This window comes from Microcebus murinus, chromosome 8, assembly GCF_040939455.1.
Source record: "Microcebus murinus isolate Inina chromosome 8, M.murinus_Inina_mat1.0, whole genome shotgun sequence".
Classification (NCBI taxonomy): domain Eukaryota; kingdom Metazoa; phylum Chordata; class Mammalia; order Primates; family Cheirogaleidae; genus Microcebus; species Microcebus murinus.
The window spans coordinates 40602403-40674491 of NC_134111.1; the positions used below are offsets into that span (position 1 = coordinate 40602403).

The 72089-nt window shown below is 40.2% G+C and overlaps 1 long non-coding RNA gene across 1 annotated transcript; it reads left to right on the top strand.

Annotated features, from left to right (window-relative positions):
* Positions 1-2189: 2189 nt before the first annotated feature.
* On the top strand, positions 2190-48219 carry LOC105855034 (uncharacterized). Its single transcript, XR_012920497.1, has 3 exons — positions 2190-2348; positions 24219-24294; positions 47653-48219. It is a non-coding gene; the product is annotated as an uncharacterized LOC105855034 (long non-coding RNA).
* The last annotated feature ends 23870 nt before the right edge of the window (positions 48220-72089 follow it).

Below are 72089 nucleotides of genomic sequence, written 5' to 3' on the forward strand. Positions count from 1 at the left end.
CTTCCAGTGTTATGTTGAATAGAAGTGGTGATAGTGAGTACCCTAGTCTTGCTCCAGTTCTTAGGGGGAATGCTTTCAACTTTTCCCCATTCAGTATGATGTTGGCTGTGGGTTTGTCGTATATGACTTTTATAATTTTGAGATATGTTCCCTCCATGCCTAGTTTATTGAGGGTTTTTATCAAGAAAGGGTGCTGGATTTTATTGAATACTTTTTCTGCATCTATTGAGATCATCATATGGTCTTTGTTTTTGCTTCTGTTTATGTGGTGAATCATGTTTATTGATTTGCATATGTTAAACCATCCTTTCATGCCTGGAATGAAATCCACTCAATTATAGTGAATTATCTTTTTGATGTGCTGTTGAATTTGGTTTGCTATTATTTTGTTGAGGATTTTTGCATTTGTATTCATAAGGGATATTGATCTGTAGTTTTCTTTTTTTGTTGTATCTGTCCTTGGCTTTGGTATAAAGGTGATACTGGCTTCACAGAATGAGTTAGGGAGGATTCCCTCCTTCTTGATCTTATGGAATAATTTTCTATAGGATAGGTACCAGTTCTTCCTTGTAGATCTGAGAGAATTTGGGTGTGAATCCATCTGGTCTAGAGCATGTTTTTGTTGGTAGATTTTTAAAAAATTACTGCTTCAATCTTGCTGCTCATTATTGGTATGTTCAGAATTTCTGTTTCTTCCTAGTTCAGGCTTAAGAGGTTGTGTGTTTCCAAGAATTTATCCATTTCCTCTACATTTTCTAGTTTGTGTGCATTTAATAGATTTTCATAGTACTACTCATGGATGATATTTTATATTTCTGTGGTATCAGTTGTAATGTCTCCTTTTTCTTTTCTAATTGAGCTTATTTGGATCCTTTCTCTTCTATTTCTGATTAATCTAGCTAGCAGTCTGTTGACTTTGTTTATCTTTTCAAAGAACCAACTTTTTTTTTGTTGTTGATCCCTTGCATTTTTTTTTTTTTTCCTTTCATTTAGTTCTGCTCTGAGCTTTGTTATTTCTTCTCTTCTGCTACCTTTGGGTTTGGTTTGTTATTCTTTTTCTAGTTTTTTGAGGTGTGACATTAAGTTGTTAATTTGTGATCTTTCTGTCTTTTGATGTAAGCATTTATGGCTATGAATTTCCCTCTAAACAGTGCTTTTGCTATATCCCATAGATTTTGGGTGCTTGCATCATGATTGTCATTCAGTTTGAAAAATCTTTTGATTTCCACCTTCATTTTGTCATTCATTGACATAAGGATTGTTTGGCAGCTGGTTGGTTGTTTAATTTCCATGATTACGTAGATCTGACAGTTCCTCTTGGAGTTGATTTCTAGTTTTATTCTACTATGATCTTAGAAAATACTATAGATGGATTGACTTCGAGTTTTCTGAATTTTCTGGGACTTGTTTTGTAGGATAATGTATGATCTATCTTAGAAAATGTCCCATGTGATGATGAGAAGAATGTACATTCTCCAGTTTTGGGGTAGAATGTTCTGTATATGTCTGCTAGGTCCATTAGTTCCATAGTCCTGTTTAAGTTTGAAGTTTCTTTGTTGATCTTCTGCCTCAATGATCTGTCTATTTCTGTCAGGGAGTGTTGACAGGTCTGTGGACTGGGCAAGGTCTTGCAGGGTGCAGTGCAGGGGATAACAGGCGCTCAGGGTGTAGCAGTTCCATAGGCCCATGGGGCACAGGGCAGTGTGGCCCCCATTTGGGGGCAGGCCAGCAGATCACAGCTCACATGCAGGATGGAGTGGGACCCCCAGACAGAGCAGACCCGTGGGGCAGGGGGCCTACTTGGGTTAGAGTAGGTCACCAGGGCATGGTGCTCATGTGTGCGGGGAGGGTGGCTGCAGAGTGGGGGAGGTGGGCAGGGCAAAGGCACGCAAGGTGGGGCATCCCACGCACCTGTGCAGGACGGTGAGGGTCTGTGGCATGCAGACTGCCTAGATCCAAAGGCTCCAGCTGTGCTGGCTTTCATCTCACGTGGGACCTTTGAAGCAGTGGCAGCAGCAGCAGCAGCAGCAGCAGTGGTGAGGTTGAAGTGTTGCAACAGCACCAGCTGTCCCTCCTCTCTGGAGAAACGCAGCTGCACAGCCTCCAGTCGGGTCTCTGTATCAGTCCAGAGGCCTGCTGCAGTGGAGGGGCCCTCCCTCTGCTTGCAGTATCCTCAGGGGAGGCGTGGAGCCTGGGATTTTCTCCTGTTTCCCTTTCCCACGTGTGGGCGCCTTCCCTAATTACCTCCAGCCCTGCAGAGCAGCTCGGCTCACTTCTGTCTTCTTTGCTTCACTCCTGCAGCCTCTCCGTGGGTTCCCAGTGCTCTCGCTCAGACGATCGATCCAAAGGTGGGTATGTATTCAGCATTTTTCATCCTCGCCATGAGAGCAGCGTTGGGCAGGCTGCTTCTAGCGCGCCATCTTGGCCTCCAATATTCATCTCCCTTCTGCTGGAATTTCTAGTAAAACCAAACTAAACAAAACCCAAATGTTCTTAATACGATAGTAGAGAGAACGTCTCAAAGTTCTTTAGAAAGGTGCCTGGACTTAAAAGCAAGAATGCTTTCTAATCAAGAAGCTGGGACACCTGGTCCAACACCCGGTGAACTAAAGAATTTTGGATCTAGAAGTAAAAATTGTGAGCACTCGAAAACAGAGAACCTGAGATCTTAGGAGAAAATATCATATTTTAAACCACTACAAGACAAATTTTTGCTGGTTGTCATTTCATTTATTACTCGTTTCTGTAAACTGCGTTAAATTAGTCTGCATTCTAAAATTTGGAAAGACTAGTCTGATTAAATTTCAAGAATACAAAATTCCCCAAGGATATATTAAAATATATATGTGATTTAAAATATAATCTTTAACATATATATTTGATCCCTCCCCCCCCAGTAAAACATGAAAACCTAACACAGTGTAAAAATACAATGTATCAACTTAGATTTTATGCTTCCATCTTCATCTTTGACTGGAGGCCAGAGATTCTGAACATACATTTTGGTATTTAGTAAAACCCACAAACCTAGGTGCAGTTGGATGGTACCAGTTTGAAAAACTTACACTGTTTGGTGTAAACCACCTAACTCTGTTGAGAGGGTTGGAAAATGTTCCCTTGGCCAAAGCAGCAGAGCCGGTTGTTGAGAAGGCAGTGAGACACTGCTCCATGTAATTTGTGAATGCTTCTTCTTAGGCTTAAAAGAATGCTTACCAATTGAAAACTGAGGCCATGTGGAGTATCGGCTTGTTCACATAAAAGTACCAGAACTAACACCTTAATAGCTGTGTATATTAAGGAAAGCAGTTGTGGTCAGTGATTTAGGCATCTTCAGCATTAAAATTTCTGAATTTCCTTAGAGGACCTACTAGACAAAACCTTGGCTCTTTATCCAGATGTCATTGCCTTTTAGCCCAACATATTTACACCTCAAATGAGCAGAGCATTTTAGAGATTTCTTCAAGGTTTTGAGAACAGGAAAGACAGAGTGCCTTTCAGCATTAAGAGATATCTTTAAGTTTCTCATTTCCTGTCTCTGGTGCATTCACCTTCAATATTTCTTTCCTATCAACAAATTTCTAAACAGCTCTCCAATAGCATTCCATTTGAAATGGAATTGATTTTTGTCTTGAGGTAGCTAGCATTAAGGAGCTAAGTGCATGTTTCCTGTTTAATCATTTCGACTTCATTTCCTAAAAAATGAACACATTTAGTATTTAACCTATTTGGTGGTGGGGGGAAAAAAAAGTACAGTCCCTTTGGCCCAAAGCCTAAAAAAACCCAATAAGAGCTTAAGAGGCAGCAGTGAGGGAAGCATTTAAGTATGTAATTAGAAACAAATCTAGAATCCTCAGAATTTCATTGGATAAAATATCAGAATTTCTAGGGACCAACCTTAAAAGACACTTAATTCAATCACACATCTGGGATTTGAATCCCATCATACTCTTGCCACGTGGTCACTGTAATATATAATGCCATATCGTTGTAGGGACAGGAAACTTAGTATACCCCAAAGCAGCTCTTCCTAACCCTGATCACAAGGAAGGGGACTCGGAATCTGTGTCATGGTAATTTTTACACATTGGCTCTGGAGAAATCAGTTGGGACTCACAAAACAAATTCAAAATTCTATTCCACAGCTCATTAAATTTTTAGACAGCCTGACACCTCCAATTCTGCCAACAGTTCCTGCATTTCAGCTCTGTGTTGGGCAGACTCTGATTTGTTTATGATAGTTTGCAACTATGGCACCCAGTCTCAACCCCTTGCCACAGTTGCAGTCTGTGCAGAGCAGAGTAAACCATGACTTTCATCTGCTTCCTTCCAAAGAGTGAGATTCTATTAAAGTCTTATCAACAAGGGCAACAAAATAATTGATTCAGAAGTAGGCTAAGGACTTGAACAGACATATCTCCGAAGATACACAAATGGCCAATGAAAAGATGCTCAACATCACTAATCATTAGGGAAATGCAAATCAAAACCACAATGAATTACCACCTCACACCCATTAGGATGGCTACTAACAAAAACACCCAGAAAATAACAAATGTTGGAGAAAATGTGAGTTGAAATCCTTTTGGGCCGTTGGTGGGAATATAAAATGGTATAGTTAATGTGGGAAACAATATGGTGTTTCCTCAAAAAAAAAAAATAGAATTACCACATGATCTAGCAATTCCATGTTTGGGTATATACCCAGAAGCATTAAAAGCAGGATTTCAAAAAGATATTGGTACACCAATATTGATAGCAACATTATTCACAATGGCTAAAATGTGGAAGCAATCTAAGTGGTCACTGATACAAGAATGGATAAGAAAATGTGGTATGTACATACCATGAAATATTATCCAGCTTTAAAAAGGAAGATGGTCTTGACATTTGCTTCAATATGGATGAACCTTGAGGATATTATGCTGAGTGAAATAAGCCAGTTACAAAAAAAAGAAGTACTATATGATTCCACTTACATGAAGTACTTAGAGTAAGCAGACATCGTAGAGTCAGAAAGTGGAACGGTGGTTGTCAGAGGGTGGGGGAGGGGGATCAGTAGTTATTATTTGATAGGTATAAGTTTCAGTTTTGCAAGATGAAAAGAATTCTAGAGGCAGTTGGTGGTGATGTAGCACAACGATGTGAATGTACTTGATGCTACTGAAGTATACACTTAAAAATGCTTTAGAGGGTAAATCTTGTTACGTGTATTTTACCACAATATGAAAATTGAACAAAATAAAGCCTTGAATGTCAGAGACTCCTTTACTAACTCTGCCCCACGACTGAAACAAATTGAATGTAGTATCAATCACTTAATCTTTTTCATACTATTTACTAGACAATATAGCCCACCATCACTCCTCTACACACACATCGCTAGTAACAAGTAGCATTTCTTCTGTTACCTGTGCCAGGGACTGGTCAACTGCTTTACATATATTAACTCACCCAGGCTACTATGAAGTAGATATTATTGTTATTCCTATCCCGCTGATGTGAAAACTGAGGCACTTCCTGAGAGATAAAGTAACTTGCTGACGTTTATACAGGTCATTAGTGGAAGAGCAGAGAACAAACTGAAGCCTTCTAGTTTTATGTATAAAACATCTCATGCTTATTTGGTTTCTCTGGACCCAAGTGAAAAGCTGGTCACATAATTCTATTAGATATCAATTTTTGTTGGTTCATTACTCTGATTGATCCAAATCTTTGCGTATCCCGAGCTGACATTCATTCTCACCCTAGATTTCCTGCTGTCAGCAATTATGATCAGCTTTGTTTTTAAATCTCATTCAAGTTATTGATAAAAATGTAAAACTGGACAGGATCAAACCAAAAAAAAAAAGATACCCTCTGATGGATCCTGAAGAGCTGCCCTCCCATACTCCAGGTTGGCATCTTGGCATTAACCAGCAGCTTTGGGTAGAAGTAGTCAATCATGTTTGTGGCTTTATAATGATACTATTTTTCTAACTGAAAGTTTCTCAACTCTAATGTCACAACACACTGGTGTGTTGCAATGGACTGTCAGGCGTTTCATAACTAAATTGTTTCTTTAAAAAATAGAGCAGATTAAAGATTACCACAAATTTAAAGCCACTCTTATTCACCTCCATTTTATCAAACTTTCTTGAGTGTTATAAATAGGGTAGGTGTTGGAGCCAGCATAGGAATAAAAGTGGAAATATTACGGGGAGAGTGACAAATATAAAAGTCAACTATCCAATGTGTAGTGGTAGGAAAAAAAAATGATAAATACTGCTCTGGCCCACATATTTTCATCTTGGTGATAAGGATTTAATGAGAAACTTTGTCAAATTCAGTTTGAGTATTTCCTCTTTCCATTTTCATGGCCATGACCTTGTGTCAGGTTCCTATCATCTCTTTCATAGAGTATCAGAATGGATTTTCCACCAACTGTTTGTTGTGAAAAATTTCAAATATATATAAAAATTGGAAGAATACTGTAACAAATATCCATATACCCACCTAGAGTCTATGTTTGACCAAATTTGCTTTATTTGCCATTATATGTATAAATTTTGCTTTCTGAACAATTTGAAAAATAGGTTGTGTCGTGACAGTTCTCCCCTGGGCCAGTCATTCTCCAGCTCTTCCCCCTGCACTGTTGGTGTATCTTAGGGAGCTGGAGCCTCCAAACTACATTTCCCAGACTCCCTTGCAACTCTTCAGGTTTTGGCCAATGGAAAGTACTAGCTGGAGATTGGATGATAAGAGGAGAAGACAGGACATGTCTACCACCCTCTGTGTGTTTAGGGAAATGTCTTCTTTCACTTCTGTCAGCCCCTTCTTTACAATCCAGGCTTCCACTGGACAGCCCTGGCTCCTGGACTCTGGCAAACCACCTCCGTCCATTGTCCCTCCAAACCAAGGGATGGTGGTGGCTTTCTGCTTTTGCTAATCTCTGGGTTGCCTCTCTGTCTCCTTTTTGCCCTTTCAACTCTTCCAGCATCATTTCAGTCAGTTCTATGTATTGAATCCCCTCTTTTGAACTCCTTTTTTTTGTGTGTGAGTTTTGTTTTCTTCATACTGAATAACACAGCCTTTAAATTCTTCAACAAGTTTCTCCTAAAAATAAGGATGTTCTTCCATCAACCTTGATACCATTGTCACTTAAGAAGATTAAGAATACCTCCCTAATATAATCTCCAGTCCCTATTAACATTTCACTGGCTCCCAGTGCTTTTTATAGTGATTGCTTTAAACTAAATCCAATCAACTTTCACTCGTTGCTTTTGATTGTTATATCTTTTTAGTCTTTCTTAATCCAGAACAATTCTACTATTTTTTCCCCTATGATATTAACTTTTTGGAAAGACCAGATCAGTGGTCTTCTGGAATATCCCTGGACTTTTCTGATTTTTTTCCTCTTGGTGCTGCTGGACTTGTTCCTAAATTCTCTATTTTTTATGACTTAGAAACTAGGTATAAAGGCTTGATTAAATTCAAGTTAAACACTTTTGGCAAGAATGCTTAATAGATGCTGCTATTAAATTCATATTGCCTCACACTAGGAAATACGACATGTCAGGGTGTCCCAACTCCAGTGACAATCTGCTTGATTATTTAATAAGGTCATGACTACTAGATCTTCTTGATTTTAAGGGTATTTCTCACCTTTGCATTTTGTTTTTGGTGTTGTGATAGCCCCGTGTGGTTGCTAATTGAATGTTAGTATTATATTTCTGTTACATTTCAAGTTTATGTGTTTTATATATAGCTTAGTGATCTTTGTAATTTCTATAGAATGCACCTTGGGGATTGTACGTGTTCTGTGAATATTTGTGAAATGAACGACCTGCCATGAATTTTATAGCAGTATGATTGCTTGCTCATGTATCCTGGTTTCTCTTTCATCTCTTTCTTTTTTGCTAATCTCCTTTACTCTTAGCTTTTACATCCAGTAAGGAAACAATAAAATAGAAATGGGTTGGAACTAAAGTCAACTTACTTTCTACCCATTGAAATTGGCTGACTCAACATGTTTGAAAATGAACTCATCTTCTTTCCCACCAAACCCGCTCTTCTCCCTGGTTGCTTAACTCGTGATCTACATCGCTCAATAGCACCAACTGGGGATTTGCCTTTGATCCCTGACTGTCAATCCCACCCCTCATCCCATTATTTCCCAAGGTGTGTCCATTCTGTCTCCCTGGCTGTGCCTTCCTCAAATAACTCAAATCTTATTACCATTATTCAAGTTCAATTTAGATTACTTCAAAAACTGGCTTCCCTGCTTGCAGGCTCACTCCCTCAAATCTCTCTTCCATGGTTCATTCTGGTATGCAGATTTCCTCGTTTCAATCTCCTACTTAAAACCTTTCAATTGCTCTGCACTGCCTGCAGGGTACAAGGCCTCTGTATCAAGGTACTGCTTGCCTCTCCAGTGTCACATCCTGACACTCTGCCTCTTGCACCCTCTGCCCGAGCCCCCACATGTTACAGTCACCACAGACTATGGTCTCCTATCACACTTGTGCCCACACTGCTTCTCCTCCCTGGAGTGTCCCTCCATGGTGTATTCACCTGGTTATCCTCTCAGCATGCCTCAAGTCTCAGCTAAAGCAGTTATCTCTGTGTGAATCCTTCCCCGATTCTCTCTGACAATGTATTTTTGAATTCTAGCACCTAGCATGGTGCTGACACAAGTAGGTGATAAATACATGTCCCCCTACCCCACTGCAGGGGGTACCCAGCCACAATTCTTCCTGCAACCCTCAAAAGGCTTTCCCTGATCCTTCTTTTTATCTGAATTAACCTCCATCCCTATTAGTCTCTCCCTTAGCAAAATTATCTTCTGTTGCTTAGACTTGTCATGGCTAGATATAAATCTAAAGATATCAAAAGTATAAAAATAGATTTTAAAAAAAGAGAAAACTCAAGGCTTGAGTGACAGTTCCCCAGACCAGCAGCAGGGCTACTGTGTAGGTCTGTAGAGAAAACCTGGAAACCAGAAGTCTAGGGAGGTCACAGCTAGCAGCAGGCTGGAATGTGTCATTGCCAGGAGTCAAGGACCAAGCTCCAAATCAGGACGTGGGAACCACAGCGGGGCTAAATCCTGGAAACAGCAGCCAAAAGAATTCCACCGCGCCCCTTCCTTCCCTCTCATCACTGGGGCTGTGCAGGCTAGGGATGAATCTGGAAGTTTATGGTTGGTGCCAGTCCTGGAAATAAAAAAACCAGGGCTGATTATAGCTGTATCAGAAGGAAGACTGGGGATTGGTCCTAAACTGCAGTATACTAAATAACCATTTCTTTTTCTTGAATGAATCACCCTATGTTTTTCTACCTCTTTTAGAGAATAGCACATGATAAACAGGGACCTAAGAGGGAATAAAAATAAACCGATGATGAATTTTAACAAGGCCAATTCAGAAGAATGCAAATACTACTGCATGAATCTGAATAGGAGAAGGAAAAACGTTCAAAGAAAGATGATTATACAAAGAACGATAAAAATAGTTGGGTAATGTATGGAAAAAATGTAACACAGGAAAAATAAGAAACCACTATTTTCTAACTTCCTTATTTGCTTAGATTCTGGTAACCACGTCAGTCTTCTTCCTAGAATCCTCCAGTGCTTTCCTAATATATCTGAGTCCCAAGCCCTGAGCATGGCCCACAGAGCCTGGGCTCTGGCTCCACCCACGTCTCCAGCTGCATCTCACGCCTCTCTTCTCCTTCACCAGATCCATCCACATGACCTTCCTTCTGTTTTTTGAACACACTGAGCTCCTTTCTGCACCAGGTCTGTGTAGATGTTTCCCTCTTCTCCTGGAACAGCCACGTCCACTGCCGGCTGGCCCTTGTGCCGGCGTCCCCCAGCCATGCTCCTCTCTCAGCCCTCAAAGCCTCTCCCTGCTCTCTCCTTCCATCTGAATTAGCTCCCACCCCCGTTAGTCTCCCTCTAGGCAAAATGTTCCTTCATTGCAGAATTTGTAATCAGAATTTGTAATCACATATTCATCTGGGTGGTTATTTGCTAAAGGTTTGAGCTCTTCATAAATGCAGGAACTGTGCCTTGGTCTTGTTTACTTCTAGACAGTAGGAACTCAATGGGTAAGTTTTGATTGAATAAAGATGGAAAGGGAGGATGAAACAATGTACTGGTCGTTCATCTTTGCAGTCAAGACTGCTATTTCTACCTTGATCTCCCTCAATGTCATCTCTTCTGTTCCAGTACTCTAATAGAGGCTCAATTTTGACCTGAACATATGCCGGCCCAGAAAAGATGACCTTTTCCCAGACTCCCTTGCAGCAGGGTATAGCTATGTGACTAAGTTCTGGTTGATGGCATGTAAGTGGAAGTATTGTTTGCAACTAATGAGAAAGGCCTTTAAAGAGAGGGAGTTGTATGCTGGTCTTTGATCTTCTATCCTTCCTATAGGCTGGAATGAAGGTATAATGGTTGGAATTTAAGCAGCCAAATTGAATGACATGAGATGGCATTCAAAGAAGTGAAGAAGGAACCTCTGTAGCCACTGTTTGTCCCAAATTTCCTGTGCACCAAGGAATATCACACAAATGTCATCAGATTGGAATCTTCAGGCTATTGCTGTGCCCAAGAGAGAGGACCCCTGATGGAGGGAATCTTAACAGTAAGAAGGATGAAATGCTAGTGGTGAGAGCTGAGGCAGGTAAGCTGGCAGTGGATCCTCACAGCAGGACAGTAAGGAAGCGCTGATGGTAGGTGGATAGTTAGGATCTTCGGCTCTTCTAGGGACAAGGGTTCCCTGCTTTGGTGCTGTCTTGAGCAATTGCTCTACCTGGGAAGAAGGATAAGGGCGGGCACTCTGTTTTGGCATTGCCCCACCCTTAATTCTATCCCTAGCAACTGCTGCACCTGGGGAAGGAGGACATGCTTTATCAATCTGGGAATTCCCCAGCCCAGGCACGATAGGATTTAGAAGGTGACCTAGAGTAACCTAAGCGTAATCATTATGCTTTGAGCTTGTATCTGCATTGTGGTTCCCCGGTACCCACCGTGGGCTTTTGGAGAGGGAGCTCGTACTAGTAGATAGAATTTTGAGCACATCTGTTGATCATTTGATAACATCTCACACCTCTCAAAGGCCCTCCTCCAGACTGGGCTAGTACAAAGAAACATCCCAAGAATTTAGATTGAGTGAGTGAGTGAGTGAGTCTGTGTCTCCACTTGTGAGAGAGACTCATTTTATTTTACAATAAAGAGCTACTTGTGTGAAACTGCTCCCTGCCTGAGGTTATTCCATTGCATTGGCCTTGCTGGTGATTCTTCCAAGCAAGGAGTAGAGGACCAGGATAATAGTCTAGATGTGACACTTTGGTGTGTCTGGTCATTCTTCGGCCAAGAGCACACCAAGAACCGAGGACAGACTCCCACCTTGACACAAAGAGCCTTCTGGAGAGTTCACAGGGTGCCCTACAGAGAAGCCAGAGGATTTGGGGTCGGTTTAGCATTAGCCAGAAAAGCCAGCAGGGAGTGGACCACAAGACCCCATCCCACCTCAGACCCTTCCTTTTGCCCCCACGCAAGAGAGAGCTGGGGGGATGCTTCTCAGTCCTCACTGCACAGTAGCACCCCCTGCTGCTCTAAAAGTACTGCTCCCCGGAACCTCACTCCCAGACACTGGGGTGTAACTGATCATGTTCAGTACCCCAAATTCTGTTCATGCCAACTGCCCCAAATGCTACCTCCCTCTGGATGATGCACCTCTTCTGAGATCAAGACTGACAGATCGGCCTCCTACCCAGCATGTTCATGTGAGTGTCTCAAAGGTACCTCAACTCAACATGCCACGATCTCCCTAAACATGTTTCTTTCCCAAGTCCCCTCTCTCAGATAATGGCCCCTTAAGCTATTCAACTGTGCAAGCCTGTATGTACCCTTGAAGTTATTCTTAAAGTTTTTTTCCTCCCTTATTCTTTGTCAATGTCTCTCAATTTTACTTATTTCTTTCCATCATCAAAACCAATAGCCTGTCTAAGCTACAATTATCTCTTGCCTGTTCTAGGGCAATAGCCTGCTAAAAGACCTTCCGTATCCATTTTAATTATTTCCAGTTCATTTTTCACATTGCACCTAAAAGAACTAACCTTTGAAATGCAAATTTGATTCCATCACCCCCACCTTTCCACTAGCCCCAGTTGAAAATATTGAAAGCTTTTCCCCTGCACTTAGGAGCAAGAGCCAAATCACAGACAAGCCATACAGGTCTGCCTACCCTGGCACTTGTAACCTCATATGTTTCCACCACTCTACTCTCTGTACCAGCTACTCTGTTCTTCCTTCTGGTATTCTCAATAAGTGAAGCTTCCTCTTACCACAGGCCCTTTGCACATGCCATTCTCTTTGCATGGAATTCTTTTCCTGTTGAGTCTACCTCCTCCACCTCCACCCTTTACTTTCAGATATTAGATTGGTCCTTACTTTTCTCTAATGCCCCCCAAGTTAGAGAGCACCTTATACTAGTCATGGTTTTGTTTTTTTGTTTTTAACTTAATCCCCAATGTAATAGTAATCATAGATTTAATTTTACCTTAATACTATGTGCTGAGGACTCTTCTAAGGGCACTTGCATCATTTCATTTAATTCACACAACCACCCCATGATGTTAGTACTACTACCAATTACATTTTACAAATGAGGAAATTGAGGCAAAGGATGATAAGGTAACTTGTCTTTGGTTCCAAAATTGGTAGATGACCTCAGGTCTGTCTGTTTCTGAAACCCTTGTTACATGCACTGTACTGGGCCACCCCCCAAAGACACAGTGCAAGGCCTGTCCCTTACAGCGCCCCACTCCCATCTGGTGTGCCAGTCACCCATTAAAAGTAGACGAGAATTCAAGGCCTGCCCTCTGGAGTAAGCCACCATCCAGTAGCTCCTGTGGCTTCTCTGTACTGGGTGCAAACATATGGCAGCACAGACAGAGGCAAGCTGCTGAGATTACAAAGTAATTCAAGAGAGTGTAAGGAAAACATGACAAATGAAAGTCACCAGTGGGGGGGATGGGAGGATCACCAAGAGGCCTGCAGGGATTATTTTGCATGTGCACAACAAATGAGTTACTAGTGATAGCAACGGTAGGGCTTTTTCAGAGATGGAAGAGGCCTTTTACTAAAGGAGAAAGTAAACATTACTTTGGACAAATCTCACATCATACCTTAATGTTTACAAAGGAGACCAAGGGAGAGAGGCGAGGAAAGAACAGATTTCCCAGGGGAGGAAACTGCAATGAGAATAAGTAATCTGGATCAAGCCAGAGCATGTTTGAACAAAAAGAATACCTGAGGACAGAGGAAACTCTAAGGATAATATAGGATTTTATATAGCAGGAACCCACACTAGCTTTATTTTAGACTGTTTTAAAGTGGTGAATGTAGTCAAATGCCAGGGCAAGAAGCTCTATGAACTAATACACTTTCCTACAGGTTTTGATACTTCGAAGTTTTTACCACGTTCAGAATACATGTTTTAAAATTGAGAACAGCTTCAACTTTTAACAATAGGGAAATGTTTAAGTAAAACATAGCACATACCATGAGATGGAGTAGTATATAGCCTTCAAAAACAATGCAGATGACTGAATGCAATGACCCAGGATAATACTGATTGATTGGGTTAAGAAAAAGCAAGATACAAATTACACGTGCTTACAACTAGGTCAGAAACACATTTTCTTTTTATCTTTGTTTGCTGTTCATTTTTAATCTTTCTTCAATGAGTATGTATTATTTGAATAATTGGAATAAAAAAGTTGTCTATAATGTTGTAGCTGTCTTTCATGTTTATAACCCTTTTTGTTTCTCTCATGTGTGTTAAGAAGGTGTTTTCAACACCTCTGCTAGGTCTGTGGCCGATCATCTCTTCCCTAGGCTAGAAATTCTGCTGTTAGTTGCTCAAGCTTCCTCCTCCCAGGGCTGACTTAACCAAGTGTTTCCTTTTCTGAACAGTGGTTTTGTTCTGTGAAGACATCCATATCAACTTCAGGGAAATCTCCCAGGGTACCCTTACTACTAGCTGGGCATTCTCCACTATTTAGCACTCACTCTCTTCTACAGAGACTGTATTCATTTTCTATAACAAATTATCATAAACTTGGTGGCTTCAAATGACATCTGTTTATTATCTCACAATTTCTGTGGGTCAGGAGTCCAGATATGGGTTAACTGGGTCCTCTGCTCAGGGTCCCACAAGTCTGAAACCCAGGTGTTGGCTGGGGCTCTGATCCCATCTGGGGCTCAGGGTTCTTTTCCAAGTTCACTGGTTTTTGCCAGAATTCAGTTCTTTGTGGTTGTAGGACTGAGGTCTTCGTTTTCTTGTTTATTGGGTGGGGGTGCATCCAGCTTCTAGGGCTAGAAGCTGAGGGCTGCCCTCAGTCCTAGCCAGCCACATGGCCCACTCACAACGTCACCAAAGATTAGGGGCCTCTTGAGGTCTAATTTGATTGTGCGAGTACCTGGGAAGAGAGTGGCTGAGGTGATTGGACTGGTAGACTGTTGGCCAGACACAATATGCACTTTGTGACACCCCGAAAAGGCTTAGAGCTGTGGTCCCCAACCCTTGGGCTGTGGACAGTACTGTTCCGTGACCTGTTAGGAACTGGGCCACACAGCAAAAGTTGAGCGGTGGGCAAGCGAGCCAAGCTTCATCTGTATGTACAGCTGCTCCCCATTGCTCACATCACCACCTGAGCTCTGCCTCCTGTCAGATCAGTGCAGCCTTAGAAACTCATAGTGACAGGGAAAAAACCCCACCCTGGGCCCCCATGGCTGAACTCACTGCTGATTGGATATTAAAGCTTGTTGCTGACTGGATACTAAAGCTTGTTGCTGATTGGATGTTAAAGCTTGTTGCTGATTGGATGCTTTTTGAGTCCCACCAAGGGTATAAAATTGGAGGAGAACAAGGAAGTGGTGATCAGAATTTGGTGGCATGCCCATCTGCGCCTGCCGTGGGAATAAAGGCTGATTCTCCGACCCTCTGTGTGCTGCTCTGTTCTTTCCCTGGTCAGTCGCTGTTAACACTTGCTGTTACACTTGCTGTACACTTGCCGGAACAATAGGAGCGCAACTACTGTAAACTGCACATGCGAGGAATCTAGGTTGCACACTTCTTATGAGAATTTTTTTTCATACAAGTTTGCTTTTATTTTCACATTCAACCTATTGAGAGAGCCTTCCATCCTTATGAGAATCGAATGCCTGATGATCCGAGGTGGAGCTGAGGCGGTGATGCTAGTGCTGGGGAGCAGCTGCAAATACAGATGATCATTAGCAGAGAGGTTGGACTGCACAGAGACCATAATAAATCAATTGCTTGCAGACTCATATCAAAACCCTATCAGTGGGTGGCAAGTGACAATTCGGTTGCATCTGGTGGCAGGCTGTATAGTGGCAAGGGAGTTGATGTACTTCAATTGATGTACAATTGTACAGCTGCTTCTGGTGGCAGGCTTTAAGTCAGAATCTGACTCTTATTTTAGTCCACACATGGCCCACCCGTTATTTTATTTACTGCTTCCGTCCATGCCTCTTTCCTGTACTGTGCACTTGTCTCAGTCGCAGTTTTGGTAAGCCCACAAGCTAACCATAGCAAAAATAAGTAAAAAAGCAAACATCGCTGGAGAGCTTCTTTGAAAAGGGGGAAAGACTCAGTGATGAGACAGCAGGAGGCTCTAAGACTACCAACAAAATGGAAGCTGCATTTAAAAGAAAATACCCATAGTCCTACTTCAATTATGGGTTCGTTGCAACTGGTGACTCACGTTCTCCAAGCCTGCTTTGTGTAACATGTGGCGACTGGCTATCCAACGGAGCCATGAAAGCTTCAAAACTGCTTTGCCACATAGAGACCAAGTACCCTGCATTAGAAGACAAGCCTTTGGAGTTTTTCAAAAGAAGAAAATGTGAACACAAAGAATAGCAGCAATTATTGAAGGCTACCACTTCATCAACTGCGTCTGCACTGAGAGCATCATTCTTAGTGGCCAACTGCATTGCTAAAGCTAAGAAGCCTTTTACTATTGGTGAAGAGTTGATCCTGCCTGCTGCTAAGGATGTTTGCCATGAACTTTTAGGAGAAGCTGCAGTTCAAAAGGTGGCACATGTTCCTCTTCTGGCTAGCACCATAACTAGAAAATTTGATGGAATAGTAGAGGATATTGAGGCACAATTGTTAGAGAGGACTAATGAGTCACTGTGCTGCACAATCCAGGTTGATGAGTCTGCTGATTTTTTTTTTTTTTTTTTTTTTTTTTTTTTTTTTTTTAGGCAGAGTCTCACTATTTTCCCCAGGCTAGAGTGCTGTGACGTCAGCCTAGCTCACAGCAACCTCAAACTCCTGGGCTCAAGCAATCCTCCTGCCTCAGCCTCCCGAGTAACTGGGACTACAGGCACATGCCACCATGCCCGGCTAATTTTTTCTATTTTTAGTTCTTTGGCTAATTTCTTTCTATTTATAGTAGAGACGGGGTCTTGCTCTTGCTCGGGCTGGTCTCGAACACCTGAGCTCAAGCAATCCTCCCAGCTCAGCCTCCCAGAGTGCTAGGATTACAGGTGTGAGCCACCATGCCCGGTGGAGTCTGCTGATGTTGTCAACAAGGCAACAATGTTTGTTTTTGTGTGATATTTTTTCAGGAGGATGTGCATGAGGATATGTTATGGGCACTGTTTGTTGCCAGCCAACACCACAGCTTCAGGACTATGCAAGTCTTTGAATAATTACATATCAAGAAAATTGAATTGGTCATTCAGTTTTCAGAATGGCTGCCATGACTTGACGCCTTTCTGGTTTGACTACTCAGGTCAGGGAGATCACTTCTGAATGTGAGTCTATGGACTGTGTCATCCATAGAGAAATGCTGGCTAGCCAAAGAATGTCACGTGAACTAAACAACGTTTTCAGGATGTGATTATAATAATCAACCACATTAAAGTACATGCCCTTAACTTAATGTCCGTTCATGCAGCTCTGTGAGGAGATGGACGCAGAGCACACACGTCTTCTCTTCTACACAGAAGTGAGATGGCTTTCTAAAGGTAGATCACTGGCCAGAGTTTTTGAGTTATGAGAGCCACTCCAGAGATTTCTTTTAGAAAAACAGTCACTACTGGTAGCACATTTCAGTGACACAGAATGGGTCCCAAAACTTGATTACTTTTGTGACATATTCAATCTGCTCAACGAACTCAATCTGTCACTTTAGGGGAGAATGACAACTATGTTCAAGTCAGCAGATAGAGTGACTGCCTTCAAAGCCAAACTGGAATTAGGGGGCTGATGAATGAACATTGGGATTTTTGACGTGTTTCAAACATTAGTAGAGATTTTGAAAGAGACTGAGGCTTCTTCCTCCCAGCTGGTACATAATCACCTATCTCAGCTTTCAAAGGAGTTTCAGCATTACTTCCCAATGACAAAAGACCCCCGAACCGGGAAGGAATGGATCTGTGACCCATTTGTGAATAAGCCAGGTGAATTGACTTTGTCCGTGCTAGACCAGGATGAACTGCTTGAGATCGCAAATGACGGTGGCCTTAAAAGTATGTTTGAGACAACTTCCCATCTCCGTATGTTCTGGATTCAAGTCAAGGCGGAATAACCTAAGATTGCCACAAAAGGACTGAAAAGCCGGCTTTCATTTCCACATCCCATCTTTGTGAAACAGGGTTTTCTGCAGTGACAGCAACCAGAACGAGATTATGGAGTAGGCTGGACATAAGCAACACACTTTGGGTGTGACTGTCTCCCATCATTCCCAAATGAAACCGTCTAGTTGCAGGAAAAGAAGTTCAGGGCTCTCACTGATTCTGCATTATGGTGAACTGTACAATTATTTCATTAAATATTATTATTATTATTATTTTTGAGACAGAGTCTCGCTCTGTTACCCGGGCTAGAGTGCCGTGGCATCAGCCTAGCTCACAGCAACCTCAAACTCCTGGCCTCAAGCAATCCTTCTGCCTCAGCCTCCCGAGTAGCTGGGATTACAGGCATGCACCACCATGCCTGGCTAATTTTTTCTATATATTTTTAGTTGGCCAATTAATTTCTTTGTATTTTTAGTAGAGACGGCGTCTCCCTCTTGCTCAGGCTGGTTTCGAACTCCTGACCTTGAGCGATCCTCCCACCTTGGCCTCCCAGAGTGCTAGGATTACAGGCGTGAACCACCATGCCTGGCCTTCATTAAATATTATAATGTAATAATAATAGAACTAAAGTGCACCACAAATGTTATGTGCTTGAATCATCCAGAAACCAGCCCCCCACACCCCTGGTCCCTGGAAAAACTGTCTTCCGTGAAACCAATCCCTGGTGCCAAAACATCTGGGGACCGCTGGCCTGGAGGACAGGAAGTTCTGGAGCTGTGCCGTGGCTGGCCTGGCTCTGGCCTGTGGTTGTATTGGTTTGGAATTTAAGCATGCCCCTTGTCTTCCCTTTGAAACCTACATTTTGAAAGCATATTTCTGGATGTGATTTCCTTGGACATATTCAAAATGAGGTGACATTTCTTACTTGTCTTCTGTGGTTGCACCTGTAGCTGTTTTTTATCTTCATCTTTTCTGCTTGGCTGCCTCTCCGACTTTGCTTTTTAATACTGTAGCCCCTGCCTCCTTTCTCTCTTTTCCTTTTTCACATCGGCCATTTACGCAGTCACTGCTCTTGTGGTTAACTCTCTTACCCAGAAGCTGTATCATAATTTTGCCACCAACATTTCCATAGTGTTCACTGTGCTCACGTTAGTTAGAGAAGAGCTGGCATTCTCTTATGTCTCTTGGGATTTCCCTTTAGAACATTTCCACCATTCACAAGGGAAGAGGTTTTAGTCACAGTGTTTCTGGTTGCAAGTGACTAAAACCCAAAACGAATGATCTACAGCATAAAACAATGAATTAGCACTCATAGATTTTAAGCTGCTGGAGGCTTATAGAAGTGAGCTCACAGAAGAAGCTCAAGAAGATACAGTAGCAGTGCACAGAAGAATTTTAGGCACTAGAGCCACAGGGGCAAGAACTACAGATTCTTCTCTTACCCCTGCTGGGCCTCATTTCGCAGTGTGGCTCTGTCACCCTCTCCATGTGGCCAAGAAGATGGCCATCACCAGCTCCAGACTGCATCATCTGATTTTATCCACCCCTATGTCAAGAGGACTTCTTTCATCCAGAGACTGATTACCACTTTCAAGGAAAGATTCCGATCGACATGACTTGGGGGGAGGCAGTGCCCCGTGGCTGGTCCAGGCCCTGTGAGCCTCCCCGGAGCTCCAGGGGAATTAGTGAAGCTCTGGCTCCAGCTTCACAGGGGTGAGAACAGGGGCTCCTCAATGGAAAGTGGGCTGCATTTCAATGGGGTTGAAAAATCATGCCCTGCGACAAAATTCCTAGCTGCCACAGGCTAATGTAGTAGGGAGATCTTCAAAGGCAACTTAGTCTCCCATGAAGTGTCTAAATAATTCTCTTCTTAACATTGGGTTTTCATTTGTGTGACATGATTTACGGGCATCGTTTAGGCTGAATGTGAGCTGTGAAACACAATTCGGTAAGAAAATCGTAGTGCCATCCAAACCATGTAGGGCATTGTGACTATGCAAACCTACAAGTTAAAAGACACTGTTAGTGGGAGTTCTGTGTACAGGGACAGGAAGATCTTTCTCCCGAGATGGAGAAAGCTAAGAGAGCTAGTGCAAGAAGGAACCAGAGGAGAGCCATGGCGAGCCCCAAGTAGGCACTGGATCCATTACTATTTAACATGGCGACGTGGACTGTGGATACAGGGCACCGTTGTGTACCTGGGCTTGATGGGAAATGTCAGAAGGCCACTGGAGTAGGAAACTGAGGGGGTCCCAATACTTGGACAGAGGTACTTTTCATCCTGTTCAGGGACCAGCAAAAAGAGCCATTACATTTTGAGCTCCAATACTGGTTTTTACTACAAGGAAGGTCTGGAGGTAATTTTAGAAGGGGAGTGGGGTGAGGATGGAGAAGGAGGAAGATGCATCTACAAAATACTTCACTAATCTGAATTCATGGAGAGAGTTCTGGGGTTGTCTCTGAAGGCCACAACTCAAAAGCCTCCATCTGGGTAAAATCAAGATGAAATGTCTGCTGACTGCTTATGGGGGAATACTCTTTTTGAAAGCTTCTGGAAGCTTCTTTTCAAGCAAGGGCCCTGTCATAAGAAAGAAAATTGGATGCTTACAGTTTTCTTTCTTTCTTTTTCTTTTTTTGGTAAATTCTGGCTGGTGATGATTCAGAACCATGCCTTGCAATGTTTAGTTTTCTTTTATACAGATAGTGCAATGCTTGGGCATGTCATGAACTTATCAGAGAAAAAGAATATGCCTTTTAAAAAATTCAGTACCAAAAATTTGGGACCCAGAAAACTGGAATCTATGAAAAATGTTCATCTAAATCTTTAACATAGTGCCTCGGGGTTTGGGGAGGTGGTAGGAAGGAGGGGATGTAATTCAAATACCAGCCTGGAGGAATCATTTCGATTACAATGTAAGAAATTCGAGAAGTTACTGTAATGAGGTCAGCTCTGGTCCTTATGTTATTAGCCGACCAGTGAGGACATAGATGAGGTAGAACAGAAATTAATTAGTATGATGGAGGCTTCACAATCTGAGATATTCAGAAACTTAGCAAAACTAGGTCTGTGTTCTTGAAAAAAAAAAAGATTATAGAGAGACCTTATTAAAGCACAGAAGGCTCAGCTATTTAAGATGGTGACATACATAGAGGCAGGAATGTGCAGAGAGAAGCTGAAAGGCAGCCAGGCCCTGAAGGAATTTCAGTGGAATTTCTTCACCGGAGGAGGAGTTAATAAATAGAGCAGATTTCTAAGGGCAGAAACTAGAGCAGCTACTACGGGTAGTTTCTTCTTCTTCTTCTTTTTTAAAGAAGGGAGTGATAGGAAGTTAGAGAGGAGAGTGTCGAAACAAAGAAAACCCAGCTTCTCAGCTAGCTCTCCGGGCCACTTCCCCTGCAAGAGCGTCTATTCCCAGACACTCAGAATGTCGTATCACTTAATCATCATAAAACACACTGCGGAGCTGGCCTTGGGTGTTAGTTTTAGATTAATACTCGATATCATTAAGAACTGCATGTAATATAATACTTTTCGAAAGTCTGAAATACCATTTGTTTTGTCTTGCTGCCAACATTTCCGCTATTTTCCATTGCACAGAAGGACAGAAATGAGGGCTAGAAAACCCTTTTGTGCTCTGCAGTCATCCCTCCTCCCGCCTTTGATGCGGGCTTTTCCTTACAGTCTGATGCACAAAGGCTTTTCCGGGACAGTTTTAATATACCGGACGCTGACGGACCCGGGGCTCTGAGCTATTTCTGCTTTCCTGGATCAGGTAGCTTGGGATGGCGACTGGCTCACTGTGCACAGGTGCTTTTAGTCTTCAGATTGTAAAACGACGACAAAAGGGGAATGGGTGTAAGTGTGTACATCTTCCCACCAACATATCTGCCGTTTTGTCGATATGCAAATCTCCTCTCCCCTCACCAGTCCAAAAATTTTTACTGAGATTCAACTTGGAAAAAACTGTTAACTTGGAAATTTCCCAATTGATTCATGGGGATGGAACTGTTGTTCCTGTTAGCATTTGCCTATTCGTGTCCCTCTCACTATCTGGGAGGAGTGAAAGGAATATTTACCCAAAGCCTTGAGGTCTCGTGCCAGAGGGGGTCTGTCAGGGCGACAGAATGGGATGTCTAGTTTGAAGGGGAAGATATGACAGGGGTAAGAAGGCCAGCTTGGGGACATTTGCTTTCATATCAGCCTGAACATTGCAAGGAAGAGCAATACAGGGGTTACAGCCAGTCCTAAGCAGCAGCCATTTGGGGGTACCTGCAGGGTATTGCATGTGGTACTGCAGGGGTCTGTGCAGGAGGGAACGGGAGCCAGGTGACCAGCAAGTATTCAGGGAGTGTATTAGAAAGTGGAGAACACTCTGATATCCTATGTGTATCAGAGATCACTGGTCACAAATCTGGTGGATTCAAGCACAGCACAATTCACTGAAAGGCTAGCAAGGCACTTGCAGATTAAGGAAAGGCTGAAGCATGAGCTAAGAGAGGATAGAGCCCTTGGCTAGCGGAGGGCCTGGCACCTTGATCAACAAGCCCCCAGTCTATATGCAATGGGAGGGAAGGATTCCCCTGAAGGAACTCATGGTGCACTTACTCAAATAAGGGTGTGAAACGGAGTGGATGTGGGGCAGTCAAAACAAATGACCTCTCAAACAAAATGCAAGCAAACCAATGAAAGTCAATGTCACCATGCAAAAAGCCAACCATTTATGGGGCATCCAGTAAGCAGGATGAAAGTGAGTGGTCAAAGGGCCAGAGAAGAATCAGGCACTCCATAGGAACTAGGACAGGATGGAGTTAGGAAGAGGGCAGGTATGCAGTGGCCAAGGGGAGACCTTCAGCAATGCCATTTTGCTTATGAAAGACGAGAGGGTGGCCCCTCACCCCAGACTCTTAACAGTCTTTGGGAGCCTGTCGGTCGGGCAGGGGTGTCTTCTGCTCTGCATCTTGAGCTCCCCACCCCCTTCACCTGTGCTTGGTTGCATCACCTCTGGGATACTGCTCAGCATCTTCCTTGCCTCCTCTGCCCCTGGAATTTCCCCCTCCATGTTTCCGTGGGAACTGTTCAATTGCCAGGGGCCTCTACTCTCCACTCCCTTGCCTCTTTCCCCCTGGGTTGACCTCACTTAGGGGACCTAAGGACAGCTGTGCCAGCACCATGGTTGGCTAAATAGGCCTTTGTAGATCGGCCTGGGAACCATACCACTATTTATAATGATTTTTTTCTATGGGGAAATTCTTTGAGTTCCAAACACCCCATTGACTGGTGACCTTTTTGAACACAACTGTCCTATCTAGGCTCAGCAGTGGGGTGAGATCACTAGGAATTGTCAGAGCCAAGCTGGGAACAGTGAACCAAGGCGGGGGCAGGCTGAGGTCAGGAGCCAGGCGTAGGGAGGCATTTCTGAAGGCAACAGCAGGATAGGGGCAGGCGGGGCTTAGAGAGTTCCTAGGAGGGAGATGTCCAAGTGCAGACTGGAATGTCTAAGTATGTGGATGAATCTAGAATCAAACCTGCTGGGTGGGAGTTGGGAGGGTGACATGACAAGTAGACAAAGAAACCAGGGTGGGTAAAATGTGGTTGGACTCTCCCAGGGCTGGAAACGTTTCCTGGAGGTGCCTTTATTATCACCTTCCTCTTGGGCCTGACTGCTTGGAGCCAAAGGACTTGGCTACATTGTGTTTGTGCCTGTTCTTCCACTCAGTAAAGCACAGGCTCCGGAGGCCATGGGGGAAGAGCACACTGGCCAAGAACCACGGTCTGGGATTGTTGATACCGGCCCTTAGCAGGGGCATTTCCCCCACCCAGGTGCCTCAGGCTCGCTGCACAGGTTCCCTGTCGCTACTTCTTTCTAACTCCCAGTTGCTCTTCCTCTATCACCACTTTTCTTTGCAAGTTTTGTGGAAGGAAGCTCTGCTCCAAGGCCTTCATTTCTTGCCCCACATGGTCGTAAAGTTGAAGAAGATGAAGTCAAGAAGAAGAGATGAGTTAAAACTGAAAGAGGGGCTAGTGTAAATGGTGATGTTGGAAAGGTACTGTCAAGAGAATTAAGTTCTTGTTACAAATTCCAGGGCTCCAGAAACTTCCTTTCAAAAATGATCAGTTGTAGTGGCAGCATTCATAATAGTGAAAAGTAGGAACAATTGAAGTGTCCACCCACTGATGAATACATAAGTGGGTAAACCAAATGCAATAGAACCATGCAATGGAATATTATTCAGCCATAAAAAATGAAGTACTGATATATACTGTAGTATGGATAAACTGTGAAAACATGTGGTAAAGAAAGAAGCCAGACAGAGAAAGTCACATATTCTATCACTTCACTTACATGGAATGTCCAGAGTGATCAGATTCATAAAGACAGAGAGTATAATAGATTAATGGGATGGGGAATGGCTGCTGATGGGTATAGGGTTTGTTGTTGGAGTGATGTTCTGGAATTGGATACTGGTGATGGCCACACAGTCTCGTGAATGTACTAAAACCACTGAATCATACACTTTAAAATGGCGAATTTTAAGGTATGTGAATATCTCAGTTTTAGAAAAAGGATTAGAAATGGCTTGCTGAGGAGTTAATTTTTACCTGCATTTGCTGTTTCAGAGCTTGGATCCCCTGTTGTTCTGACCAGACTCTTCTAGCACATGTGGTGTGGAGGACCTCAATCAGAGAATTTTTAGTGAGTAAAAGCCTTTCCTTTTTCTTTCCTATGTAATTAAGCACTTTTTTTTTAAGAGTCAAGTGTTTCATATTCGAGAAATGCATTTAAGTGATGACAGTGCGATGAGGAGAGAACTTTGGCTTCCAACAATATCTATCAGCTTCCCCAAAGCTACCCTGAAAAATAAGAATAATAAAAGTGAAATGCAAATGCATCATAATACAGAATCTCATATAAGAAGTTCAACCCGCGGATACAGAGAGTGAGGAACACTCATACACTGCTGGTGGGACTGCAAACTAGTGCAACCTTTATGGAAAGTAGTATGGAGATATCTCAAAGAACTAAAAGTAGACCTACCTTTTGATCTAGCTATCCCACTACCGGGTATTTACCCAGAGGAAAAAAAGACATTCTATAAAAAAGACACCTACACTTGAATGTTTATAGCAGCACAATTCACAATTACAATGATGTGGAAACAACCCAAGTGCCCATCAATACATGAGTGGATTAATAAAATGTGGTATATATATGTATATATATACCATAGAGTACTACTCAGCCAATAAAAAATATCTAATATCTCTTGTATTATCCTGGATGGAAACGTAGATTGTTCTTCTAAGTGCAGTATCACAGGAATGGAAAAACACACACCACATGTACTCACCATTAAATTAAAACTAATTGATCAATACTTATGTGCACATATGGAAATAACATTCATTGAAAATCAATCAGGTGAGGGGGGAGGGAATGGGTAAATTCATGCCTAACAGGTACAATGCACACTATCTGAAGGATGGGCACACTTTTGACTCAAATAGTACAAAAGCAATTTATATAACCAAAATTTTGTACCCCATAATATTCTGAAATAAAAAAAATATTAAAAAAGTACAACTAAGCATTTTTAGAAAACTTGCATATTAATTGATATATTACATACAATCTAAGCAAAAAAAAGTGGGTTTTCTAACCAAATACAGCTTCATACGAAATCCCCTAAATCTCCTTTTCACTCAATTATCCCCTCAAAGCCCTCTGATATGGAATTTCCGATGTGGCTGTTTGTGATGTGCTGGAATCACATCACTGTGAGCCACTGCACTCAGCCAAAATAGGTTTTCCATGCCTTTTTTCATCTCTTCTTTTTCTGAAACTCCCATAATGGGAATTTGTGTTTGCTTAACAGTGTCCCATAAGTCTTGTAGGCTTTCTTTACTCTTTTTCATTCTTATTTCTTTTTTCTCCTCTCTGAGTAATTTCAAACAACCTGTTTTTAAGTTCAGAGATTCTTTCTTCTGCTTGATAAAGTCTGCTGTTGAAGCTCTTTATTGTATTTTTTATTTCATTCATTGAATTCTTCAGCTGTAGGATTTGTTTGGTTCTTTTTATGATACTGTTCTCTTTGTTGTATTTCTCATTCATATTGTGAATTGTTTTCCTGATTTAGTTGAATTATCTATCTGCACTGTTTTGTATTTCATTGAATTTCTTAAGATCAATATTTGGAATTCCTTTTTTAGTAATTCATTAATTTCCTTTTCATTGAGTCTGTTATCAGAGAGTTACGATTTTTTTTTTGATGGTGTCATATTTCTTAGCTTTTCATGTTTCTTATGTTCTTCAATTGATGTCTGTGCATCAGTTGCCTCTTTCAAATTTTCTAGAGTGGATTTTTCAGGAAAGATTTTCACCCACAGTTAGGTCTTAATGTGCCATTTGGGAAGGGTGTGGTGACTCTGTTTTTAGGTATATTCATATACTTTCCATGTTGCATCTGTGGCTGTGTTAAATGTCAGCAATAACTGTGGGTGACTCAGTGGCCTAGGCCATAGAAGTTTGCAATAATGATGGCAGTGGTGTAGGTGGTTAATGTCCTCAGTGGTAAGGGCTTTTGGGATCCTTCTATTCTCATTTTCCCAAAAATAGGGAGACTTAATCAAGGAAATCCCTCTTGATGTCAACTCTGACATGGCCTACAAGTAGCTGTAGTGGCACTGGATTCAAAGTGCAGGTTCTCAGAGTGTCCATGGGGCCAGGGTTCTAGGCTTATGCTCTTGCAAAACTCTTGTGGTACCTGGGTCTTGGGATCCAGGTTTTTGGTGCAGCTTTGCCCTTTGTGGCATGGTTGGATATATGTTGCCCACAGTGCCAGCTCTGAGGTACCCCCTAGTAATTCAGGTCCCAAGGGTTTTGTGATACCTACATTTCTACCTCTGGAGTGTAGGGCACAGTCCTAGTTTGACTCTGGGGCAGGAAGGGTACTTGGGTTTGGGGCACAGGGCACAGGATATGGTCATAATTTGGGAGCCTGAGCCAGTAGGGCTCAGTGGCAACTCAGGTCCCTTGGGATGAGAAACCAGGTGGTGGTGACTCTAGACTCTGGGATGGTGGGGCTCAGCAAGCAGTATCCCAGACTCTGTGAGGCCTGGTGCAGTGGCAGCAAATACCTGAGAATGGCCAAGCATTGCTGTCATTTGTGCCCTGGGGGATCATGAGCAGCAGAGCCATGACTCCATTCCCTGATGAGAGGGGTATCTCAGCAGCTCAGATTTTAGGGTGCTAGTTCAGCTACAGGGAAGTAGGCCACTCATGTTGTTTGATCTGTAGGGCAAGGTGTCCCAGCTTAGCCACTGTTTTGTTTCCCTGAGACACAGGGTACTATGTCAGCTCAGCCCTGGGATATGAAGCTGCTCAGTTTGGCCAACGCACTGATTCCTCAGGGGTCAATGTGATACTTTAGCTCAGGCCCATGGGATGTGACTGTTCTAGGCACCCCAGGCACTGTTTTCCTGAGATGCAGGGCTCTGCCAAGGCACGGTTTCCTCAGGAGACAGTGTGCAGCTTCAGCTCAAGCCCTTGGGGGCCGAGCACAGCCACAGCCGAGAGAGATAGGTGGCGCTGTTCTGCCAAAGCACTGGGAGTACACAGCTTCAGCTCCAGCCCCAGGAGGTGGGGCCGGGCTGGGTGGAGCAGTCCCTCTGCTGCTTGGCCCCACAGGGAAGGGTATAACAGTTAGGTCACTGGGCAGAGGTGGCTGTCTGGTGGTTTAGCCTCAGGGATAAAGGGTGCTGTGGCTACTTGCCCCCAAAGCAACACACACTTCAGCATTAGTTCCGGTTCCAAGATGGTGCAGCAGAGTAGCTGTGCAGGCCACATGGGATGGGGCACAGTGTCAGCTCCTTCTCTTAGGGGAGCACAGCTGTTGGACCCTAGGCAGCCCCCTCAGCTGGGCTTGTGCCTGTGAGGACTGCAGGGGACCCTCACTGTGTTGACTGTAAGTGTCCATGGTGTTGATGGGCGCTGCTGGGATCCTCTTGGCTGCTGTTTTGCTGTAAGGAGATGTTCTTCCTGGTTCCCGGTAGATCCTGGCTGGGGGATGGGGTGGTGGGGTCCTGTTGTTTTCTTTCATTATCTATGTGGTTATTCTGAGTTTTTTTTCACTCGCCAGGGTTTCTTTTACTCATTTGCTGCACTCCAGATTCTCCTTCAGTTATTTTCATCATAATGTAGCTGTTTATTCATTGTTTCGGCTGTCTGTGTGGAAGAAATGAAAGGTAGGGTCTTGTAGTCAGCCATCTTGCTGATGTCTTGAAACTTTTTGACTGTGACACAAACTAAAAACATACATTCCACATCATGACACAAGAGCCACATACCTTCATGTGTTCGTATGTATATGGATGGGTTCATATAACTGATCCAGAAGTTTCATGGAACAGTCTTATCTTTACCATGTGTGATATGTTCTGTATATTTCTATTCTATTCTGTTCTGTCTCATTCCATTCTGTTTTTTCTTTTTCTTTTTTTGAGACAGAGTCTCACTTTGTTGCCCAGGCTAGAGTGAGTGCCGTGGCGTCAGCCTAGCTCACAGAAACCTCAAACTCCTGGGCTCAAGCAATCCTGCTGCCTCAGCCTCCCAAGTAGCTGGGACTACAGGCATGCGCCACCATGCCCGGCTAATTTTTTCTATATATTTTTAGTTGGCCAATTAATTTCTTTCTATTTTTAGTAGAGACGGGGTCTCGCTTTTGCTCAGGCTGGTTTTGAACTCCTGACCTAGAGCAATCCGCCCACCTCGGCCTCCCAGAGTGCTAGGATTACAGGCATGAGCCACCGCGCCTGGCCCCATTCTGTTTTTTTAAAATCCTGGTTGTGATCCACTAAGTGGATTGCATGACACAGTCATAGTTCAAGACCTAGTGTTTGAAACTTACTGCCCTACTCTATCTTTTGCTTCAAGAGGACTGTAAGAGTTAACCCATTCTTCACTTTGCGCTAAGAGGGCTGCTGGTGAGCTTTGTAGCCACCTCAAAGGTGGTCTGGAGAGACTACTGAGGTGGGGATATTTCCAGTAACCTGGTCAAGTGATTTTAAGAGCTCCAGCTGCTATGTCAGCCACGACTCCCATAGGATTTCCTTTGTAGTTCTTTCCCCTCTTTGGTGCATTGATTCTAAAATGTCCCTCCCCTTCTCTTGTTTCGTAACTACATTATAGCAACATTTCAACTACTTGTGTGTTTTTCCTTTAAAACAAAATCACCCACTTTTTCATAGGATATAAACAGATGTATTCACAACAACAAAGCTTGCTACATGGTTGATTCACATAGCCCAGACATGTTGGGCGTCTGGGCACTATAAGTTTCCTGAAGATAATATTAATAGTAAGGATATGGATAACTTATTTTGGTTAAAGCATAGAACTATCTCTGGTCTGTTTTTCAAATATAGATGAATATTAAATGACTAGCATTTTCTTCTTGTGAATTAAAGCATTTTAAAGTTATTGACCATTGTTCCTGGGATGCAAAAATATTGAGATTTATGAAGATAGTATCTATTGTATCATAATCTCCTCCATCATGGATTTCATGATGATTCCATTTTTTACTTCCACCTATTATTTTCCAGTTTTTTGGTTAACTAATTGAATATAGGTTATGTAAGGAATTTAGTGATATATATGAATGCACTTGGTATCTGTGGATTTCCTGTTATGGATTTTATTTATTTTCAACCTCTTCTATGACTATTCCCTTCACCTTCTTGCTCTAATTCATGAATTGTCAATGAAGGTAAAAATTAGTTTTTGGGGAGGTGAAAAATTCATACACTTTATATACAAAGCATAGGTCTGTGGTATTAAAATTTCATGAGAGACAATCAGGCAAAACACCTAACAAGCCTTCCTAAGGGGAAAATAATAAAAAATAAGTTGGGAAACATTCCTCTAATTGAAACCTGCTGTCCTTGAGGTCTTTGTGTTCCTTGAACATCTTTTCTCCCTCAAGACCTGGAGGTGGACAAAGTTTCCTCTTTGTTCCTCCTTGCCATTTGCAGACTGATCCTTCTTTCTAAAATTCCTAAAATGATTCTTCATGAATTTTCTCACTAACTTTAATGTGTCTTTAAAGCAGGCGCTAATCCTCCTGGTCAGATAGCTATAGACTTTAGATCACTCTTCTTCATCCTATGAAGAATTTAGTACCTGGCTCTTTGTCTCTTTCCATCGCCACCTGGTGATTCCACATTGACATAAACGATCACTCTAATAACCTGGCATCTTGGTTCCTCCACGGCTCCTTAGCTACCTATATGATCATTATCAAAAACTGCTCTTCCTTCCTGATCTCATTTTCAAGCATTTCTCTCTCTGACCACAATCTATAAATCCTTCCTTCCTCTCTCCCTACCTCTAGCATCCTCCTTTTGACAATTCTTTAACCATTCCAGGACCTCTAATGCACCGACCTAACTTTCTACGGTCTATTCCCCAGCCCATCCAGTACCTGTCAATCATTCTCTTGTGCAATCCAACCATCTTGCTTACTGTTTGCATGCCCCTAAGCACCTGAAAGAGAAACATATTCAGCCATGCTGAGTTGCCTCACTTTAAATTTATGATCACAGACTTTGGTGGGCTCTGACTGCTACCTGACAGTCATAGTACGTTTCTGCAGTCCATTCATTTTATAACTCTCATTCTTCTAGATGACTATGTTTTATTTTCTCCTTCTCTTCTATACTTTAACTCATTCTTTCCCTTTTCACAAAGCATTTCCTCCTACCCACAGCACCAATCTGCCATCCTCTCTGCATCTGTAACCATACTTTCTGTCAGCCCCATTGCAAGGGATGAGCCGAACTGCAAGGGTGGGCTATGACTTAAGGCCAACTCCTCTACTTCTTGCAATGGATCTCGTCGCCTCCTGCCTGACGGCAAGGGTGCTCTCTCTCCCTCTTGCATCATCATCCATTGGAACATTAACTAAAACACAAACATATGTAGTATCTTTCACCTAGAAACTAGTCACACCTTGACCCCATGTGTCTCTCAGGCTACTGACCCATTTCTGTGCCCCCTTTTATAGCAAACTCTTTGAAAGTGTTGTTCTTCCCAATGTTTTCTCTTTGATCAGTGATAGCTCTGTTGAAATGAATTCACGTGGCATTATAATTCAGCCATTGAAAACATACAATTCAATGGTTTTTAGTATATTTATGGACTTGTACAATCAGTGCCACAATCAATCTTAGAGCATTTTTATCACCTCAAAAAGAAATCCTTAGCAGTTACTCCTATTTCCCCCAACCATCACCCCTAGCCTTAGGCAACCATTAATCTACTTTCTGTCTCTATAGATTAGCTTATTCTGGATGTGTCATATAGATAGAAGGATGCAATATGTGGTCTTTTGTGCCTGGATTTTTTTTACACTTAGCATGATATTTTCAGGGTTCATCTGTATTAAAGCATGTATCAGTACTTCGTTTCTTCATTGTTAGGGCAGCAGCCATCTGAAGACTTCAATGAGGTTGGAGGATCTACTTCTGAGGAGGTTCACTCTCACATCTGGCATGTTAGTGCTGGTTCTTGGTGGGAGCCCTCAGTTTCTTCCTACCTGGGCTTCTCTGTAGACTGCTTGAGTGTCTTCACAGCCTGGTATCTAGTTTTCTCCAGAATCAGTGATCCAGGGGGAAGAGTGAATAGAAGAAGCTGTCCTTTTTATGACCTAGCCTTGGAAGTCACATTCTTTTGTTTGGAACTAAGTCACTAACTCTGGCCCCACACTTAAAAGGAGAAGAATTAATGTCCTCCTTCCTTATCATAGAATTTATAGAAAAATTTGAGACCACCACAATTTGGCCCTCAGATACTTCTCTGATCTCATTTTCTTTACTCTGCCCCTTGCATGCTCACCTATATCCATTTTTGCCTTCACTATCGCTAAAATAGGACAGGCATGGTTCCACCTCCGGGCCTGCGCATTTGCTGTTCACTCTGCCTGGAAGAGTTTCCCTCCAGTCACATGACTCACTCACTCACTCACCTTTCACGTCTCTGCTCAAATGTTACCTCATCTTGGAGGGCTCTCCTGAGCGCTGCTGCTACAGTAGCACTTTCCCCTTCCACCTCTGTCTTTACCTGTTTTACTTTATTTTGTTTTCTTTATAGTTCATATCACTACATGAAAGAATATATGTATATAATGAATATATGTATATGTATTGATTATCATCATTTTCCTCACATACTTGCTCAAACCTTGCCCTCAAATATAAAGTTTCTGAGAGCAGAGATTTGGTGAGTTTTGTTCATTTCTGTAACTCCAGTGCTTTGAACATATGGCTGGCACACTGTAAATACTTGATACTTTTTTTTTTAATGAATGAACACATTGAACTACTCTGTTCATAATTATCTCGGGGGCATATCTACCACATGATACAATGAACATTTTAGGGGAATCACATGTTCAGGAAAGCAGTTGAGAAGGTGTAATCACTTGGGTGGTTTTGCTGACAACATTTTGCTTGAATTTGGGTGGTGTCTTTTCTCATATATTTATAAAAATGATGGTTATAAACCTTTGACTACATTTTCAAAATATAATTTGGGTACTTAACTCAATTTATTATTATTAATTCTCAAACTTCTAAAAGGCTTTGGGGATTTATATTAAATTGTGGCATTCCAACAAAGCATCTATTATATAAGCATTAGAACTTTCACACCTGAAAATTTTCTTTCTTTTCACAAGCTCCTCTTAATGAGTACTCGCCTATGAATAATGCTTTGATAGACAAGATAAAGTGAATTGGCTCCCCAAATTTTGAACATGTCAAGACATATGCTCAGTTAGAAACCTTTTCATTCCAGGAATCTCCAAGTTAACAACTTTTTTGATGCTCTTTTGCTTTTTCATCTGTATTACATATTTAATGAAAAATGAAAATTTCAGGGCTCAATCAAGTTAAATATCTTATTCAAAGATACATCCCTGATTGGTTACAGGTTAGAATTCCAACTCTTGTTACTATGTATGATCTCTTATTTACAACTAACAGGGATAAAGAAACAAGATAAATGGCACCATGAAGCAAATCCAGAATATGGGACATTCTGCCCGACATCCTATGGGACAACTGGCAAGCCTGTTCAATAAATTGATGTCATTAAAAAAAAAAAAAGAATCTTCAGATACATAACAAACAGACACAGCATTTGGTCCTGGATTAGATGTTCATATAAGCAATTCAACTGAAAAGAACATTGTTGGGTCATTGGGAAACTTGAATTTGGTCTCAGAATTAGATAAGAAGAAAATATACTGAAATTCTTGTTGACCGAAAAAAAAAGTTTTATAAGTAGGTTATAGTATAATCTCATTTTGATATAAATAAATACATAAATAAATCATAGGATGTGGAAGTATTTGCTATAAAGGTGTTACAGTGGTGATCTCTAAGCGGTAGACATGTGATATTTTAATTTTTTGAGTACTTATTTGTGTTTTTAATTTTTTTACCTCACACATGTACTATTTATGTATTAACAAAATGTTGGTTTTCAAAAAAGGAGCCCTAGATTTAGAATATCTTGGTTCCAGTCCATGGTTCTGTTCCTGGATTAATACTATGACCTTGGACAAGTTACTGGCCTTCCTTCTACAGTCCCAAGTTACTGTACGCCTTTTTTCAACTCTGACGCATCACTGATAACAAGACATCTTCATACAGTTACCGTTAGGATTAGAGAGGTAATGAATGGAGAGTACTTAACACAAAGTCTACATAGCCATAGCCTAATACATGTTCACTATTATTACTATGCTCCAGTGTTACCAGAAAAAAATTTGAACATTTGAAAAACTGAGCCAACTCTGTGCTTAACAGCATGGCTTTAGGTCATATCAAGGCATATTTATTATACAGTGGGATGTCCATGAATAAGATTCTTTTGATTCATTAGCTAAGGGCCATTCATTCTGGTTTAAATGCAAACCAAATAAGGTCCCTGAACAAAAGCACACTCTGTTCCTAATGATCTGTGGGATCCAAACACATGCCAATGTATGTAAGGCATCGGATGAACTTGGAGGTTTATCCAAAGCATGCTTCTCTCCAGCACCCTTAATCATCATTCAGAGGTTTAAATTTCACAAAAGGAATCTCACCACGACAAGGGCATTACTATTTATTAGGGCTGCACCATCTGCCTTAAATCCACAATTTTGTAAATTGGTTTTGATGATATATTGCAGGATTGCCCTGAATATGAAGTTCATGATGAAACCCTCCAGTGAGGCCTTTCTTTGGTTGAATCAAAATCAGCATGTTAATGACTAAAAAAAAAAAAAAAAAAAAAGAAGCCAACATCCACATTTTGCTTGATGAATCAAAGATGCAGGGTACAGATTCCATAAGATGAAGGTTTCTTTCCATCAGGTTGACATCCAGAAGCTGTTAGTATTCCAGGTCACCTTGAGTTAGGTAATCTTAATTATCCACATGCCAGTGGAGTCCCCCAGGACTTGAATCAAGTTCAGAAAAATTATTGGCTCCACATGCACTCTTTACCCCACTTTCCCCCTAAAGATGTTCTAGTAAACATCAAGAAAACATAATACAAGAATATGTAGAAAGAAATGTAAAGAGGGGCCATTAAAAGTTAAAAAAAAATGGTGATGAAGAAAACTTGTCAATCGATCAATCAGTGAATAAATATCAATATAAGACAGAGCAAAAAAAAAAAAATAGGAGACATTGAATACTTCAACCTCAAGAGAAAATGGGGCCGTGCTCTTCTTTATTTGTTTAATGAACACTGTTGCAGTTGCTGTAACAGATAATCCCAGTAACTGCAACAGTGTTCATTAAACAAATTTAAATTGAAGGTCCTCACAAGCATTTATTGAAGACCCCTTTGGTTTGGAAGAGGCTTCATCACCATAGTCCATGTCCTGTGGAAAAGAACTGTATGGTAACCCTACCTAGATGTAAGGCCACTGGGAAATATGGATCCTGGCTGGGAAGCCATTTGCTAGCAAGATCTCTACACTGTGGAAGGGGAACACAAATGTGGGGTGATCAGCTAAGTGTCACTGCATCCCTTTCCTTCTTTGTCACCTCGTAGGAGTAGATACTCCAAGTGTGCGGGTGCTAGCGATGGTAAAACCTTTTGTGATATGTCAGTAATATAGTTTCACAAGACCAGTTTAATGCAGCATGGTTATTGACATCACTAAGCATTACCCAACCCAATAAACATTTGCTAAGAATCTAGTGCTTGTCAGGTTCTACAGGTGCCGAGGGAGAGAGAGCTATTGAATGGACTTCGTCTGAAGGAAGTGGGGAGACAGAGGTATGCATAATTAACATGAATTGAAGGTGAGATAAAAGTTCCAAAATCAAGTATAAATAAAAAGGGTGAGTGGAATGCCAAGCAGGAAGATATTAAATTTTGAACAGTAAGCAGAGATAGCAGGCAAAGCTCTTGGATTTCCAGAACAGACCTACTCAAGCTAACTCAGTTAGCTTGTAAGTAGTAAAAAGTAAGTAAGGAAAGGGATGTTGAAAGACTATGAAGATCACATAAAATGAAAACACACCCAGGAATCATGGGAAATGGGGCCAATAAATTGGCAGAAGCTGTCTCTGATCCTTCTTATCCCTGCTCTTCTTTGTCCTCTCTCTCTGTCTACTGGCTTCTCCTACTCTCACTTGGCCTTACAGTGTTGCCAGCCCTAGTCTGACAGAACCTTGTGGGTCTTGCATTTAGCAGCATTTGACCCCTCTCTCTGTCTTTAGGAAGGAACCTGAATGGTTGCCAACCAACTGATGGACGGGCTGGCCCTGGGCCAGCCATTGCTGACGGGCATGAGTGTGCAGAAGGGAGGGGCCCCTCGCAGAGATACTGATGGGGGCAGGCAGGTTAACTGCCTGGTATAGGAGGCAACTATTAATTGGCCATTAAAAGAGATACTGGATTTCAACTGGGACTCACGGCTAGAGGGCATTTCTGACTTAGGTAAAGCATGAGCAAAGGCTTTACCTAAGTAAAAGACGAGGAAAAATGCAAGTATACTTGGAGAATGGTCAGATACCTAGGGTGATTGGCGTGTGAGATCCACAGGGCTGGTGGAGTTTACAGTGGATTATGAAGTTATGAGGCCAGAGCTAGGGAGTTTAGAGTCTGTAGACAATGGGGAGAGCTTGAAGATGCTTACCAGGGAGGTGTTATACAAAGGATAAAAAACACAGTGCTCACATAGGAGAGGTTGTGAGTGTACAGCATGGTTTCTTCATGGATAACTTTTCATCTAGCATCTTAATGGTGACAAAGGCCTCTTTCTAAGGAACTGGTCACTCTAACACGAGGAAGTGTGATATGGTAAACAGAAAAGAATCTCAAGCTTTGGAATCAGGCAGATCTGTATTCAAATCCTGACTCGTCCATTTTCTGGTTATATATTGTGGGCAGGTTACTCAGTCTCTCTGAGCCTCAGTTTTCTCACCTGCAAAATGTAATTAATATTCAGCCAGTTATATACTGGCAGAACGACTAGAGGGGTTTTGGGTGGGTTAAGTGTCCATTATATTGTTGGTCAGTGCCAGTGTTGTAATTGTTGTAGAGTATTTTGAATGCCACCTTACTTCTTAGGTTCGTAGTAAGCATTAAATGGCATAATATTTGCAAAATACTTAGCAGAGTGCCTGGCATGTGGCAAATAGTTAACAGTCATGACACATGTCTTTTTTTTTCTTATTCATTTCTCCTTGAAAATTTCAAATCTTTAGTATGAAGAATGCTTGAATCAACAAGGAGTCCTTAAACTGGTTAGTAATATGATGACTTTTCAAGGCACCCAAGCAGCCCTAAACCCAGATTGGTAGGGAAGCTCTTCACTGTTCTTTCAGAGGGATGAATCTTTTCAACAGTGGCTCTTGCTCAAAATTGTGCATGTTAATGCTGTAGATGCCCAGTCATCACTTCTGGACCCCCTAATGCCCCAGTCAGATGGTGATTTCTAGAACTTGGATGTGTTACCTTTTTTCAGTGATTCCTTGGTTTTGCAGGTCACAGACGGCAAACTCATGGATAGACTTTAGACAGGCTCACCTTATTATGATAATTATCTGTCAACAAAAGAAAACAAGATGAGGAACATGCAGTGCCACCTTTGTAAACTACCTAGTATTACTTCCAGTCAAGAAAGAGAAAATGGAATCTGTGATAGGTGCAAGGTACAAATAAAGCAAGAATGTGGTCTTAGAGCTACCCAATTGCATGGATTGAAAGAAATCCAATAACTCTGGATTTCCAAGCATGATGATACTTTCTGGAATATGGGGGAAAAATCCATAGGCTTCTGAGCCCATGATATTGTAACCTTGACAATTTGGGGTGAGAAATGACCCACTGGGAATACCTGAAGCCACTGTTATTGTGGAGGGATATTTATTAGTATTGCCTAGAAAGTACCATGGTATCCTTTTTTTTTTTTTAACCCACAGGGGTTTAAATATCCCCATTGCTATAGCTTGAAGAAGAGTGCTGCCTTTGCACAAGGAAGACAGATTCCACAGCAGTATTTGGCAGGAACAAGATAAAAAGATACTGCAAAAATGTAAGCCCCCTTTCTTGTCACTTGTGACTCCCCCTACTGCTCTTGGGGCAGAATGAATGGAGTGAGAGAACCAAGTTCAAGGTCAGAGGGATGCAGGCCTGGAGACTCCTGGGTGTCCCATGGGAACCTGGCATCTTCCCTCTCCCTTTTGTTTCACCTACATTTTTATGAATCTCCACTTAAATAAGACGCTTTTTATGCTCTTTACCCCAGGCACAGAGCTCTCAGGCAAGGGCCTGCAGCATTGCTTTGTTATTCTCAAGAACTGACTAGACCATCCCAGCATATGTGAGAAAATGTAGGGCAAGGGCAATGCATAGCTCTCGAAGTCTGAGAATCCAGACTGGATCAGAGTATGCTCTTAATTGCTCTGGTTAAAGATTATCACCGGTTCTACAGTGAGGCAGAACTGGAGATTGATTCCAGAAGCATATTTCTTTTTTTATACTGCAGTTTATTATATACACACATGTGAAGTAAATGAAATCAAATTCTCATTACTGAAAGGGGTTTAGTCGTTCTCAGTAATTCTATGTCATCTTCATAGAATCCCACGTTGAGAAACCTTTTGGGAATTATCACTTGTGATTCCTGAGTTGTTACCTACCTAGCTATGCAATGCAATGACTTGATGTCTAGAGTGAGCAAAACCAGGCAAGACACTTTGACAGACTGATGAATTTGCAGTGCGTATTTCAACATTAGCATATGACCGGTACATTGAGATAATCCACACACACCATTTCTTGTTTCTGACACTTCTTCTCAGTTTTGGGGTTGGGCCTGGTTGTGTGCAAGTGCAAGACAGCATTGAGCCACTAACTATGTAATATTCAAGCACAGTGAAATCCACAGAGCAGAACGACACAGAAATTGATCACAAAACCCTTGCTCTTGCCAAGTTTCACAATTACCACTAAAGGTGCCTCTAAAATTTGTGTTGACTGTTTTTTAAAGCTTCTCTTCTACAAAGAAACCAAACCCTTTAACTGTGACCCTCTCGAAAAGTTTAGAATCTTTTGTCCAGTGTCTATTACTGTAAACTGGTCTGCAAATCTGGACGAGCATCATCAAGCCTTTGCCCTTAGCGCTTTCTCTCTGCAGATTCCAGATCACGCTGTCCCACCTCCGCGGGAGATGTTAGCGTTAAAATGCTTTCTTGTCCTATGCGCTAAAGCTGATCAAACTCTGCCATTGATTAACTGTGTGAAATCTCACATAGCAAATCTTAAAATAGATGTGTAGGAAGTGGAAAACCATCCTGACGAATTCAAGTCAGTCAATATGATTTCCCATTCGTAAAGAATCCTCTCTATGCTAACTTCACAGTTGCTCTGGAAAATAATCATTACCTTTTTTTCCCCAGCCACACTACTCACAATATATTCAGGAATTATTTGTGTGGAGGCAGAAGCTTTAGTTCTTGACAGTGAATTTTGATCTTTATAGTATGGTAAGGGAGAGTGTATGTAACATATCTTAAGTTGGTTGGCAAAATATGCCAGAGGCTTTGGTTTTTTCCACAAAAAAGTGAGCACATGGTCTTGATATTTGATTGATTATTGATTATTGCATAATTTTCTCAGTGGCAGAATGTGTTGATTATGGTATCCTGTGGGGTTTTTGTTGTTGTTTTTTTATTTTTTTTTATTTTTTTTTTAGACATTGCTCTGTTGCCCCAGCTCCTCGGCTAGAGTATAGTGGCGTCATCATAGCTCACAGCAACCTCAAACTTCTGGGTTCACATGATTCCCCTGCCTCAGCCTCCTGAGATGGGACTAGAGGCATGTGCCACCACACCCAGTTAATTTTTCTATTTTTCGTAAAGACGGGGCCTCGCTCTTGCTCAGGCTGGTCTCAACCTCCTGATCTGAAGCAATCCTCCCACCTCGGCCTCCCAGAGTGCTAGGATCACAGGTATGAGCCACCGCGCCTGGCCTGGTATCCTGTGTTTTGATTCACAGGTAGGATGTTGAATTTTGCAATCCCAGGCCTCTCCATAACAATCGAGTGTTATTTGCAACACATAGATTGCAGAATATTATATTGTAATACCTGGGAAAGGGCCTGCACGCACCCCATCAGGGCCTATAGTGTGATATTGTAGGATGCCTACAAGAGTTTTGGTAATCATTGGTGGGGACGGCTGGGAAGGACAGCTCTGCCTTCCTGGAGCAGCATGGCTTGGCAGAGTGGAGGGCAAGGGTCTTTAAGACCAGCAAGTAGTAGAAGGAGCAGCAGCCATGGGAAGCACCACGGCAGTTAGGGACAGGCCTTTTCCCTGTTCGGAGGCATTACATGAGTGCCTGGATTCTGTAATGCCCATGGGAGAGGCTACTAAAATATGACACCCCACCCTGACAAGGGGAGCTTGGTGTGAAATTAATTTAAAGATCAACAAATTATTGGGATGTTTCTTGTTCCCAAGTATTATTGAGCAAATTCATAGAAATTAAAATTCCTATTTTAGAGAAGTTACACAGTCTCACTTGTTAGGCTCAATATCATATCACTGTCTCTTCCTTTTAGTTGTTGGATTTGTGCTGAGGAGTTCTTTATAAATGATTCATTATTTCATTGTCTGTTTTTATAATTCATAAACACACTCCCATTAATTCTTATTGTAGTTTTCCAACTTTGTTTGCTGTTTCTTTGGACTTCCCCTTTAGTCTGCTTTAACAGCCCAAATTTTTGTGTTAATCTTTGTCTATTGTTCAGTGACTGGGGTCATTAATTCACTAATAGCATTGGAGAGGTGCTGAAGTTTTTCAAAACTGCAGATTGACGTAATTAATGTCTTTTCTGAATTGTGCTAATTCTCCCATTAACCACTCTGGGGCCTCTTAAAACTCCCCAGTCTCTGACAACATCTATTCAGAAGTGTTACATGCTTAGAACAGGTTGTGATTGCCTTGATTATGCATAAAATAGCAGTGTTTTAAAAATGTTTGCAGAATTATTTTCCTTTTTGTCATTTATTTTTTTTTGGATTTATCATTTATAACTCTCACTTATTACTTTGCCAACTTTCGATCATCGTCCTCTACCCTGCTTTCCATGCTCACTAAGGTTTGCCACCTGACACCCAGCAGTTACTATTTCTTGGTAGTTGACCATGAAGAGGATTAAGCATAGATGCAGATCAGAATTATTCCCTTAACCACTCTGCTTAAAGATAGTAGTCATTTCACAATTAGGAAAGTCTAAAGATTGGAGCCAGAATCATTGTATAGCCTTTATTATTCATTGTTTAGTACCATATCTAGTAAACTATATATAACAATAAGTTGTTCTGTCATCTCCATACTATATCTTCATACAGCGACAGGTACACATGGCTCCTGAGGTAGGGGTTCTGACCTAACCATGAGATTATCACTTGAGTGCACAGAATGTAAGCATCAAGTATTAATAAACAGTTGTTCTAGCAGAATGGTGACATAAAGCTTATTTCTGGCTGGGTGGCTTCTATGCTACACAAGTACACAGATACCAATGCAAACACCATTTCTTATGTTATTTTAGAGCATTGTGCTTAGTCACAGAATGTGATTTAGTTTTCATATACAGGAGGTTTTTTCCTGCATGGGAGAGTCCATTCTGCACTGATGGCTAAGGACTCGGATATACAAGTAAAAGGAAACATATAAATCTAGTTCAACAAAAATTTCGATGTCCATCTGGTGATCTGATACATAGTCTAAGTTTGGTGACGGTCATTAGCTTCTTATTCCCCGTCCCCTGCCTCTTTGTTTTTCAGAGCACTGTTTTAACCATGTGTTCCTGATGCTTTTTTTTTTTTTTTTTTTGAGATAGTCTTACTCTGTTGCCCGGGCTAGAGTGCTGTAGCGTCAGGCTAGCTCACAGCAAACTCAAATTCTCAGGCTCAAATGATCTTCCTGCCTCAGCCTCCCAAGTAGCTGGGACTACAGGCATGCACCGCCACGCCCGGATAATTTTTTCTATTTCTAGTAGAGATGAGGTCTCTCTCTTGCTCAGGCTGGTCTCGAACTCCTCACCTCAAGCAGTCCTCCTGCCTCTGTCTCCCAGAGTGCTAGGATTACAGGTGTGAGCCACCGCGCCCAGCCGTTCCTGATGCTTTGACGTAGGAGTCTTGCTGACCCTAGAGAGACTGCCCTCTCAGGGCTAGCCAGCTCCCAGAGAGAGTAAATCAACCAGTCTAGAGCCCAAATGCCCAACTACCTCTTTGATTGGGCTTTTACATCCCAGGCCACTTTTCTCTCCTTACTCATCCTATGGCCAGGCACATATTCCCCAGAGCCTAATGAAATTATTCAAAACTAGCCAATCCTAAACCTGCTTACCTCACTTCACCCATCCCTTCCTGCAGAAACCACAATAAAGGCTCTTGCGCATATTTTCCTCTTGCTCCTCCTACCTCCTCATTCACCCTGGTGGCTCCTGTGGTTTAGCGTGGCCCCTCCCTCTTGCCACCTGTAAGTATAACAGCAATCTTCTCAATGGCAGCTGCCCCCAATCTGTTTGCCTCACCATATCTGAATAATAATACATTCTATATCTTAACAAGCATCTACTACCTTCAAAAACAATATATAAGTTATTTATCATATTAATTCTTACTGCCCAACTCCCTCCTTCTCTGCCCTCTATCAGCTAGAATAAGTTCTTTGGGGGGAGACATTTTGTCTCTTTTGTTTCCGGATGAATTCTAAGGGCCTAGAAGGGTGTCTGGCATAGAGTATGTGCTCACTAAATATTTATCGAATTGAATTAATTACTTATTTGATTTATTTGGCCATCTCTTTTCCAAAGCCACTCTGTTGAGACTGGCTGAGTTGTGGCTATAGCCAAGATCACAGTAAAAAAGAAATTTCTATCTTGTGTTGTCGACGCACATGAACAAGCAAACGAAATGGCCCAAAGGGTGTCCTCTGTTTCATTTCAGTTCCTGGTACAGTAGTTGCCTTTGCCCGTGAGTGTTATCCTTTGTAAGCCTAAATTCTGGCTCTGGCAACAGGCTAGGTAGGGGATTGTGAACAAGACATGGCACTTCTCTGTCTCTGGGTTTATTCATTTGGAAATTGCAGGGACAGAATAGATCAGCAAACATGTACTGTGCTAAATAATTTTCATAAATTTTCCCATTTAGTAATACAAAGCTAAGTACATTATCTTCATTTTAAAAATGAGGAATTACATAAATTACCCAAAGTCACAGTTTGTAAATAAGAAATCAACTCTATGCTTCCAAACCTATGTTCTCTTTCTCTCAACTATTTTTTTAACATATAATCTGTTTAGAAAAACACACAGATTATATATGTATGCTGCGACAAATTCTCACAAAATGATTCCATGTGCACCACTCGTCAAGAAATAGAAAAGTCACAGAAGCACCCTCTCTTGAATCTTGTCTCAATTAGTAACCCTTCCATCTTCCCCAAGGGTAACCACTATCCTAAATTCTAAAATCACAGCTTAGTTTTGCCTACTTTTGAAATTGATATAAATGAATTCCTACAATTATATTCTTTTGTGTCTGGCTCTTTTGCCCAATTAATGTTTGTGAAATTCATTAGTTTTTTTTTTTGCATATAAGTGTAGTTTGTCATTTGATTTCCCATTGCATGAATATATTACAATATGTTTACTCATTCTACTGTTGTTGAACATTTTGGCTTTTTCTAATTTGGGGCTATTATGACAAATGCTACTATGAAGATTCTTTTGCACATAATGGTGGTGCACATGTATGTGCAATTCATTTGGGTACATACCTAGGAATGAAATTGCTGGGTCCAAGGTATCTTCAACTTTAGTACAGTGTGTGAAAGTCACAGTTGCTTCACATGTTTATATTCTAATTGGTATTGTCAGCCTTTTTCTTTTTTTGTTTTCTTATGTATAGTGGTATCTAATTAGATCTTAATTTGCATTTTCCTGATAAAAACTCGGATTGAGCATTTTTTCTTATATTTATTGGCCATTGGCTATCCTCTTTTTCAAAGTGTGTTCTCAAGTCACTTTCTCATTTTTCTATTGAGTTGGCTTTTTTTTCCTTATTGACTTGTAGAAATCTGTGTGAACCCTGGATACATTAGGTTGTACATATTATAAATATCTTTTCCCACTACAATGTTGTCACTCTGTCACTTAGCTGAGGATGTCAATACTGGAACTAATGTCAGTGCTCCAATGTTGGGCAGCCAGAAATTAACTTAGTACTTACCATTTTGTCTTCTTAAGTGTATCATTACTAGGTAAATCAAACTTCCCACAGTAATTCTGGGTTGATTCCCTCAAGGTTCTGTTGTTTTTGTGGGGGGTAGGGTAAAGGTCTCTTTCCATGTATATGAACTTCACAGAGATTAAAAACACTTCTTGGGATTCAAATTTTGGTAAGAGTAGTGAGAGAGAAGTATATGGATTCAGTGATTTTTTTTTTTTTTTTGATTCAGTGATCTTGAAACAGAAAGTCCTTAGCTACGAATACCAGTGCTGTCCCTGACCCTCATTTCCCTTGATACTCATCTTCACCCTGACTCTTTCTCCACCTCCACAGATCCTCACCGATGACAGGTTGTATCTAAGGGTAAATTGAGAGTTGGGATTACAGTATCAAGGATGAGGTGAGTGTCAGGGATGAGCATGAGGGCTTTAAATATATTACATAATATTTTTCAAAGAGTAATTTTTTAGGTATAATGTCAATTTTTTTTAATGTTTCAAAATGGTGGTAGCAAGAACTCCACAGCATAGACCGGTACAAACACTCTATGGAGATGGAAAGTTGTGCAATGTAACACTGTACTACTACACCTAGAGCCGCTGTGACATCACTTCATAGTGACATCATTCCTTAGGGCTCTATTAAATGCAATCTTCCTGCCCTTGCATCTTTTGAAGTTCTGTCCTATTCATACAGGCAGGTGTCCCTTATCTTATGGTGGTACAGATTGGATGTACCAGAATGTGTGTTACCTAAAGCAAAATCTCTCTCTGCCCATGCTGTGTAGAAGCAGCTGACCTGAGGCAGGGGAACACGGCCATCTTGGTCAATCAAGAATAGGCCTGGGAATGCACCTAAGTCTAATGTCTATAATCCATTATCTCCATGTGGAAGCTGGTCAAGAAATCATATCATAGACTGTTTTGAAGCTCAAATTACTTTAGATGGTCTGGTTCAAGGGTTTTAAACTTGAGATTCTTGAATAGGCTGCTGTTGATTTATTCCTGAAATTGTATGCCACAGGTCCTGTGTATGTGTGTACATACATTTTTCCAAGGAAAGTGTCCATAGCTTTTATGAGATTCCCAACAGTTACCATGAACTGATCTAGTCCAACACCTTCACTTGGGCAGAAGAGGAAATTGACTGACTTAAGGTCTCTCCTCTAATGACTGGCAGAACCAGAAGCAGACGTCACTGTTCCTGACTCCTGGACAAGTGCGTGAGCCAGAACTAAAGATTACAAGGTTAAAAGCAAGAAATTGGATAAGGAGCTATCTCACAGTCCCTATTAATGGGATTAGGTTTTTTTTCTATCGAAACTCACTTTAAATTATAATAAGAGGAGTCAGTGGAAATATAGGATTCAATATACAAAACATTGCTTTATTGCCAAGGCATCCATTTATTTTTTAACTTGGGGGGAAGTCTATAATTAGAATTAACAGCAGTTCTGATTAATAAATTCTATCTGCTCTCCTACTGTGTTAGGGTTCCTTCTGAGTGCTGGGACATGTTTTATTAACATGGAAGGGCTGTTGCAGCTCACCTCTTGTCACTTGAATCAGTTGCCTGCTGGCCTGGCATTCAGTTTTGCGTGGCAGAACCTTACTGAGCCTGCATGATAATGGGCCTTTTAAATCCTAAACAATAAACATTCATTTTACCACTCCACCCAGCACAGAAATGCTCTCTAACCTCAAATCAGCCACAAATAAGACTTGGAAATCAATTCATTGTGCATAGGCTTCCTGCCTGGCTCGTGTTTTGCAGCAAATAATATTAGCAAAGTATCTGCCGAGCATGTGTGCTTTGAGTGTGCACAAGTTGAAATATTGTGTGTAATGGGGTCTTCAACCCCTTTGTGTCGTTTCTGTTTTTATCCATAGAATACATTCTATTGAGCAAATTTGATTTTTATGCATTGGTAACTAGATTTAGAAAGGCTCTCAATGAGTTTCAGGAGAGGAAAAATTCCCAAATCCTCCCCTGTGGTGATTTCCCCAAAATTTGGGGGGAATTTTCAGTATCCTAAAGTCCTCTGGTTGTTTAAGAAATTATGTTTAATGGAAAAACCAATTTATTATATTTGTGCATATCAGATTCATTAGAATGTTCTCATGCATAAGGTATCAGTTGTTGGAGAAGCCAGTAGGAGTACATTTGGCCCTGAAGAGGAATATCTTGTCAGGTTGAGACAGAAGATCAAATGGATATGTCTCAAATTCCCTTCTGCTGGGGTTTGAAGTTTAAGCCAGGCTTTCTTCCTCCTGTCTCCTAGGCCTGAGTTCCTCCAGAGTTCTATTATTTCATCAAGCTTCTGAGAGCTTCCAATTTCTTAAAATTCATGAGAACTTATGGCTAGGAGGGGCAAGTCTCAAATGTTTTCGGTTAGAGACCACTCAGGGAGGCAAAGAGCCCTGTCCCAACTGTAGGTATTGGAATCACTCCTCTCCCCCTCCACCACCCTAACAGTTCTGCAATGAGTGACAAAACTGATGCTGCTTTTGGGAATTCCAAGGAGTTGATGTGTGTCTTTCATTAATATAAGAAAATTAGTAACTGATGCTAGAAACTGGAGCCCTGGCTCTGTTAAGCTATAATATAACCCTGAATATGCAGGGGACCAACCTGAGACAACAGGAGGGTCCTCTTGGGCCACACTGGGATGGATGTGTGGGGCAGCCACAGAAGATCTGCTGACCCTTTAATGATATTCATCTATTCTCTCTCTTTCTCTTTCCCTCTCTTCACACATTTGCTTTCAGGCAAGGCTTTTTCCTAGTTTTAATCATACATTCTGATTAAAAACGGGTACCTCTCCAAGTTGATTGTATGCCTTTTATTTTATGTTTCAAACACTTATCTTGAAAAAAGACAGAGACAGAGAAAGCATGTGCCAAGGCTATTGTAAGGTACTGATTCTATTTTAAAATCACTGCAGTGTCTTTGAGATAGAGGCATGATACGATGGTCTCTCTTATTGCAGTCATGATTAAACATAATGAGTAGGATCAGTCTGCAAACTTATCACTATTCTATGTTGTAAAATTGCCCAAGAGTAAAATGCAAATACAAACAAGGAGTTTTAATGAGCCAATGTAATAAAAGATCCAGGCAACAGGAAGCTGGTGGGGGTGCTCTGGCTCCTTCCCAATGGATGGTTGAATCAAACTCCTTTAGAGCAAGTCTGAGTTGGGTCAGGTCAGTTTCCAAATATAAAATTTAAAATATTGCAGATTAGCTCTAAGCCGTATTATTCATTTAGAAAGAAAATTTTCTTATTTTCATTCTTGTGAGAGGTAGCATTGAACTCTAACCTGCAAGATGCAAAAAGAAGCAAAGACAATTTCCTTACAACATTTTTTCCATTGTGAGTTAGTGTAAGTATTTTGGCCATTTTAATTAACTGTAGCTGGTAATTCTGGGTTAAGAAAAAGGTCTTTCGGGACCATTAAAACTGGAATTTTCTCCTCTACCACTCCCCTGATCATACTCTAATTGAGGCTTATACTAAGTTGTCATCATGACCAAAATTTATGTTTTAACAATAGAGATAATATTCTAATGGTCAGATTGATCTGTGTTTCACTTGTCTCTGTGTAGCACAGCAAAAGGTCCTCTGGCTCTTCCTTCTTGAATGTACATATTTCTTCCTGTATAAAAGTATTCTAAATGTGCCAAAGATAGATGCTCCAAAATAAAGCATTTCGGTTAATTCTAGCATATGATGAGTTGTCCTTTTTAATTTTTTGCACAAGAACTTAGTTGTAATTTTAGACTTTGGCAAGATGGAAGGAGGAGGGTGTGTGAGAGTATTTCCCATTACGTTTTATCCCCAAGGCACTATGTTGCTGATGAGATTCTGTGATGGGTAAGGATGGACATTCGTTCCCTCACATGGTAATGTTCTTTGCATGGCTCAGGGATATTTGTGTGCCTTGTGTTTGTAAGGGCTTTGGAGCACAGCACTGGATGTCCTCAATAGTGGGAAACACTCCTATTTCCTTTTTTGGTGGGCTTGTCAAAGAATGCTTTCATGTCAGACATTTGGATTCCACTGGGAAACTGTCAGGGAAGGCAAGACATAAACTGTCTTGTTTCTCTGTGACATTTTAACTTTTGGAAAAGAAAGTTACTTTCTAGTATTGTCCATGATTTATTTTTAACTGGAGTATATATCTTTAAGCTTTGGTGGCATCTTAACTTTACCCTCTCTTTTGTCTAAACTTTTTTCCAGAGTGATACATTTGATTCGGAGAAGATGCATTTTTTTTCCCATGATTGCAGAGTCTCTGTCAGAGTTGACCAAGGGTTCTTACCAAAAATAACCCCCAAGATGTGAGGTCAGTAAAGAAAGCTGCCATTTTAGGAGGTACGACTCACCTCGCTGCCACACTTGGGGGGCAAATGTGTAATGAAGGAGGATTTTCTTCTTGTTTTGAAGCTAAGAATATAATTACCACTTGGTAATTTAAAGGATGCCAACTCGTTAATGCTGTTTAGTAAGCACTAAATTGCTTTAGAGGGCGTAGACATTGTGTCACCTGCCATTCATTAGATGGTCACAGGCCATTGTCAAAAACTGAGCATCTCTTTTTAATAAATGGTGCTGGGAAAACTGTATAGCCACTTGTAGAAAGCTGAAGCAGGACCCACACCATTCACCTCTCACAAAAATCAACTCACATTGGATAACAGACTTAAACCTAAGGTATGAAACTATTAGAATTCTAGAGGAAAATGTTGGAAACATTCTCCTAGACATCAGCCTAGGCAAAGAGTTTATGAAGAAGTCCCCAAAGGCAATCACAGCAGCAACAAAAATAAATAAATGGGACATGATCAAACTACAAAGCTTCTGCACAGCCAAAGAAATAGTCATGAAAGTAAACAGACAACCTACAGAATGGGAGAAAATTTTTGCATCCTACGCATTGATAAGGGGCTGATAACTAGAATATACTTAGAACTCATGAAAATCAGCAAGAAAAAATCAAATAACCCTATTAAAAAGTGGGCAAAAGACTTGAACAGAAACTTTTCTAAAAAAGACAGAAGAATGGCCAACAAACATATGAAAAAATGCTCAACATCTCTAATAATCAGGGAAATGCAAATCAAAACCACAATGAGATATCACTTAACTCCAGTGAGAATGGCCTTTATCAAAAAGTCTCCAAATAACAAATGCTGGCGTGGATGCGGAGAGAGAGGAACACTCCTACACTGCTGGTGGGACTGCAAACTAGTTCAACCTCTGTGGAAAGCAATATGGAGATACCTTAAAGCGATACAAGTGAATCTACCATTTGATCCAGCAATCCCATTACTGGGCATCTACCCAAAAGATCCAATGACACTCTACAAAAAAGACACCTGCACTCGAATGTTTATAGCAGCACAATTCATAATTGCAAGGCTGTGGAAACAGCCCAAGTGCCCATCAATCCAAGAATGGATTAATAAAATGTGGTATATGTATACCATGGAGTACTATTCAGTTCTAAGAAACAACAGTGATATAGCACATCTTATATATTCCTGGTTAGAGCTGGAACCCATACTACTAATTGAAGTTTCCCAAGAATGGAAAAACAAGCACCACATATACTCACCAGCAAACTGGTATTAACTGAGTAGCACCTAAGTGGACACATAGGTACTACAGTAATAGGGTATTGGGCAGGTGGGAGGGGGGAGGAGGGGCGGGTATATACATCCATAATGAGTGAGATGTGCACCATCTGGGGGATGGTCATGCTGGAAACTCAGACTTGTGGGGGGAGGGGGGGAAAAGGGCATTTATTGAAACCTTAAAATCTGTACCCCCATAATATGTCGAAATAAAAAAAAAAAAAAAAGAAAAGAAAAAAAAAAAAACTGAGCATGTTGGAGCCCTCTGCAGTGATTTGATCACATTGTGTTCTGTCTGTGGAGATTCTAGAGTTTGAGGCTTTTCTAGAATCCCCACTTCCTGGGAACATGATGCTGAAGCTCTACTATGCACTGGGACATTTGAATGGAACCAGAGATTGTTTCAGAGACATATCCTTTAAAGCTCTGGAGGACCCAACCTGACTGGCTTTCAAAACATGTTGATCTGACCTCACTGTTCAATTTTGACGAATGGTCTTTTTATTTCTAACTCTTGATTTAAAAAATTCCTTTTGTCTCATGATCTTTCAACCTTAAGAATGTGCCAAAATTTTAAAAAATGTTAAAGAAATATTTCACCTGCTGAACAAGTGCATACTTTGAAAGGCAGGGTAAAGAATATACATATACACAAGAGAAGAAAAAAATCCTAGTAATACTAAAAAATATCAAGACTGTGCAAAAAACACTCCACCAAATGTAGACTGGAATATATTTTCACAGGGTTTAGGTAGAGATGTACAGATGTCATCAGAGAAAATTTGACACATCCATAAAAGTGGCAGTTGTTACCTTTTAGCTTCTTTCACCTTCTCTTTTGACTTGGATTTCCCTGCTGGCCCTTCTATTTTCTAATAGCCTCTCAGTTGTTCCCTCAGAACGCACTGCTGAAAGTTGTAAGGTACACAAACACAGATAGCATATGTACAGAGTCACGCATGCCCTAAAATGGTGACAGGTGTCTGCAATACTCATCATTGGAGATAGCTTACTGCTGAAGTTAGACTACAATACTGAGATTGATAAAGATTGAAAGAGATGGGGGAAAGAGACTGAGCTAGTTCATGTAACAGCTGCAACCATTCCCAAATGTTTTTCTGCATAATCATGCAAGAAATTCATCATGCATTTCCTATTAAATATTCATGCAACTTGCTCCATAGGAGGGCTGTGGTATTTATTAATTCCCTGGTGTTGGTAGGTTTTGGTACATCTACTGCCAGCAATAAATGTGTCATGCCTAGCAAATTCAATTCTTGGCAGAAATATTAGAATACTTGCTTACAGGATATTGCAAGCTTTAATTATGCCTAAATGATTTTCAAGACTACCTTAAAATAAGCAACTGATTCCTTTTGCTTTTGGATAAAAGAAGGGTCAGAGGGGTGGGGAGTGGCTGGGTACACAGAAACATTTTGCCTTAAGTGTCCATCTTTATGAGAAGTGATCCATTTCTACCACATACTAGTAATTACTGTAAAAAGAAGTTGGGTCTAATGATTATCAGCAAGTGAAGTCATCTGCTCTTTCACACAGTTGGAAGTTCTTTATCCTAACACTTTATTAACTGAAAGGATGAAAGAGAAAAAGCTAATTATCAAAATTTGTTCTCTAAATTAGTCATTACATAACATTACAAATCTTAAAGCTGGGGTTTACCAACATGGATTGATAAAAATCAAAATGAGGCTCGTCTTAGTCCATTTGGGGTGCAATAGCACAATACCACAGCTTATAAACACTGAAATTTATTTCTTATAGTTCTGAAGGCTGGAAGGCTGCTGGAGGCCTGCTTTCTGACTCATGGATGACATTTTCTCATTGTGTCCTCCCATGGTAGAAGGGGCAAGCTCACTCTCTGGGGTCTCTTTTATAAGGGCACTGATCCCAATCATGAGGGCAGAGATCTGCCCTCATGACCCAATCTTCTACCAAAGGCCCCACCTTCCAATGCCATCACTTGGGGGGAGTCAGGATTTCGACATATGAACTTTGGTGGGGGGCACACACATTCAGATCATAGCAAGGCTGATAACCCGCACCTCAGAGTACTTTAACATATACAGACACAGGGTAAGATAGCATTTTTTTAGCAAAACATTTAAAAAATGCCTATTTTTTGAATTACACAAAACTAGAAACTCCAAGAAATAAGATGGAGATAGAAGATAGAAGCTCGGTTTTTAATGTGTTTTCACTCTAGGTGGGGGAGAAAGACATCCATCCCATAAACAAATAGAGAAACAAACACATATTTGATAATGTAGAAATAACTGACTATATTCATAAGATGCATCACATTGACCTTTCCAAAATTCTTAAATAAGCATTTGTTTCTCATGACAATTCTGTCAAGTAAGAAGAGTAGATAATGTCCTCGCTTTTTAAGTGGTGAAAGTTGAATGGCTAGTCTATGTTTTTCAGTAGGTTAATGAAGAGTTATGGTTATAACCAATTATTCTGACTCCTGGATACACTGAGGCAAAACATCACCTAGAAACCCCCCAAAGGATGCATCTTCCAATAGCTCTTCTTTTGTTCCATGGAAAGGGTTCCCCAGAACCCATTTTTAAAATAGTATGAATTTTTGCTTCTGGTGATGTTAAAGTAGTTTTCAGCAGACCACTCTCTAGCCCAAAACAACTAGAAAAGCTATATAAGACAAAATAAAACAATTAGTTTCAAGGCATTGGAAGGCTGATGGAACAACCAGGACTTGGAGGAAGGAGAAATATTCTAAAAATGGGGAAACCTCAGAGATTTCAGCCAATAGCCTGCATCTCATGTTCCCCTCTGGGGGCTTTGCTGAATCTGGGCATGGGTAAAGAGTCTGAGAATCTGAAATATGCCTCCCAGAGGGAGGGCTGCTGCTGGGGGACAGAAAAACCAGCAGAGATTTATGCAGTGGGGAGAGGGGATGGTGGGGTGGCTAAGAAGGGCAAAAAACTGAGATGGACAGATAGTCAATACATATAGCATAAGACATTTGCTAGACACCTAAAGCTGTAGCTCAGAAGGCTGAGAAGCTAAGCAGAAAGCCTACAAAAACCAGAGAAAAGTTCTCAGCAGTCTTGCCATGCCCAAATGTAAGGATTGAAGTTCAGTACCTAGCCAGAGTGAAGTAAACCAGAGACAGACTTAGTAATACCAAAATTGCAGTCACCTTTGAGTCAGTTCACTTCCTGATCAGATTAGGTTGGTCAGTTCTCTGCAGAGGAAAGATGTACTCTTTCTGGATTGAGTTAACATCATATGGAGCTCCCACAGTGTTTCTTTGTGTGTGTCCATTGGTACATATATATAGTCTAGTAGTCCACTAAAAAATTGCTGGTATAGAGGTCAAGGGAAACACTTCCCCTCTGCCCTCTGAAGTTTCACTGAAAAAAATCAAATCACAAATGGCAGATTAATTGGAGAAAAGGCATACAAATTTATTGACATGTACACAGAGTGATCACCCCACCACCCAATGGGGTGCAGAAGCTTATGACCATCTTGAAGTTAAAGAAAGAATGGGGGCTCAGAGTACGGCCAAAAACAGGTTATGGTGGTGAACTGCATCATAGTGGCAAGACAGGTGACAGAGCGAAGAGGAGGCCAGGCTAGCAAATGTGGTCTTGTTAAATAGTTGAAATCTCACAGGTAGAAGCCCTTCGTAGAGAATAGATGGTAAATGTTTCTTTCAGATCTTTAAGGTGTCAGACTCACAGTTAATCTTTCCTAGATCTGGACAAGGGAAAGCCTGGCTACATCAGTGTAGATTCTCTACAGATGCAAATTTCCCCCACAAAAGATAGCTTTGCAGGGCTACTTTTGTTTGCTGGCTTTTTAACAGTCATCTGGAAATATGTCAAAGAAATATATTTTGGGGTAAAATATTTTGATTTTTTTTTTAGCAGCTATGCCAATAGATAGAATCATATAACCAAAAATAAGAGAAAAAACACATGACAGAAACATACCTATAGGTGATAAGAGATATTGGTGTTAGCATACAAGGATCATAACAATTAATATGATTAGGATGCTAAAGAAAATAGATAAAAGGTAAAGAGAATAGAAAATAAGATTAAAAATTTTTATGAAAGAATTGGAATCTATTAAAAAGGAATTAAAAGTAAATTTTAGGAATAAAAAAAAATTAAGAACTCAATAGATGGTTTTTCACAGAAAAATTGATTCAGCAGAAGACATGATTAGTGCATAAGATTGGCCAATAGAAAAATATTTAAAATTGCAGCACAGAAAAAAAGAATTGAAAACATAGAAAGGGCACTAGAGACACATGGAAAACAGTAAAAATTTCTATTATATATATCAATTAAATACATAAAGAAAGATGAAAGCAACATTTGAATATATCTTAGTAAAAAAATTTCCTAAACTGATAAACCACAGATTTAAGAAGTGTCTCAAATCCAAACAAGATAAATAAAAGAAAAACATTCAACTCATATGACAGTAAGAACTGCTGAAAACTAAAGACAATGAGAAAAAATTTAAAGCAGCCAAAATAGGTTCATTATCTTCAAAGGAACAACAAAAAGAATTAGAACCTGACATTTTGCAGAAATGACGAAAGCCAGGAGACAATAGAATGACATCTCTAAAGTGATGAGAAAAAAAGTATCTGCCAACCTAGAATTCCATGCCCAGTAAAAACATTCTTCAAAAATAAGGTGAAATAAAGATATCTTTAGAGATGCACAAACTAAAAAATTTTTTGGTAGAGGATCTCCACTAAAAAAACCTAAAGGAAGTATTTCATTCAGAAGAAAAATCACTCCAGATGGAAAAACAGAAACACAATAAGGAATGAAGATCAGAACTGGTAAATATGTGATTAAATATAAATAAATTTTGATTGTAAAAACCATAAATATTATTAATAATATCTAATGAGTTTATAATATATATAGAAATAAAATGCATAATAAAAATTATGCAGGAGGTGGGAAGGACTATGTGGAGTTAAAGTGTTCTAAAGTCTAGTGTTCTCAGGGAATTCGTAAAAGAAATAATTTGATGTTGTTGTAATAAGTCAAGGATGCATGCTGAAAGAATATTAGAAGCAAGTGTAAATACAAGGTAATGCATTGAAGAATGAAATCATGACAAATAGTTTTGATTAATTGAAAAGAATATAAGAACAAAGAGAAAAAGAAGGATAAAACAGGTGAGTACTATAGAAAACAAAAAGAAAAATGGTAACTATAAGCCTCAACTTATTACAATTAAATAAACATGGATTGTATATTGCCATTAAAAATTAAAACTTGATTAAAAAATAAAACAATAATATTCTAATTAAAAATGTCATGCCTTAAATGTAAGGACACAGAACAATTAAAATTAAAAGCATGGAAAAAGATAGATCATGTAAATACTAAGCAAAGAAAGGTACAAGTTGCAGACAAACTAGACTTTAGGGTAAAAATGTTAAAACAGACTAAAAGAGATATTCATAATGATAATGGGGTAAATGCACCAGGAAGATACCACAATTCTAAATTTGTAGCCACCTAGTAACATAGTTTAAAATGTACAAAGCACTACTGGGCATCTACCCAAAAGCTCAAAAGTCACTTTATGAAAAAGACACCTGCACTCGAATGTTTATAGCAGCACAATTCACGATCGCAAAGCTGTGGAAACAACCCAAGTGCTCACCAATTCATAAGTGGATTAATAAAATGTGGTATATGTATACCATGGAGTACTACTCAGCTTTAAGAAACAATGGTGAAATAGCACCTCTTGTATAGTCCTGGATACAGCTGGAACCCATTCTACTAAGTGAAGTATCTCAAGAATGGAAAAACCAGCACCACATGTACTCACCAGCAAATTGGTATTAACAGATCAACATTTAAGTGGACATATAGGAGTAACATTTATCGGGTGTCGGGAGGGTGGGGGGGGGAAGAAGGGGATGGGTATATACAACCACAACGAGTAAGATGTGCAGTGTTTGGGGGATGGACATGCTTGAAGCTCTTACTCGAGGGGGGAGGGAGGCGTGGGCAATATAAGTAACCTTAACACTTGCACCCCCATAATATGCTAAAATAATAATAAAAAAACAAATAAAATAAAATAAAATGTATAACGCAAAAATTAATGAAAATAAAAGAAGAAACAGACAGATCCAGAATCATAGTTGGGGACTTTAACTCATCTTTCTTAATAGGTGATAGGATAGACAAAATAATCAGTAAGGTTATAAAAGATCTGAATAATAAAATTAACCAACTTGAGCTAATTTATATTTATAGAACAATGCACCCAACAATGTCAGAATACTAATATTTTCAAGTGAAAATGGAACATTTGCCAAAATTGTCCATATGCCAGGTCATAAAACAAGCCTCAATAAATTTTAAATATTCTATCATTCAGAATATGTTTTCTGACCATGGTGGAATTGAGTTAGAAATCAATTAACTAGAAAATTTCCAACTTTTTGAAAATTAAGCAATGTACTTCTAAGTTTAACCACACACAGAAATTAGAAAATATTGTGTACTGACTGATAAAGAAGATACAATTTATTAAGACTTGTGCAATGCAACTAAAGTGCTTAAAGGCACATAATAGGAAAGAAGACAGTAAAGGAATAATCTAAGCTTTCATTTTGAGAAACTATAAAAAGAACAGCAATCACAAATAGAAGAAAGAAAATAATAAAGATAAAACAAGTATCAATGAAATAGAAAAGAAAATTACACCAGAAAAAAATCAACAAATCTAAAATTTGGGTCTTTCAAAATATTAAAATCAATAAACCTCATGAGCAAGACTGCTCAAGAAAAAGAGAAGATACACATTACTAATATCAGAAATGGAAACTGAGCATCAGTATAGATTGTGTATATATTAAAGAAATAAAACTGGCCAAACAGTGGCTCATGCCTGTAACCCTAGCACTTTGGGAGGCTGAGGTGGGAGGATCACTTGAGCCCAGGAGTTCAAGACCAGCCTGAGCAACATAGTGAGACTCTGTTTCTATTAAAAAACAAATAAACAAAAAACTAGCTAACCATGGTGGCATGTGCCTATAGTCCCAACTACTTGGGAGGCTGAGCCAAAAACAAAAACAAAAACAAAACAATAACAAGAAAAAACTCAAACACAAAAAGAAATAAAACCAAGATGTCTTAGACAATTTTATACCAATGTATTCGGCAATTTAGAGGAAATTGACAAAGAAGATACAAAGAAGATACAAAAAATTCTAACAATTAACTTTATTATTAAGATCCTTTTTATTTTACCAAAGAAATCAAATCCATTATTAAAAACTTTTTTTTTTTTTTTTTTTTTTTTGAGACAGAGTCTCACTCTGTTGCCCCAAGCTAGAGTGTAGTGGCATCATCGTAGCTCACAGCAACCTCAAACTCCAGGGCTCAAACAATCCACCTGCCTCAGGCTCCCGAGTAGCTGGGACTACAGGCATGTGCCACCACTCATTATTAAAAATGTTTTCACAAAGAAAATGCCAGGCTTATATCACTTCACTGATGAATTACTCTAAACATTTAATGAAGAAATAATACCAACTTTACATAAACTCTTCCAGAGTACATAAAAAAGAAATATTTCCCAACTTGTTTCATGAAACCAATATAAACCTGCTACTGAAGCCCAAAAAGAAGTTTACAAGAATAGAAAATTATGAGCCAATTTCTTTCATGAATTTAGAAGCAAAAATCCTGAACAAAACAGTAAATCAAATCCAATAATACACAAAATGCACAGTTCAATAGAACCAAGTAGAATTTCTTCCAAAAATGTAGCAGTTTCTTTAAGTAAAATACAGGCAGCCTAATTGAAAATGGACAAACGACTTATTAATATATAGGTGCTTCATAAAGGTAGGTAATCTGAATTGTCATAAATACTGATCCACGAAAAGGAGCTCAACTTCACTGAACTTTTGGGAAATGCAAATTAAACCCATAATGATATGTACTATACATCCAGATGAGGTTTTGAAGTAATTGGTGGTGAGAATGTAAATTGGTATAACTATCTTGGAAAACCATTTGGCAGTATTTACTAATACTGACCCAGCAATTCCATCCCTGGTTCTACGTATAACAGAAGTGCATATATATGTTCACCAAAAAAACTGTACAAGATTGTTCATACCCAATTCATAATAGCACTAAGTGAGAAATAAATCAACTGTCCATCAAAAATAGGCTGGGTAAATAAATCGTGGTGTATTTGTAAAATGACATGACATATAGCACTGAAAATGAACAAGTTCCTACCACACACAGCATGAATGAATCTCGCAAATACAATGGTGAATTAAAGAAGATAGTCTAATAAGAGTACATAGTACATGAATTCATTTATGTAAATTTCCAAAAAAAAAAGCAAACTAATATGTGGTGTTAGAAGTAATGGGAGTGTTTTTTTCAGAGTCCATGATGAAAAGCGGACACTAGATGATTTTGAGGTGGTGCTAATTTTCTGCACTGAATATGTGGATATCATCACTCTTTATGCTTGAGATTGGTGCACTTTTTAGGGGGTAGTTTTAATACTTTGCTATAAAGTTTACTTTAAAAGACAGTAAGGAACCTCTTAGATAAACTATTGAATGTGCTTCCACCAAAGAGCAATTCCCTCGACTGACCTAGGAGACTCTTTGCAAATAAAAAGAACAAGGAAAGATGGGGAGCAGAAGTTCTTTTTCATTCACCCCGATATCCTATGCATGCACAGGTATAAGAGGATGAGGGCAGTGTGAAGCAGGCGAGAAAGAGAGTCGCAGATAAATGGAAGATTGGTGTTACTGGGAAGAAAAGATTTGAGACAGAGGCCTTCTGAATGAGGTTAGGGAAGCATTTATCCTGTTTGCTGTTGGTCGGAGCTGTGTGACAGTCAGATAGAGATGCCCTCGAGGTGTGGGGTGGGGATGTCTCTTCAAAGCAGTCATGAAGTTGGTTGAATCATCCACCATATGGTGGATGGGAGATGGGGAGATAGTCTTAATTCAGATCTTAACATTGATTATTTGTTCATCTCCTATCCACCTTACACTAGGGAGATTTTGTCTTCCCTAGGAACAAGACTAATTTACTTGTTCTGCTATTTTGGCTTTCCAGGTACTCTTTGTTTTTTAGCTATAGAAGTAAGTGCTAATCAGACTCAAAAGAAAGCCCAAGTTCTACTTTGAAAAATAACAAGCTTTCGTAAAATTTAAGCATCAGTTGCATTTTCAGCATTTACTTATGTTTTTCTCTAATTAGAATTCTGACTTTTTCTGGATGCGTGTGATTTTGAAGCGCATCTGTGTATATGTGTTACGCAGGTGTCCTCAAACTACCGCCCGCGGGCCACATGCCGCCCGCTGAAGACATTTATCTGACCCTTCTGGTGTTTTTGCCGCAGCTGCCTGTCCTGTTTAGCAGCCCACTCATCCGGGGACCACAGTGTGCACTCTCCAACAGTCTGAGGGACAATGAACTGGCCCCCTGTTTAAAACATTTGAGGACCCCTGGTATTATGTGTTCATATATACTCTGCTAACAAGATATTAATTTTCTATTTGATCATAAAAAGTTCTTATTGCATATAAGGTACAAAATTTGAGTTTCCTTGATCTCTTTGTCAATTTAAATCTTGTTTCTACTTATATAAGTCTACTGAAAGTCATTATTAGCCTCTTACAGAAACAAAGAATGACATGAATAAACATGTTTTCCTGTAGCACACAAATATAAGCTTATCTGGGTGTAATACTGATGTTTATATGCTGTTAATACACATTTAAATGACCTGAATTGCTGCACTAGAAGGATCAATTAAAAAACACAACTAAAGATGAAAGGCAGACTCACTCAAGACAATTTATGGCTTTCGCTCTCAGAAAATTGCAAATATGTGGCTGTAAGATTTTTAAAAAAATCTCTTCCATAATATTAACTGAGAAAATAGTATGTTGCAACAATGTATAAACTAATGTACCACTCAGAAGTAAAACAATAAATTGGAGCTCAATAATATACAACCTAAAAACCTTCCATAAAGGTGCTGTGCAATAACAGTACATTATTTTCAGGAGCATTAAGTGCTGTACCAATGCTAGTTTACTAATGCTCACGGTCTCCCAAAAGGAAATAAGAAACAGAAAAATTCCCGTGGATACTCATGAGCTCTTTTTGATTAGAGAATCAGCAGGTGGCTCAAACCCAGGCTTCTGGGCTCCCTGCATGGGTGCCAAGTGGTGGGTGGTTAAACCTGGAAGAGCTCTCCGAGCAAGGTCTCTCAAAGTGTGGCCCACACTGGCCTCATCTGGGGTGTTGTTAAAATGAAAACATACAACAACAGAATCCTGGGACCCATTTGAATGGGTTTTAGATTTGACTCAAAATCTCTGGGTGCAGGGTCTGGGAATCTGTATTTGTTTGTTCCTTCCTTTATTTTTTACCAAGTTTTCCCCAGTAACACTGATGCTCACTGAAGTTTGAGACTTACTCCCTTAGAGGCCATCTAGTCAATCCCCTGATTTTTAGATGAGGCTCAGAGAGGGGAAATGATGTTCAGAAAGACACCCACACATTTAATGGCAAAGCTAGAGTAGACTCAGGTCTTCTAACTACTCCCAGGCCAAGGTCCTTTCTACCATACCTAGTTGATTCCGAAATTTGGTGAATGTTATGGGCCTCCCAAGAACCAATGCTATATACTCAGGAATGTGACTCCACATAATTCTGCATTTCTCTAAACTCACATTTTATTTTACTTTAAAAAAATACTGTTAAAGCAAAGTCCAAAGACTACGGAGGAATTAAAACTCTTTTCTCTCAGCTGTTTACAAAGTGGTAAGGCTGAGAAACCAGAAAATCCTCCCTTTTAACACTCATAGAAGTGTGGTTGAGATGCAAGTACAGTTATGTGCCAAATAACAATGTTTCAGTTAACAACGGATGGCATTTATGATGGTGGGCCCATAAAATAATAATACTGTATTTTTACTCTACCTTTTCTATGTTTGGATATGCTTAGGTACACAAATACTTATCACTGCGTTATAGTTGCCTATAGTATTCAGTACAGTAATGTGCTGTATGGGTTTCTAGCCAAGGAGCAATAGGCTATACAGTATCATATAGCTTAGGTATGTAGTCGACTATAACATCTAGGTTTGTTTGCACAATGATGAAATTGTCTAATGCACATTTCTCAGAATGGATCTCCATTGTTAAGTAGTGCATGATTGTAATTTCCATCTAGGGAAAAAAGATAATTCCAAAGGTTGCAGTTTATTAACCTGTAGGACATTAACCAGTTTTGTATGTAGCCCAGCAATATTATCCTAACCTTATTTTATTAAATTGCCTACAGACACTTGCTCCTCAAATTCTCATTTGAAGCAACTTTAACATCTCACTGGTTCCTTCATTAATTAAGGATTTAAATACAAACTTTGATACATATACATTAGATTGTTGAATGAGTATTATTGTCTAAACTTTTAAAAATTATAGTCTAATGTGAGAAATAAATAATTGTTGAAGGCATGGATGAGTAAGAAGTTGCTCTATGAAGTCTTCCCTGAGTGCACCAGAGTTACCAGAGTAACTGGCAGTTCTCCTTTCTGTTTCTACAATATCCCACATATGCAGAACATGCCTCTTGTATGGCAATTATTGAATAGTTGCAAATACCTCCTCAGTGCAGGGACCATCAGCGGGCTTTGCATTTTATTTTGACATGGTAAATGCTTAATACATTTTTGTTTCAAGAATGATTCAATTGACTAGATTCTCTTGGGGAATGAAGATTCACCACAGGGGTGAATGCTGAATGAGGGTTAAGACCATATCATACTCATTTTTGAACTTCTCACTGTGCACTGTTCAAAGTAAACTTGCTGAAACTGGGCCAACATGGACAAAATTTAGAAGAAATTGCTTTGTTTTTGGAGGCTTTCTTCTTAGTGGAAATAGTAATAATAGCAATACTACTACTGTTTAATCATCTATGTTATGCAAAGACAAAAACCTCAAGTCATATATATTATTTATATATATATACACACACACATATAATATTTCAACCTCACAGTATGAAAAGCTAAATAAGTTTTCTTACCCTCATTTTCCCAGGGAGGAAACTGAAGCCTGGAGAGGGAATGTACTTGACAAAATTATATGTCTAGTAAGAAGCAGACTGAGGATTTGAGCTCGGATTTCTCTGATTTCAAAGCTCAAGAGTCAATCCAGATTCCATTGCATATTGGCTATATAAGCCTAGGCAAGTTATTAATAATACCTAACCTCCCTGAGCTTCTGTTTTTTAATAATACCTGTATAATGAAAACAATGCAGGAAAAGTACCACAATAGTGCCCGCCATGTTGTCAGTGATGTGGCAATAACTATGATTGCCATTGTTATCCTTTGGCCCCTAAGCCTGCCTGTTCACCTCACCTTACCATGCCTCTCCCTCAGCTCAGACTGCTCCCCGGCTGCCAAGGCTCCAAGCACTGGCACTCCATCAGGCTTTATTCTTTGGAGCTACTGCCTCCTGGCCTAGCCCAGTGCTTCTTAGAGTTTAACCTGTGTGGGAATGGTCTGAGGCTCTCGTTAAAGTGCAGATCCTGACACAGTGGGTCTGGGGTGGAGTCTAAGACTGAATTTTTAACATGCTCCCAGGTGATGCTGACACTCTTGGTGCCTGCACCACACGTGGGCGTCCCAGCAAGGCCCATCTTCCTTGCTACCTTTCCTCACTGCTCGGTTTCTCCCCTGCAACCCAGTCTCATTCCCTAAAGGGTTTTTCTTTCTTTCTTTCTTTCTTTCTTTCTTTCTTTCTTTCTTTCTTTCTTTCTTTCTTTCTTTCTTTCTTTCTTTCTTTCTTTCTTTCTTTCTTTCTTTCTTCCTTTCTTCCTTTCTTCCTTTCTTCCTTTCTTCCTTTCTTCCTTTCTTCCTTTCTTCCTTTCTTCCTTTCTTCTTGTCTTGTCTTTTTTTGCTATGTGATAACAGAAAAGTGAATATTAATGATTTTCCCTAGTAACAAACTTGTATTTAAAAAAATTTGCAGTTTCATGCCATAGGTATATTGCATAATAGTGAAGCCTGAGCTTTTAGTGTAGCCATCACCCAAAGAATGTACATTGTATCCATTACAAACTTGCATTTTAACCCTGGTTTTCTGCAGCTTTTAGTTTCTCTCCCTCTACTGCCTCCACCCACATGATCATTCCAACAACTGTAAGGAGAGGGTATATTTGTGAGTGAGGAGGGATGAGGGGTAAGGTAGGGGAGGGTTGGGGAGGAAGCTTTTTGGTACTGTCATTGGCTTTTACCCAGTTTATTTACCAAGTAACTAAAATAATGCACCATGGCTCCAAAATTCCTAACGCAGGCTAATGAATTCTCTCCTCTTATGAGCCTATCTTTCATCTTAAAAGTAGGTTATAAATGCCAGCACAGTGTTCCTGTAGAACGTGTTGATTAACTTTTTGTGCAGTTGAGCTGTTAATAGGCAGTGCTGTAGCTCTGGGAAATCAAACAAATATTGACAGAGCCCAGTGAAATGATGTAGTGATTATGATACTCTTTCTCCCACAGACCAACCGGGGCCTTCCCACGCCAACTCTCAGGCAAACTCTGCTCTTGGGGAAAGATCCAATAATTGACATAATCAATCTTTATTTATCCAAGTTTAGAAAAAAATTTCAGAAAAGAATCCATTCTGTTAATAAAAAGTGTGTGTGCATATATACACATACATGTATATATGTAATCCTCTCTACAATGTTATTCACAATATCCCCATTTTTACATATGAGGATATTGAGTCACATAGTGTAAATATCTGGATCAGGTCCTGAAGGACTGTTATCTAAGGAAAAAAAAATCATGCAGAAATTTCCAGTTTTATGACCATCATTTAGAAAAATATTTTGCAAATACCAGTATTTTATGCCTCTATCATCATCATTATCATCACGTAGGATGGATATGCCCTCTCATTTATTACCTAAGTGTGCAAACATAGCAATGCTTGCTAGTAAGAGATGTCATATCTAAGTACAAAGAAAAGTGCATTTTAAATGTTTATGCTTAATATGAGCTGCTGTTAAAAGCAGTTAACTTGCTGTCACACTGTGGTTGCCTACCCAATTACGCCTTGCAGCTGTCCCTGTGCTATGCCCAGCTACCAGCTCGATCCTACTGTCAGACCTTGACAGGCAAGAGTAGAAGATAAGAAAATGCCCAATATTGCTGACAGCCAGGGCTTGAGCATGTGCCTCCATCCCGGACCTGAAAGGCAGCAGCCTGGGGACTGCTGGGAATGTCTTCCTCCCACATGAAAGGAGACGCATGAAGGATGTGTCTCTTCTGCATCCTGCAGTGATTATGTGCTGATATGATACCCTGGAACCAAGGAGGCCATTCCATAATCACTGAAGCAAAAGGCTCTGAGTACAGGAGACCAGAAAGATGAAAAGAGCCGGGGGTCTCAATGGCATCGTGGAGCTCTTGCCTCCATTGTGGAACCGCCCTTGCTTGCAGATTGCTTACTTTGTGAAATGATGAATGCCCTTTTTGTTTCAGTCACTATTAGTTGGCTTTTCTGTTCCTTGCAGTCCAAAGCATCCTAATTGGTTTTCTAGGCCTCGATAAAGGGAGCCCCTGCGATTGTGATTGGACACTTTCATGGCAGAGTACACTGTACTTTTTGAACTCTTCCTAAGATGGCAGAGGACATAATTCTGGTCAGCTGCACTTGGAAATAGGCTCTATCTACAAGTCATAGGAATTTTCTCTGCTAACCCTGATCAGGCAGCCTGACCCTGCATCCTTGCTGTGCAAAATTTCTGTGTCATTTGTAACAAAATCTCAGGTTTGGGGCTAATGATAGTTTTTAAGGCTTTTGGTTTTATGGATATTTAGACAGTTTATTTCTCAGACTATGGCCTATAAATTGTAGTCTCTTCAATAATATCAGTGGAATATATATTCTTTTTTTCTTTTAGAGATAGGGTCTCACTCTCTTGCCCAAGCTGCAGTGCAGTGGCCCAATCATAGCTCACTCTAACCTCAAACTCCTGGGATCCTCCCAGCTCAGCCTCCCAATTTAGCCTTCTGAGTAGCCAGGACTACAGGCACCATGCCCAGCTAGTTTTTTGCTTTTGCTTTTGCTTAGTTTTCTTTTTTCTTTCTTTTCTTTTCTTGTTATTGGTAGAGGCAGGGTCTCATTATGTTGCCCAGGGTGGTCTCAAACTCTTGGTATCAAGTGATCCTCCCACCTCAGTCTCCCAAAGTGCTGGGATTATAGGCATGAACCATCATGCCTGGATGATGAGTAGAATACAATTTGAAAGCAGGCTATTAACAAACAGATCCATTTATGTCCTTTGAAGATGGTGCCATATATAATGGTCTCTTCCTCAATAAGGTAAACTGTTTTCACTGTTGTAAGTGTTATCTGAAATTGATCCCAGACCCTCGGACTGTACTGTGATGGTGAGGGTATGTATCTATGAAAAGGGTGGCAGCTGTGAAGTTATGCAATACTATTTTTGGAAATTTACAGGAGCTCCTTGTAAAAAATAAATTAGAAGGATTGTTGATCTTACCTTTCTACTTTCCTTTTGGTTTTTATGACACCAAAACTTGCTTTTTTGAGTTATACTGATTCCCCCTTCATGGATATAACTTTTGACTTTCTATAATCATATATTATTGCAGTTACTGTTTGTGTATATGACATTCAACATTCCAAAAAAAAAGTGGAAGATTTTAGAATTAGGAATTTCTTACCATTTTTGACTTAAAGCTTCACTGGTTCAAGATTTTAAATGTTGAGATAATAAAAATAGCTTGATGTCCTTTATTTCACCATCATAGTTTTCAAAATCTATTTTCATGTGCTCATGAAATTCACAAGCAAAATGCATTTCCTTCCACATGCACACACGCAAATAATAAATTCGGCACAGGAAAACTGGAGGTACTCGTTAAATTTAGAAAGTATAAAATCTAAATCATCAAACAAGCCAAAAGACAACAAAAAAACAGGGCAGTGGCACAGAGGACATTGTATGACAAAAGCTTCAAAGATGTCATCCACATCCACTCTGGCTCCTTGGCTGTGTGTTCCAAAACTGAGAGAAAAAAGAGTTTCCGAGGCATGGAAGGCCAGAGGATGAGCAGGCTTACTCAGTCTGTGGTTTCCGCCCCAACTAACCCTGCTCTCTACCTTTCACCAGTCACCGCCACCGTCAATGCCACGTTGTATTGTATGAATTTTTGTATTATTTTCAACATGTGAGACAAAGTAGATATTTAATGAAGTCCTATTGTAGTCCTTCCAATATAAAATGCAAATAAGAATCTTGATTCTCCCAGGATAAGGATCCTTTCAATCCATTAAGAGGATTTTTTTCAGGGGAACAACACGTTCAAAGTTGTGCTTTAGAGAAATTCAGCAAGCAGTTGTGTGTGGGGCAGAGTGGAAGGAAGTGGAGGAGTCTAATTGGGGAAATTGGATAAAGAATCATTGCAGTAGTTTAGGTAAACTTAAAAGGTTTTGGTGGTATGAATTAGAGTAGTGTCCTGGAGATGGAGGGAGACAGGTGCAGAAGTGTCAAGCCTGATGTATCTCAGATACATCTTGCACTCCTCTCCACCTCGCTCAAATTTGATCTTTGAGTTCCGCCCTGTTTGGAAATGCAGGGCCACTTCCAGCCGGAGACTGGAGGTGCTCACCCGTCACACCACACCCTCTGCCACCGTTGCTGCCAATGCTATGGGCACAAACACTTGCAGTTCTCCAGGCAGCCCATCCTCAGCAGCTTTGCTCCATCCTTCATTTGAGGTCCCTTCCCTTCATTGCTGGGGCTTACTCAGGCTTCCAGAACCTGGCTGAGCACTCTCTCCTTTTTGCAGCCTCATGTAACACCTCCAGGTGGTAGAGCTGACCATCCCCTCCCTTGGGCTTTTCTGAATCTTGTCTGGATTTGACACTTACCACACTTTGATTAAACCCTTTCCCAATATCCACTGTGAGGACCCATGGCAGGCAGTTGGTAAATAGTTCCTGAATGGTTAAGTTCTGATAAAGCTTCTGCCTTATTCTGGGGCCCTATCTGCACTGCCTCAAAACACAGTTTTTACAACTGCCCTCCTGTCTTCATCCCTGTTCCCAAGTTTCTCTTGCACTAATTGCTTAGTAACTCAGTCATATTCAAGAGTTGCTTGTCTGTGTTATCTTATTGCTTCCTTTCCCTACCATTGTTGGGACCCTGGCTGAACTCAGGTGGGTGTCAGCCCTGTCCACAGACCAACCATGAACCATGTGCCCAACCATGTGACAACTTCCAAGTTTACCAGCTTTAGACACCCAATGACTCAACTCCCAACCCCCCCGCCCCCAACCCACAGACTACCTGGTCTACAGCCAGAGAACTCCACACATACTTGTTCAGTAGGCTGAACTACCAGCAGCTATACCTCCCCTTGCATTTGTTCCTCTCTCCAGCCACCTACCAGTGGGCACAAGAAATGCCTAGTTTGATCTTCCTGTCTCTCTAGAATGTGACTGGTGGTGGCCTGCAGAATCTCAATATATGGACTCCATTGGATTCAGGAAGAGCTTGGATTTGTGGGGAAGGCAGATAAATGTGGGGCAGGAGTCAAAAGTTAACTGAGGCTTACTGAGTGATTAGGAACATGGTAGCATGGAGAAGAGAAAGCCTATAAGAAGGAATATTTTTAGGAAGGAAGATAATGAGTTCAACTTTTAAGAGTCAATGATGGGTAATTTTGGATATACCCAGGAGTGATATTAAAATATTGAATGAGAGCCGGGCGCGGTGGCTCACGCCTGTAATCCTAGCACTCTGGGAGGCCGAGGCGGGCGGATTGCTTGAGGTCAGGAGTTCGAAACCAGCCTGAGCAAGAGCAAGACCCCATCTCTACTATAAATAGAAAGAAATTAATTGGCCAACTAATATATATATAAAATTAGCCGGGCATGGTGGCGCATGCCTGTAGTCCCAGCTACTCGGGAGGCTGAGGCAGAAGGATTGCTTGAACCCAGGAGTTTGAGGTTGCTGTGAGCGAGGCTGACGCCACGGCACTCACTCTAGCCTGGTCAACAAGTGAGACTCTGTCTCACAAAAAAAAAAAAAAAAAAAAAAAAATTGAATGAGGTATATAACATGACATCAGCCAATCAGCAGAGATGCTATTGTCAGGCTCTATGGGCACCTATCAGCCTTATCATATGGGGTGGAGGGAGCTAGTGAAATGCAAGGGGAAGTTCACAGGGGTCTTTATCCTGGGCCAGGCTCACTAAATCCCAGATGCACTTCCCATCTGGACTTCAACCTTCTTTTCCCTTGTCACTCCTGCTGATGGTTAGACTGTGTCTATATGCCAGGGGTAGTAGTCTTAACCTTTTTTCACTCCCTTATTAACCCCTGGGTAGTTTGCTTTAGGATTACCTCCAGGCTCCTAGTTATAGCACTCTGTGACTCTCCTCCTTGTACCACCTTTTATGACTTTGTAAGAGCATGGCCATCCCCCCCTTCCTTCAGCATGTAAAGACCTCTTTTATCCTCACAAACAAGAGAGGGCTGACTGCTATGGATTTATGCAAATTCAGTTTTTAACCTGCCAGCCAAAGAATAGGGCATCAAGATTAATTCTTAAGATGTTTCTCAGCTTTTGAATTGTGTGTTCCAGGGAGGGTGTTTTTGATTTTTCTGTTTGGCAGATTTGATATAGAAATAAAGATAGAAAGTTAATTGTTAGCTCTGGGCATTCAAAGAAGGTGAGGGTTTTTACCTACGCTGCTTAGAAAGGACAAACTCATTGCCTAAGGATTTAACACTGGATTAGGAGCTTCTGATTCAAATTGAAAATACAATAAATGTCAAATAACCAAATTGGCTGCACCAGGGGTCACTCATTAGAGAGAGCAGAGAGTTAGCATAGTTAATGAGAAAATCTCCAGCAGGGGAAGCAAGGATGCTGGATTCTGTTCTCACTTCTGCTAGTGTCATAACGGGAACTCCAGAGTACAAGACTTTGATTTTCCCAGATTCCTTCAGTTCTAGCACTGATCCAGGAGAAATGCAAATCTGCTGCCCCTTTTACCTCACAGGTGTGTAGGAGGTTCGTGCAGGTGGAGAGCACTAGCCTGTGTATCTACTGGCACCTCAGGCTAATTATAAGCCTGTGTCCTTTAGTTTCGACTGGTTTAATGGGTATAAGAGGTACTGATAGGGGAGCTGTTTGTCATGCAAGGCAGTCCCTGGCCTATGCAGTGGAGACAGACTGCCACCTCAGAATCCCCGGGTCCTGACTCTGCCATGAGACTTGCCAAGTGATGACATAAACACCCACTCAAACGTCTGTGACATGTCTGCCTCTTGAGTGTTCCCTTTGATTCATCTCCCACCCCACTCCCTGACGCTCATTTCCTGACTGCCCTAGCTCCAATCCCAGGAGTAAGCTTCCTGGCCTTGATCCTGAGCTGGCGGAATCAGCCACCTCCTCTGAGTGCTCAAAATGCTCCTCCTGGCCAGCGTCTCGCTCCCCAGATGAGTGGCAAAGAGTGGGAGGCACATCACCTCCTACTGATCTTAATAAGATGCACTTTACCTGGCTTTAGGCCCAGGGTGTCTGGAAGCAATAATAGGTTGGCTGACTACTACATTTGCAGAGATAAGTTTAATGGATTTCTCAGTGTTTTGAGGTATATTCTTTATGGTTAAGATTGACTTCATGACAAAACCTGCTATGCTCTGCCTTTAACCATGGCTAGGTTTTTCCCTAGCTTGGAATATAAATCTTTGCTTCACCTCATTGCCTTTTCAAGCCACTGCATTAAAACAACCACCTCACACTGCCAAATTCCTGAGCAGGAATAATACATTGGTTGTGTTAATTTCTTTATCATCTATCCTCATATTAGGCCTTTGCAATCTGGTTTCCACTTCCATTAGACACCTGAAATGATTTTTTTTTTTTCTGTGCATTTTTACCAGTCCTGTGTAGTTTTCTCAGATACTAGCCCATTAAATCACTCTGGGGTATTTAATACTGTTGATTACCTTTTTTTCCTTAAAAATTTATCGAAGGCTTTCCCATTTAGATGGAAATACTGCCTTGAGTAACGGAGGTGGGAGAGAGATGACATGAGCCCTGTGTTTACCATCCCTTCTACTTTTTATTCTTTTTATGCTCTCTAGAGCTTTGCATTTTGTTTCCAAGACTTCTCTTCTTTTTTCAAAATCAATCAATGTAAGATATATTTGTAAGAAGTATAAGTACCCAGTTCATATTATCAGTTTACTAGACTTGCTAATGGAAAGTATTGTTTAACTGATTGAATGCCTATATTGTGCCAGACATTATATAGTAAATATAAATAGCTCTGTTTTCCCCTAGTTGTCACCCACTCTTTTCAGTATTAAGACAAAGGACTGCACAACATGCTATGACCTCTAGGTCCTTTTTAGAAGGAAAAAATTAGGGTGCAGATTATATCCTGCAGGAATCATTGCCTAACCCACTGACCTAACACTTGAGTGGTAATTATTGAATAGTATATGCTTACTGAGCTCCTAATATAATATGTTCAAGGCACTGTTTCGGTTCTGTAAGGAAGCTCAAAGAATAAAGCACATCACTGCACTCTACATGTTTTGGTCTTGGCAGTATTTTCAGTGCTATATATATTTTTTTTTAAATTAATTTTTTTAGGAAAAATATACATCAAAAAGTTAAAAATGTCAAATACTATTACAAGTATTAAAATATGCCAATAAAAAGTGGCAGTCTGTTACTCTGCATCTCCTTGAGTTTCATTACCCAGGGGCAACCACATTCAAGTCTTGTAGGTGTTTATTGAGCTACTTAACTCAATATTTGTAGAAAACACTTCTTGGCATTTTGATGCTTGCAAATCTCTTATTACCCCCAACCTCTGCTACTTCCCACATTCTTCTTCTTAAGATAATTATATTATAATTTTTGATAAAATAAATACTGAGTGTTTATATTACTATACTTATATAAACATTATTCACCATTCACTAAGTAGTATAATTACAATTTATTTATTATACAACTTTTCTGTTTTTCTTATAGTTAATAATGTCTCATTTTGTCATTTAAAAAATTGGCTGTGTTTTTAACTCTAATTTAAAAATAAAAAAATATTCTTAAGATTGTTGAACATATTAAATAATCTCTCAGTTTCATCCCTGACTATACATCCACCCTCAGGGACTCTCTCTTATAATTCTTGACTCTCATGTTTGAATCTTGAAACAGCTCTCGAAGTTTCCTGAACAGCTGTCATCATGAGAAATCCCTTTACCTTTCTCTTGAGTTAGATCCTGTGTTTACCTCTTTTGTGATTTGCTCATTTGCTTTTGTTTGTTTATTTAGTTTTTTAAAAGATATCCTTTATTAGCTTCCTGGGAAGGGATTCATGAAAATACATTTTCACATTTCACATATCTTTTTTTAGCTTCAAACTTTAGTGATAGGTTGGCTGGGTATAGAACTCTAATTTAGAAATCACTGTTTGTCAAGCTTTTGAAAACATTGCTCCATTATATTCCATCTTTCAATTTTGCTCGTGATAATTCCAACAATTTGTTTTCCATCGTTATCACTTCTTGCCTTTTCTTTGACTTTGTGACTTTTTAACCTTTTAAAACATATTTGATTTTAATTTTTGGAATTGTTGGAGATCATTGGATGAATTCAATCTTCCATTTTTACCTGGGAGTCCGCAGTGTCCTATTAGTTCTGAAATAGAATTATATCATTGTGTAGAGTTCATTTTTTAGTAAATCACAGAGAAATGTTCTGGGTTACCCATGTACTGATTATTTAGGGACTATTAGCCTCACATGTTTCTTCTTCCTGCCTTGTGTTTGAAATTAATTGCCCCTTTCTTGGTGTATTCTATCTTTCTTTTTATCATTTTTCATGTACAGCTAATCATACCATTTATACCAGTTTAAGAATATGTCTGTCTCTACTAATTTTTTTTTTGTTAGATTAAAAATGTCAGATGAAAATCTCTCTACTAATTTTTTTAGCATCTTTATTGAGACATAATTTAAATACATAAGATCTAAGTTTACAATTCCAATTTAAAAAAATATTTTCACAGAAGTGTGTAACCATCACAATCTGTTTTATCATCCCCAAACAAAACCAAGTATCTAATAGCAGAAATTTCCCATTTCCTCTTCCCTCCTTTCCCTGCACCCATTCATCTATTTTCTGTCTCTATAGATTTGCCTATCCTGACATTTTCTATAACTGGAACCATACTATCTATAGTCTTGTGTGACCAGATTCTTTCACTTAATATAATGTTTTTAAATTTCACCCATTTTGTAGTATTAATAGTTATCAGAACTTCATTCCTTTTTATTGCCAATTTCTACAAAATTTTAAGCTTTAGGATGACAGGTTTCTGTTTTCATTTTTGTATGCCCAACACCTAGCATAGTATCTAGGAGCTATTAGTGTCTAATATATACCTGTTTATTAAATAGATGGCTAATTCTAAGTTCATTTTCACATTTTCTCTCATAGTCCCACTTCCAAAACTTTTATATAACCATGGAAAAAATTATTTTTTAAAAAGTTTATTTCAAAAAAGTTGAAGGTTTAGATAAAAAAGGAAAGAATTCTAAATATGGATTATTCTTCATTTATCTTCACAGTAGGAATAACATACTAGCCACAACCATCTTCTTTATACCTGAGATCTTCATTAGAGTTTTTTGGTCTCTGAATCAGTCATTTAATAAAGTTCACAGTCATTGAACAGGATAAGACTGGAGCAAATAAGAATTTTTTAAAACTTGGTTCTAGAGTCTCTTTGCTTTGCTGAAGAAGATGACCTTGGTCATTAAAACTCATATTATAATTTAGTTATTTTGGAACTCCACTCTAATTTAGGACCATCATGTTTTTCTCCGAGAACACAAGTATTTTCTCTTTCAATCCTT